At 39.3% G+C, this 51,892-nt stretch overlaps 1 protein-coding gene across 1 annotated transcript; it reads left to right on the top strand.

Annotated features, from left to right (window-relative positions):
- Positions 1-14,787: 14,787 nt before the first annotated feature.
- Positions 14,788-33,710, top strand: KLRG1 (killer cell lectin like receptor G1). Its single transcript, XM_086402035.1, has 5 exons — positions 14,788-16,137; positions 19,113-19,217; positions 21,217-21,377; positions 32,022-32,122; positions 32,460-33,710. Exons 1-5 carry the CDS (start codon positions 16,056-16,058, stop codon positions 32,572-32,574), a joined length of 564 nt encoding a protein of 187 aa, XP_086258161.1. The 5' UTR covers positions 14,788-16,055; the 3' UTR covers positions 32,575-33,710.
- The last annotated feature ends 18,182 nt before the right edge of the window (positions 33,711-51,892 follow it).

The raw sequence follows: 51,892 nt of genomic DNA, 5'->3' as shown, positions 1-51,892 counted from the left end.
ATGTCAAAGCTGAAACTCCAATACTTTGGCCACCTGATGCTGACTCATTTGAAAAGACCCTGATGCTGGGAAAGACTGAAGGCAGGAGGGGAAGGGGACAACAGAAGATGAGATGGTTGGATGGCATCACTGACTCTATGGACATGAGTTTGGGTGAACTCCGGGAGTTGGTGATGTACAGGGAGGCCTGGCGTGCTGTGGTTCACGGGGTCGCAAAGAGTCGGACACGACTGAGCGACTGAACTAAAGTGAACTGATCTGAATGACCTATATGGGAAAAGAATCTAAAAAAAAGTGGATATATGTGTATGTATAACTGACACTTTGCTATACAGCCGAAACTAACACAACATTGTAAATCAACAATACTCTGGTAAAAAGTATTAAGAAAGTGATTCCAGGAGGTTCTTAAAATCAAATGCTAAGGATGCCTCTTCTTTCCTATATGCAGAAAAGGGAAGGATGCTTGAAAGAGCTAGGTATTCTGAATCCTTCCTTCAATTCATTGCTTTGAGGTCGTGTGTATATGTCAATAGAACTGCTTTCTAAACAAAGTAAATTGAGATGGGAACTTCATTGGGAATGCCTTTTTTTAAGCTCTCAACAGGTTTGTTCTGTATGAATTCTGTGTAATGGATTTTTCTATGGTTTCACTATCAAATATACTCTATTATATTTTCTGATCTGTTCAGTGATCTTTCAAAATTTGTTTGGTAGCTTCTTAGTCCCATTATACATCATGTATTTAATTTGCCCTCTTGAACCAGATTTCGATCTTGAACTTTTATTGGTGCTATCCTTTTAAAAATGATCATATTTAACATATTTCAAGAACTAAATATATAATTTTCAATTTTAATATAACTTAAAATTTTTAGAAGAGATGCAAGAATAGTACAAAGAACTCTTGCATAGACTACCAGATTCACCAAGTGTTTACATGTTGCCCCATTTGCTTTGTTAGTCTCTTTCGTGCTTTTCCATCCTCCCTACACACACAGGCATACACGTTTATTTTGAACAATATGAGGGTAGGTTCCCCTTTACCACTAAGTATTACTGCTAAGTACATCAGTGTGTATTTCCTAAGAATAAAGACATTCTTATATTAGTACAGTATAATTATCAAAATTAGGATCTATAGCACTTTTTTCCCTTTCCCAACCATGGAAACCAAGTCAGAGTGACACATTGCAATTAGTTGTCATTTTTCTTTATCATATTTGACCTTGACATTTTGAAAAGTACAGGCCATTTATTTTGTAGAATGTCTCTCATTTTGGTTTGGTCTGATGTTGCCTCATGATTTAGGTATGCATTGCTTGATAGGACTAAGAGAGAAATATTGTGTCACACTCAGGATCCCATCAGAAGACAGACACCACATAAGGGATTTTTAAGGAAAAATTTTGTGTAAAGAATTGTTTCTTAGTAAAAAATAATTACTAAAAGGGGTAAGAGAGGACTGTAATAGTTGTGCAGAAGTCGGAACTACAAAATATAGCTACAGCCTTGAGGGCTGAAATTGAGTTAACAAGAAAGCGACTTAGAAACCTAAGGTAAGTGCTACCTTGCCAACCACATGGGAGAGATTCAGACCTTTGAAAAAAGAGTGTGGTTCCTGCCACAGGAATTTGCAGGTGACTGATGATATGACAGAAAAATTGCCAGAGGGCTTGGGTCACTAGGTGAACTGTCAGTGGGAGCCTCTTTATGATGGCTTCTTTGTCCTTTTGACTGGTCCCTGTAATTTTTTGAGCAGTTTTTTTACTTTTGGGTACATAGATGTTCCATGTGGGTCTTGAACTTTTCTTACCCTAGTATCAGTCATATCTCAAAGGGGGCCTGGTTCCTTTTAGTGTAGAAGGGTATTGAGAAACTGAGATCTGATTACAGTGCATGTTTATTGTTACTTGTGATCATTGCTTTTGCCTTTCTCAGCAGACAGGAAATCTATATATCTTGCCAAAGGTGAGACATCATCACCAATTATATTCAGTATATTTATATGTTTGCTCATACATGAGAAAAATACAGGAAGTAGTTTTATAGCTGGTAAAGAAAGTCTACTAATTAGAGTTCAATATTTGTTTAAAGCTTTATTTTTTGTTGTTGCAGTAAAATGTATAAATCATGAAATTCACAACTGTTAAGTATATAATTCAGTGAATCTTGGTAAGTGCATCACAACTATCAGTTCAATTCAGTTGCTCAGTTGTGTCTGACTCTTTGAGATCCCATGAATTGCAGCACGCCAGGCCTCCCTGTCCGTCACCAACTCCCGGAGTTTACTCAAACTCACATCCATCGAGTCGGTGATGCCATCCAGCCATCTCATCCTCTGTCATCCCCTTCTTGTCCTGCCCCCTATCCCTCCCAGCATCAGAGTCTTTTCCAATGAGTCAACTCTTCACATGAGGTGGCCAAAGTATTGAAGTTCCAGCTTTAGCATCAGTCCTTCCAAAGAACACCCAGGACTGATCTCCTTCAGAATGGACTGGTTGGATCTCCTTGCAGTCCAAGGGACTCTCAAGAGTCTTCTCCAACACCACAGTCCAAAAGCATCAATTCTTCGGCGCTCAGCTTTCTTCACAGTCCAACTCTCATATCCATACATGACTACTAGAAAAACTATAACACCCTCTAATCCAGATTTAGAAAAATTTCATCACCCAAGATAATTTCTTCATGCCCCTTTCCAGTCATTTCTCCTAGCCCTAGAGGCTCTGAAATTTTTACCATGGATTAATTTTGTCTATTCCAGAATTTCATATAAAATTGAATTATATATTGGGTTGGCCGAAAGGTTCATTTGTTTTTTTCTGTAAGATGGCTCTAGTAGCACTTCAGTTCAGTTGCTCAGTCGTGTCCGACTCTTTGTGACCCCATGAATTACACCATGCCAGGCCTCCCTGTCCATCACCAACTCCTGGAGTTCACCCAAACTCATGTGCATCGAGTTGGTGATGCCATCCAGCCAACTCATCCTCTGTCGTCCCCTTCTCCTCTTGCCCGCAATCTCTCCCAGCATCAGGGTCTTTTCCAATGAGTCAGCTCTTCACATGAGGTGGCCAAAGTATTGGAGTTTCAGCCTGAGCATCAGTCCTTCCAATGAACACCCAGGACTGGTCTCCTTTAGGATGGACTGGCTGGATCTGCTTGCAGTTCAATGGACTTGCAAGAGTCTTCTCCAGCACCACAGTTGAAAAGCATCAATTCTTCAGCGCTAAGCTTTCTTCACAGTCCAACTCTCACATCCATACATGACCACTGGAAAAACCACAGCCTTGACTAGACAGACCTGTGTTCTCAAAGTAATACCTCTGCTTTTTAATATGCTATCTAGGTCATAACTCGGAGAAGGCAATGGTACCCCACTCCAGCACTCTTGCCTGGAAAATCCCATGGATGGAGGAGCCTGGTGGGCTGCAGTCCATGGGGTCGCTAGGAGTCGGACATGACTGAGCAACTTCACTTTCACTCTTTACTTTCATGCACTGGAGAAGGAAATGGCAACCCACTCCAGTGTTCTTGCCTGGAGAATACCAGGGACGGGGGAGCCTGGTGGGCTGCTGTCTCTGGGGTCGCACAGAGTCAGACACGACTGAATCGACTTAGCAGCAGCAGCAGCAGTAGCAGGTCATAACTTTCCTTCCAAGCAGTAAGCGTCTTTTAATTTCATGGCTGCAGTCACCATCTGCAGTGATTTTGGAGCCCCCAAAAATAAAGTCTGACGCTGTTTCCACCGTTTCCCCATCTATTTCCCATGCAGTGATGGGACCAGATGCCATGATCTTTGTTTTCTGAATGTTGAACTTTAAGCCAACTTTTTCACGCTCCTCTTTAACTTTCATCAAGAGGCTTTTTAGTTCCTCTTCACTTTTTGCCATAAGAGTGGTGTCATCTGCATATCTGAGGTTATTGATATTTCTCCTGGCAATCTTGATTCCGGCTTGTGCTTCTTACAGCCCAGCGTTTCTCATGATGTACTCTGCATAGAAGTTAAATAAACAGGCTGACAATATACAGCCTTGATGTACTCCTTTTCCTATTTGGAACCAGTCTGTTGTTCCATGTCCAGTTCTAACTGTTGCTTCCTGACCTGCATATAGGTTTATCAAGAGGCAGATCAGGTGGTCTGGTATTCTCATCTCTTTCAGAATTTTCCAGTTTATTGTGATCCACACAGTCAAAGGCTTTGGCATAGTCAATAAAACAGAAATAGATGTTTTTCTGGAACTCTCTTGCTTTTTCCATGATCCAGCAGATATTGGCAATTTGATCTCTGGTTCCTCTGCCTTTTCTAAAACCAGCTTGAACATCTGGAAGTTTACAGTTCACTTATTGCTGAAGCCTGGCTTGGAGAATTTTGAGCATTACTTTGCTAGCATGTGAGATGAGTGCAATTGTATGGTAGTCTGAGCATTCTTTGGCATTGCCTTTCTTTGGGATTGGGATGAAAACTGACCTTTTCCAGTCCTGTGGCCACTGCTGAGTTTTCCAAATTTGCTGGCATATTGAGTGCAGCACTTTCACAGCATCATCTTTTAGGATTTGAAATAACTGGAATTCCATCACCTCCACTAGTTTTGTTTATAATGATGCTTCCTAAGGCCCACTTGACTTCACATTCCAGGGTGTCTGGCTCTAGGTGAGTGATCACACCATCATGGTTATCTGGGTCATGAAGATATTTTTTGTATAGTTCTTCTGTGTATTCTTGCCACCTCTTCTTAATATCTTCTGCTTCTGTTAGGTGCCTACCATTTCTGTCCTTTATTGAGCCCATCTTTGCATGAAATGTTCCCTTGGTATCTCTAATTTTCTTGAAGAGATCTTTGGTCTTTCCCATTCTATTGTTTCCCTCTATTTCTTTGCATTGATCACTGGTGGAGGCTTTCTTATCTCTCCTTGCTATTCTTTGGAAGTCTGCATTCAAATGGGTATATCTTTCTTTTTCTCCTTTGGCTTTAGTTTCTCTTCTTTTCTCAGCTATTTGTAAGGCCTTGTCAGAAAACCACTTTGCCTTTTTGCATTTCTTTTTCTTGGGGATGATCTTGATCAGTGCCTTCTGTACAATATCATGAACCTCCGTGTCTATCAGATCTCTTCCTTTGAATCTGTCCCTTCCACTGTATAATCATAAGGGATTTGATTTAGGTCATACCTGAATGGTCTAGTGGTTTTCCCTACTTTCTTCAACTTAAGCCAATTTTAAATTAATTTTTTTTTTTGTATAATTGAGTCAAGGTCAGTTTTTTTCCCATGTTGATATATAGGTCTTCCAGTAACATTTGTTGACTTTTCTTTCTCCTTAAGTTGCTTTGTACATTTGTTGAAAATCAGTTGACTGTATAAATGTGGTTCTATTGCTAGACTTAATTCTGTTCCATTGATCTTCTTGTTTATTATTATGCCAAAAATACGCTGTCTTGATTCTTCTAATTTTATAAGTCTTGAAGTAAGCTAGTGTAAATCTTCCTTTTATTTCAAGATACAGAAATATAATAGAATTCTATATCACCAAACTACTATTTAATAGAAAAATCTGTAATCACTTTTAAAAATCCAGATGTATATCAGAATTATCTTGGAATTTTTTTGAAAAATACAAATGCCCAGGTATTACAGCTTTTTCCCTCCAAAACTCCAGATATGTTTCTAACGAGCAGCCATGTTTAAAAACAACAGGACTATATGATGATCTTTATTTTTATCTAGCTTGTTTCACTTTTTTTATTTCATATTCAGTAATCCCATTTTAGTTTATGTTTTCCAGTTTCTCCATCTATTTTTTTTTATGTTCTTTCTCAAGACTTTATGAAGCATAGTAGAAAAGCTTTTGTATACATATATATAAATAGTATGTATAAGATATATTTTAGAAAATTTATGAATTTTTGCCTAACTAAAAAATTTATGATATTTTGATTCCACTTACTTGACTTAGTATGAATAGAATGGTAGATGTCTAATTAAAAAAATATATGCAAGAAGCAACAAAGGTTTACTGTATAGTACAGGGAACTATAGTCAATCTCTTGTAATAAGCTGTAGTGGAAAGTAATCTTAAAAATCATATATGTGTATATGTTTAATTGAATCACCTTGCTCTGCACCTGAAGCATTATAAGTCAACTATACTTCAATAAAATATATATATTAAGGAAAAAAAGTTTATCAGTCAATAATCTTATCAAAGAACCAAATTTTGGTTTTGTTAATTTTTCTATTGATTGGTTTTTAAAATTTCTATTGCTTGGTTTCTATTGCTGCTTGATTTCAGATTTTAAAATTCTGACCTTTCTTCTGCTTACTTTGGTTTTAATTTGCCCTTCTTTTTCTATTTTCTTAAACTTGATTATTTAAAGTCTTTCTGCTTCTGTATTCACTTATAGCTTTAGAATTCCCTCTAAGCCTCTGTTTTAGCTGTGTTCTACAAATTTTCCTATTGTGTTTTTATAATAATTAATATTTTCAAAATTTGACCCATGTATTATTTAGAAATGTGTGCATTTTTTTTTTAGATGTACAAAAAGTCACCTTAATTACTCTGTGCTGTGGATAGTTGCTCAGTTGTGTCTGGCTCTTTTTGACTCCATGGACTGTAGCCCTCTGTCCATGGGGATTCTCCAGGCAAGAATACTGGAGTGGATAGCCATTCCCTTCTCCAGGGGATCTTCCCAACTCAGGGACTGAACCCAGGTCTCCCACATTGCAAGCAGATCCTTTGCTGTCTGAGCCACTAGGGAAGCCCAAGAATACTGGGGTGCCTATTCCTTCTCCAGGGGACCTTCCTGACCCAGGAATTGAACTGGGGTCTTTTGCATTACAGGCGGATTTTTTTTACCAGCTGAGCTATCCAGGAAGCCCATGATTGGCATATATCATTGTGTAAATTTAAGGTGTGCAACCTGATGATTTGATACATATTTATGTTGTGAAATGATTACCACAGTAAAGTTAATTTCTAAATCAGTCAGCTCACATACTTACCTTTATTTTTTTATGACAGGAATAACATTTAAGATTTACTCTCAGCAAATTTGAAGTATACAATACAGTGTTGTTAGGTATAGCCACTATATTGTACTTTAAATCTCTAGAATTTATTCATCTTGTAACTGGAAGCTTGTACCTTTTGACCAACATCTCTCCATTTCTCCTTCCCTGGTCCCTGACAGCCACTGTTATACTTTCTCTTTCTATGAGTTCGGGGTCTATCCATGTTGTCACAAGTAGCAGAATTTCCTTCTCTTCTGTTTTATGGCTGAATGATATAAAGATCTTCATGACCCAGATAACCATGATGGTGTGATCACTCACCTAGAGCCAGACATCCTGGAATGTGAAGTCAAGTGGGCCTTAGGAAGCATCACTATGAACAAAGCTAGTGGAGGTGATGGAATTCCAGTTGAGTTATTTCAAATCCTAAAAGATGATGCTGTGAAAGTGCTGCACTCAATATGCCAGCACATTTGGAAAACTCAGCAGTGGCCACAGGACTGGAAAAGGTCAGTTTTCATCCCAATCCCAAAGAAAAGCAATGCCAAAGAATGCTCAGACTACCATACAATTGCACTCATCTCACATGCTAGCAAAGTAATGCTCAAAATTCTCCAAGCCAGGCTTCAGCAATAAGTGAACTGTAAACTTCCAGATGTTCAAGCTGGTTTTAGAAAAGGCAGAGGAACCAGAGATCAAATTGCCAATATCTGCTGGATCATGGAAAAAGCAAGAGAGTTCCAGAAAAACATCTATTTCTGTTTTATTGACTATGCCAAAGCCTTTGACTGTGTGGATCACAATAAACTGGAAAATTCTGAAAGAGATGGGAATACGAGACCACCTAACCTGCCTCTTAAGAAACCTGTATGCAGATCAGGAAGCAACAGTTAGAACAGTTAGAACAGACTGGTTCCAAATAGGAAAAGGAGTACGTCAAGGCTGTATATTGTCAGCCTATTTATTTAACTTCTATGCAGAGTACATCATGAGAAACGCTGGGCTGGAGGAAGCACAAGCTGGAATCAAGATTGCCAGGAGAAATATCAATAACCTCAGATATGCAGATGACACCACCCTTATGGCAGAAAGGGAAGAAGAACTAAAGAGCATCTTGATGAAAGTGAAAGAGGAGAGTGAAAAAGTTGGCTTAAATTCAACATTCAGAAAAGTAAGATCATGGCATCTAGTCCTATCACTTCATGGCAAATAGATGGGGAAACAGTGGAAACAGTTTAGTCAATTGAACTGAACTGAACATACATGCATACAAACGTATATGTATATATAAATGTGAGACAGATATATGTCTTACATTTTCTTTAACCATTCATTAATTGATGGACACATGTTATTGCCATGTCTTAACTATGAAAAATGATGCTGCAGTGAACATGGAGGCACAGTATCTCTTTGAGAATGTGACTTAATTTCCCTTGGATATGTCCCCAGAAATGGAATTTCTGGATCATATGGTAGTTTTATTTTTAAGTTTTTGAGGAACCTCCATACTGTTTTTCATAGTGGCTGAACCAATAGTGTTATTCTGTTACCTTACTAAAAATATCATTCTGTTGTCTTTCTCTTTTTTGGTTTCTGATGAAAATTCAGCTACCATTCATGTCATTGTTATCCTTTGTTAATGTGTTATTTTAGTCTGACTGCTTGCAACCTTTTCTCTTTATCCTTGGTTTTCAGCAGTTTTATCACATTATTCTTTATGTGTGATATTCCTTTTATCCTCATTGGGATTCATTTTCTCATAGCTGTTAAGTTTTGCACTATATTTGGGGATTATTTGACCATTAATTCTTCAAATTCTTGTGCTTCTCTATTATATTTCTCCTGTATTTCTAGAACCTTATAAATATAGTACTTACATTACACTACTTGACATTATCCTACAGGTCACTAAAACTCTGGGAACTCAAGAGAAGTTCATTTCTTCCTCTTTTTTTCATATTAGATAATTCTTAGCAATAGATCTTCACATTCACTGACTTTTTCTTTTGTTCTCTCAAATTTGCTGTTAATCTCATTTTAAAAAAAATGTTAAAGTAAAAATTTGTGGATTTTTTTTCTGTTTTAGAATATTCACTTGGTTCTATTTTATAGTTTCTACTTCTCTGCTGAACTTCTTCAAAGTTTCAAAGATAGTAGAAAGCATTCCTTTATACCCTTCACCCCACTCCCCCAATGTCAACATTTAAATAATCATGGTACATTTGTCAAAGCCAAGAAATAAACATTGCTACATTATTATTAACTAACTCCAGGTTTTCTTTGAATCTCACCAGTTTTCCACTATTATTTTTTTTCCTACTCCAGGATGTAACCCATTTACATTTAGTTTTTTACATTTGCATTTAGTTTTCCTTATTTTGTAGTTTTCTCTGGTGTTTTATGTGTTATGACCTTGATGAATTTGAAGAGTAGTGATTAGATATTCAGAATACTTCTCTTCATGGGAAATAGATGGGGAAAGAGTGGAAACAGTGTCAACAGTGTCAGACTTTATTTTTTTGGGCTCCAAAAATCACTGCAGATGGTGATTGCAGCCATGAAATTAAAAGACACCTACTCCTCGGAAGGAAAGTTATGACCAACCTAGATAGCATATTCAAAAGCAGAGACATTACTTTGCCAACAAAGGTCCATCTAGTCAAGGCTATGGTTTTTCCAGTGGTCATGTATGGATGTGAGAGTTGGACTGTGAAGAAGGCTGAGTGCTGAAGAATTGATGCTTTTGAACTGTGGTGTTAGGGAAGACTCTTGAGAGTTCCTTGGACTGCAAGGAGATCCAACCAGTCCATTCTAAAGGAGATCAGTCCTGGGTGTTCATTGGAAGGACTGATGCTAAAGCTGAAACTCCAGTGCTTTGGCCACCTGATGCGAAGAGCTGACTCATTGGAAAAGACCCTGATGCTGGGAGGGATTGGGGGCGGGAGGAGAAGGGGACGGCAGAGGATGAGATGGCTGGATGGCATCACGACTCGATGGACGTGAGTTTGAGTAAACTCTAGGAGTTGGTGATGGACAGGGAGGCCTGGTGTGCTGCGATTCATGCGGTTGCAAAGAGTCGGACATGACTGAGCGACTGAACTGAACTGAATTGAGAATACTTCTCAGACTGTAGTGATTTGATTATTTTTCATGTTTGTCTGATGTTAAGGGTTTTGGTGAAATATACTTTAGTGATTAGGTGTCTTTCTCATTGCATCATGTTCAGGTGCATGATATCAACAAGACATCTCTAATGGTTCACACTTTTAACCCTGTTCATGGGTTTCAGTTGTATATGCCAGGTTTCTCTGACATAAAATTACTGTATTTCACATCCATACCTTATTATTCAGAAGTGAGTCGCTAAGTCTTGCCAATGCTCAAGGGGAGAAGGAATAAATTACACATCATGAGGCAGGAATATCTCCATATATTGTTTGGAATCTCTGTAAGGAAAGTTTTAACTTCTCCCCCATTTATGTATTTATTCAGTTATTTATTTAAATCAGTACAGATTTAGAGGAGTGACATCAGCATGATGGCAGAGAAGGAGAGTCCAACCTCTGTCCTTCCCACAAAGAACAACAATTAGACAGGTATCTACTAACAAAAATTGCTCTGGGTGACCTCAGGAGTTCACTTAAGAAGCATTAGCAACACAACAGAGCCAAAAACTTGAGAATAACCATGAAAAAAAAATGGTAGGAAAAAGTTTCATTTTGCCTGCATCATTCCTTCTTTATGTATATGAAGGAAGTCAACTTCATGTTTATTAATCAGCTAATTTCTGACAAAGGAATCAAGTCTGTACAATGGAGAAAGGATAGTCTCTTAAATAAATGATATTGGGAAAACTGGATTGTTTTTGTTGTTAGCTGCTAAGTCATGTCTGACTCTTTACAACCCCATGGACTATAACCTATCAGGCTTCTCTGTCCATGGGATTTCTACATGCAAAGGAATGAAATTGCCCCCCCCTACACACACACCTTTTTTTTTTTTACACCATGCACAAAAATGACTCAAAATGGATTAAAAAATTAAAAGTAAGATCTGAAACCGTGGAACCCCTAGTAGGAAACATAGGGGGAAACCTCCTTGACCTTGGTCTTGGCAATGAGTTTTTTGGAATATACACCAAAAGCACAGGCAACTAAGCCAAAATAAATATGTAGGACTATAGCAAATCTACCTGGAGAGGGAAATGGCAACCCACTCCAGTACTCTTGCCTGGAAAATTCCATGGATGGGTGAGCCTGGGAGGCTACAGTCCATGGGGTCGCAAAGAGTCGGACATGACTGAGTGACTTCACTTTCTTTCTTTCTATAGTTCCTTTTGGAGGAGGAAATGGTAACCCACTCCAGTGTTCTTGCCTGGAGAATCCCATGGACAGAGGGGCCTGGTGGGGCTGTGGTTTATGGCGTTGCAGAGTCGGACACGACTAAGCAACTAACACACACACACACACAAAATCAAACTGTTTCTGCAGGGCAAAGAAAAATCAAAATGAATGGAAGTGTAAATTTGTATAATCACTATGAGAAAGAACATTGAGGCCCCTCAAAAAATGAAAAATAGAGCCACCATATGATGCAGCAATCCCACTTCTGGGTATGTATCCAAGAAAAAATCACTATTTCAAAGAGATACCCGCACTATTATGTTCTTTGCAGCATTACTCAAAATGACTGTGATATGGAAACAGCCTTTGTGTCTGGTGATAGATGAATGAATAAAGAAAATGTGAGATGTATGTATAAAAAGGAAAATTATTCAACTTTTAGAAAGAAGGGAATTCTGCCATTCTGCCACAGCATAGATAAACCCAGAGGATATTATCTAAGTGAAACTGTCTGCAGAAAGACCAATCTCACATGATCTCACTATTTGAAACTAAAAAGGTTGAACTCATAGTAACACAGGGTAGAAAGGTTACCAGGGATTGGTGGGTGGAGGAAAATGGGAAATATTGATCAAGGGTATAAACTTTCAGTTATAAGATGAGTAAGTTCTTGAGACCTAATGTATATCATAGTGATGACCGTTTACTTGAAATTTTCTAAGAGAGCAGATTTCAAGTGTTACCACCACTACATAACACACACACACACACACACACACACGTTAACTATTGGAGGTGATGGATATTTTTATTAATTTTATTGTAATTATTTCACAATGAATACTTATATCAAAACTTTCACATTGTATATCTTAAATGTATACAATCTTTATTTGTTGAGAATAAATAAAAATAAGTTGCTGTGGATTCATAAATTCTTTTTTTTTTAATTCCTGGGTTATAATGCAATACATCCAATACTTACAATATAATCCAATTAATTTTATTGCTCTTAATTGTTTCATTTTGGATTTCAGGAGCTTTTCCAGCACTAAAAGACTGAAAGATGCTCCAGGTTCATCTTGTGTATTTTCCATCCTGGGCCTAGAATTAGTCATTTCCTCAAGGAGCCCTGGTTCTTAGGTTGCCTTCCTTTTTTCCTTCTTCCTTTTTTTTTTTTTTAAAAACATCTTAACCATTTTAAAGTTTGTCGGTTCAGTAGTGTTAAGTATTGTTATGGACTGAATATTTGTGTCGCCTCCCACCCCCAAGTTCATATGCTGAAGGCTTAACCTCCAGTGTGGCTCTATTGGAGAAGGGCCTGTAAGGAAGTAATAATTAAGGTTAATGACTTCATAACAGTGGGGTCCTAATCTGAGCAGCTTAGTGTCCTTATCAGAAGAGACAATACAGAGCTCCCTTGCTCTCTCTCTTTTGTATACCTGCACAGAGCAAAGGCCATGTGAGACCATAGTGAGAAGGTAGCTGCTGCAACCCAAGGTGGGTGGTCTCACTAGACCCCAGTTCTTCAGGCCTGTTAATTGTGGATTTCCAGTGTCTGTAACAGTGAGAAAATAAATTTCGATTGTTTAAGTCTATGGCATTTTGCCATGACAGCCTAGGCAGACTAATACAAGTATATTCACATTGTTATGTAGCCAATCTCCAGAAGTTTTTCGTGTTGCAAAACTGAAACTCTTAAGCCATTAAACAACAACCCATTTTTCCCCCTCCCCAGTTCCTGGCCACCACCAATCTATTTTCTGTTTGTATGAATTTGAATGTTTTGGATACTTCATACAAGTGGAAAGAATCACAAAGTGTTTGTCTTTTTGCAATCAGTGTATTTCCTTTCTGCCTGCAATGCAGGAGAGGCAGGAGATGTGGGTTCCATCTCTGGGTCAGGAAGATCCTCCCGAGGAGGAAATGGCAACACACTTTTCTTGCCTGGAAAATTCCATGGACAGAGGAGCCTGGCAGGCTATAGTCCCTGAGGTTGCAAAGAGTTGGACAAGAGTGAAGCAGAAACTAAACTAAGGCCTTCAAGGTTTATCCATGTTATGGGATGTGACAGGATTTTCTTCATTTTAAAGACTGAATATTATTTCACTGTATGTGTTTGTTGGGGCCCAGGGTAGACTACCCCCAAATGTGCCTCAGTGGCACATTGATTATTCTCAATTAAAGTTACTTAAGAAATGGCCTATTCAAGAGTGACTCTGTGGCCTTCCTCTCTGTCTCCCTGAAAGCAGGAAGTAAGCCTCTTCTGTGAAAGGAGTGCTTCCCACCTCTGGAGGTACTGATAGAAGTCCACCCTTATCACCAAAGACAGAATTTGGGGCCAAGAATCTCGTATAAACAAACTTGTTACTTCTTTTATTTATTACCCCAGTGCCCAACTCTGTCTATATTCTTCACTGATTGGTCACTCAAAACCCAAGTTTCTTTGCCTTGTCAGCTCCTCACAAATTTATTGTTTCTTTGTCTGCGAAATATAAAAGCTGCCTGCTTTGGTCACCTCTTAGGTCCCATTTCTATGACTCCTCCATGTTCATGAATTAAAATGTTTTTCTTTCTCCTGTTAATCTGTCGTGTCAATTTTATTATTAGTCCAGCCACAAGTACTCTAGAGGGGTGTGTGTGGGGGATTTCCTCCTCCCCAACATATATATAGACCACATTTTGTTTATGTTGTCTTCCTTTTAAGGGCATCAACATTCATTCTCAAAGGCAGCTCAATTATTGGTGAATCTTTTTGTCCGGTTGTGCTTTGTTTCTTTGTTTGCCCTGGTCAGCACTGCACCACCACTGGTGCACGACCACAGAAGTTCATCTCAGCAGGGACCACAGAGTCTTGTTCTATCTGTGCATCTGGCTCTCGGCCAGGGACTTAGAGGATGAGCTCACATGATGGCTTTTGGACACCTTTCTCTGTGCCACTTTCTCATGTCAGTCACCCTGATCTGCAAATTCCAGGTATGTGAAAGACTGAAGGCAGGAGGAGAAGGGGACGACAGAGGATGAGATGGTTGGATGGCATCACTGACTCAATGGACACTGACTCAATGGACATTGAGTATGAGCAAACTCCAGGAGATGGTGAAGGACCAGAAGCCTGGCGTGCTACAGTCCATGGGGTCGCAAAGAATCAAACATGACTGAGTGACTGAACAACAACAAGCAGCTCAAGACTTGGATCTCTGCCTCCTCAGCTTCATGAGACTCCTGCTCTATTTTAGGATTCATTTTCCTGTTTTGGGCCGGAAAGTGGTCCTAGGCAGAATACCAGAGTGACCTTAGCGCTTACCTTTGTGCGTTGTGTTCTCTCAAGGGTCACAGTGCTGCCTGATCCATCCCTGAAAACAGCTGCCTCATGTATTTTGTCATGTAGAGTGTTTTGGCTGAAGGCCAAGTCCAGTATCACTCTGTCCCGGCCGGAAATAGAATTTTATTAGTTTTTAATTACTATGCTCTCCCTGTTTCTCTTCCCTCGCTTCTGTCTTTATACATTCTGACTTGGTGACCTTATCTATTCCTGGAATTTAAGTTCCCTTTTATTGTCTTTAACTTTTTATTTCAATTTCACCTATTTGAAATAAATTATCGACACCAGTCAATCCTAAAGGAAATCAACACTGAATATTCATCGGAAGGACTGATGCCGAAGCTGAAGCTCCAATACTTTGGCCACCTGATGCAAAGAGCAGACACTTTGGAAAAGACCCTGATTTGGGGAAAGATTGAAGGCAGGAGGAGAAGAGGGTGACAGAGGATGAGGTTGTTGAATGGCATCACTGACTCAGTGGACATGAGTTTAAGCAAACTCTGTGAGATAGTGAAGGACAGGGAAGGCTGGCGTGCTGCAGTCCATGGGGTCGCAAAGAGTTGAACACGACTGGGCAACTGAACAATAGCAGCTGACACCTTACTATGTAGTTACTTAATTTATTCCTCTTTGTGGTTGTCTCAGCATATAAAAATAAGAGAACAAGGAGAGAAAATTAAATGAAATTTCTTGCCTGTGAAGGGTAAAGATTAAATCATAATTGGGAGAACGTTTTGGGGAACACAGAGGTATAACACACTCACAGAACATATATCTGGGCAAGAGCCCATTTCTCCTATAATTCCAGCCACATGCAAACCAACCTCCCATTTCTCTATCTTATACCACTACCCAAAGCTCCAAGGAACAATGAGATCAGTCCCATTTGGCATGCATCTGTTTTCCTTTTATTTATTTATTTATTTTTTCATCTGTTTTCTTAAAAGGGAACGAGCAAATATAAAATCTGAAATAAATTCATAGCTAGGAACCACTCTCATATTTTTATTCCAGTTTCCATAATTGAATTACTGAATTTAAGGGCAACGTTTCCTTGGTCAATAGAATTAGATGAGATAGGGAGTCAATTTAATTTGTACTTAATGAGGATCTAGAGAGTATGGTGAGATTAAATAAATAAAACATAAAAAAATCAGAGTTTAGAATATTAATTTCTATAGGCAGCCCCAGAGTTTGAATCATTTCCTGAAAAATTACTTCTGCTTTTGTCATGCTGGCCCATTTTTTTTTTTTTTTTATAAAACCTTCAAGTTTCCTGCTAGCAGTTTAGAGATTGGGCTGTTTCCTCACTTACCCCTGTCTCTTCACGCTTGTATAATTTTATTCTCTCAACTGAATGTGAAAGATATTAGACGAAGATGACTGACAATGTTACTTATTCCATAATTAAGTCTTCTGCTGCACGCCAAGCTCTGAAGGACGACCGACAGCAGCAAGAAGGTGAGTTAACCGATCAAGTGTGGAAAACTGTCCATAGTCACCGTAGGCTAGGTGAATAAATGAGATGGAGAATACATTTGGAGTAGAGAATGCAGAAAAATAGAGGGTCATTTGGAGAAATGCCTTCAGTTCATTTTGAAGTCCAGAGTTGGAATATGAAAATTTTGTATGTGGTTGAGGATCTGATCTTAGGTTTCAGGTAAATTGTTTTCTAACCCTTCACTTCTATCATCTTATCTATGAAACACAAGCTGGGGCAATTTTGTCTTTATTGCTCCTGAACTAAAGCAAGAAATTTGTTGGGAGAACTTTATCTCTTTGTGAATGTTTGGGGCAACTGTGGACCAGCTGTGCAAATTCTAGGCATCTCTGTTTTTCTGGCTATGAAATGAAGAGAAGGACACCAATAATTTTGCCACAGGGTTATATTAAGATTTTGTCAGAAAAGAAGTTAATTCATATAACTAGGTCTTCCCCACACCCCCGGTGTTGCACCAGAAAGGTGCCAAGTGTAGAAAGAAGGTATTAAGAGCGTTACAGATACTAGACCCTGTGACTCTGGGAATTTGAAGATGAAACAAACCATTCTTACATGGAACCCCGAGAAAACACTTGCTGAGACAGGCAGATAACTGTGCAAGTGCCAAAATTAATATTTGATTTCATATCTTGGGGAGCAAACTCCCATGAAGTGCATTCTTTAGTGTAGCTCCATAAGGTTTCTCTCTTTTTTGCCTCCTAGTCTTACTATTACAAGTTTTAGTGTTGTCCCTTGAAATCACTGCTATAATTTGCTAAATCATTCCACTATACTTAGACATTTAGATTTATTTCTATTACTGTAAATTATAGAGCATTTAATGTTTTATTTGTACTTATTTTTCCTTGTTTGGGGTTATATCTGTGCTAATTTCTAAGGAATAGAAATGTTAAATAAGAAAGAATGTGCATTTTAAAGTTTGTGTATATGATCACACAATTCGTGATAAGTTGAAACTTGACTATAATTTTAATTTCTAGGCAAGTGGTTTTTGTTTGTATCCAGTGGACACTGCACATTCTTATTTATTGCCAGTATGCTTATTCCTACACCAGCTTTCTGGGGTGTTCTGCTTGGTAATGGGAAAATAGGTCAGGAGCATTAAAACAATATTAAAAATCTCTTTACAAAAGTATTGGTGGTGGTTTAGTTGCTAAGACATGTCTGACTCTTGTGACCCCACAGACTGTAGCCCGCCAGGCTCCTCTGTCCATAGGATTCTCCAGGCAAGAATACTGGAGTGGGTTGCCATTTCCTTCTCCAGGAGAAATTAAAAAATCAGTACATGCTTATTATAAGAATTAGAGAAACTATGAGAGCAGATATAATAAAATAAAATCACTAATAATTTTACAACATGGTGATCATCACTATTACTATTTTGACATATTTTTGCTTTTTTATACAGACTTTACTACAAGTACTTCACTAAGAGTCTTTTAATATAAAGTACAATAAAATATTAAATTTCAGTTAATTTTTTTAACTGAATTGTGGTTGCACATATACAATTTATGCAATTATGTTTTGAACTTTTTTTACACTTAGTGTAATATCTAAAATCAACATTTATTTCATTAAATATTGTTCTATAGTGCAAATGCATTTTTTGTATCACTAAAAAATCAAATGCTTTTGGATTTATCAGTCAAAATAGTTAAAATACACAACTCTCTCATTTTAAGCTATTTTCACTATGAATTTCTTTAAGAAGTTCAAAATACATCCTAGATACCTACATCTACAGTATCATTTACCTAAAATTTAAATTTGAAAGTGAGGCCCAAATAAGCAGAATTATTTTCTCAATTTACAAATTAAAGGCTATCAAATAAAGGAGTCAAAACTAGAACTTAAATGCCTTACTTTATAAATTTCTGCCTTTCACACTATCAGTCCTACACAATCAGACTATGGGATTGCTACCATTTTAAAATAAAAAATTGGTGTGAAAAATCTGTTATTTTCCAAATGAAAAAAATACCATTCTTAGGTATACATTGTATACAACAGAGTTAATATGAAGTAATGTCCTATCCTTAAACAAATTATCAACCTAAACTGATCACTCTTCCAATTATGACAGGTTCTAAAGCACTTGTGAGGTGTCAGTTATTTTATTTTCATTTAAGTTTTATTTATATCAATTTTGAATAAATAATACATCATATGGTTCAAAATTTAAAAAGTATAGAAGAAAATAAAAAGTCTTCCTCCTATCTCTGTCCCCATTGACCTGTTTCCCCTCCCCAAGGCAAGCAACCTTATCAGATGCATGTGTCTATTTTCAGAAATGCCTATTAGCTACACTGTTTCACAAACAGACTGTTTTGTTAACTGTTTCCCTTTATATTCCTTGAAAAATCACTCCATATATATAAAAAAAGCTTGTCTTTGTTTTTTTGTTAGAAATTGCATATTGACTTTATGGCTACGTCAGAATGTATTTGACTCATCTTTTATTGATAGGTTGAATTTAGTCTTTTTCTCCTACAAATATTGTTGCTGAGTGGCCTTAAAAAAATGACATTTTATACATGTGTGAATGTCTGCAGGAAAAATTTCTTGAAGACAAATTGCTGAGTCAAAAGGTAAATTAATGCCTTTGTGATTTGGGGACACAGCCAAACTGCCATCCAAAGAAGTTGTTCCAATTTATATTCTCACCACTAAAGCATGAGACTGTGCAAGCCACAGTTTCAAACAAAATGTATGTTTCACTGGATAAGTAAAATATATTCCTTGATAAAGTTAATGGTGGCCACCCTCAACTTCAGAGCGTGGCCCTGACAGATCCAGGAAAGGAAACTTTAAGGCCTGGATTGCAGTTCCAACCAGGCCAAATTGCTTCCAGATCCCAGCTATCCTTCCCTGACCTTTTCTCCTTCAACTTTTATTCTGACTCAGGATGTTTTTTTGGATTCTATTCTTGCAGCTTCTTCCTCGAGATCCCCTCGCTCTTACCATGTGGCGATAGCTCTGGGGCTTCTGTCCACCATTCTAGCAAGTATGCTGCTATTGCAGTGGATTCTGTACCGGGGTAAGTGCTAACTTAAACCAAAATTTGTGTATAAAAGCAATATAACATAACAGAAAACTTGAAAAATAGTCCCAGCAAAATAAACCAACATACACAAGAGTATCTCCCAGGCATAGTCTTCTAGTTTTTGAGTACATGCATTTGTGTTAAGTATTTATTCTTTTAACAGGATTTCAGTTAAGTCCTCTAAAATCCCCCTCACCTCACTTTTTTTTTTTTTTCAATAAGGCTGGATATAGTTCTGATCACAATATGCTTATAATTTTGTGTATTGCTTTTTGGTTTGATATTGTGTCATAAACATTTTCCTACCTACTACCATATTTAGCATGAAAATCAAATTATAATTTTAGTATTGTGTTTAACTTTTCACATGAGATATACTATAATTTAATTAAGCATATTCTAATTTTTCCCATTTAGTGAGCTTTCCCATTTTCTAAAATGAATTTTTCTAGATTTAGTTCTACATCCTTACATATGATGATCCAGAGAGCCTTCGGTTTTTGTTTCACAATCCAGAGTTCTAACTTAGGTTTTTGTTATCTGAGCATGATTGTTAGTGACAGGCTATTGCTATTGTTGTTTTGTGGCTAAGTTGTGTTTGACTCTTTCTGAGACCCTGTGGGCTGTAGCCTGCCAGGTTCCTTTGTCCATGGGATTTCCCAGGCAAGAATACTAGAGTGGATAACCATTTCCTTCTCCAGGGGATCTTCCAAATCCAGGGATCGAACCCAGGTCTCCTGCATTTCAGGTAGATTCTTTACTGAGCCACTAGGGAAGCCCCAAATGACTGGTTGGACGGACTTTATTAATTGGGGTACTAAGGGTTCAGTCTTAGGACCTCTACGTTAGATACAAGTTCAACTTTTGACAGAAGGAGACTCCTAGGCAAGTCAGGAATTTTTCCTTCAGGCTGGATACCATCACAGTTGTATGGAAAAAGCACAAATTATAAGGTGTCGACTTCATAGCTTGATCTCCAGAACCCTATGCTGTTCCCATGCCAGGCCTTCCTACAGAAAGGTTGTCTAAAGGTTGACTACTTTCTCTACTTTTTAACTTCAAATCTGGAATAGATATAAAATCTGCTCTTCAATTATGTATCCACACGTATGCTCACTCGATATAATGGTTCACACTTGCCTATTGTGAGATTGTGTTTATGGTGGGTTTATACAAATATGTCTTGTGGAAATAGAAAATCAATAGAATTTTGGAATTTTCATTGAAATTACCTCGAAAGCGTTTTCATTTCCCTTTCATTTTCACAAATCTATAGCACAACCATTTTAAAGGAATGAGAGTGTCTGTATATAAAAGAGCTCAGTGAGGAGAATGGCATGACTTTTTGCTTTAGCAGCTGATATCCTTCTCTGTCAGAAAATCTTTTTTTTTTTAAATATCTAGAAAGAATTCTTTCTGATGAAGTATGTCTTTTATCCAATTTTCAGTGAATTTTTAATGCATTTGTGATTGAAAAAAAAAACCCAAACAGCCTTTGATTCTAGATAAGTTTGCTCTTTCTCATTTCTGTCCTTTTCTTTTGCACTATTATGGAGTGTCAGACTGAAGTTGCATATTCTGAAAGATTCTACCTGAGTGAAGCAATGTGCATTATGCAGTTACACAATGTATGCTCTGAGCCTATATAAATAATACAGCAATACATTCATGCAGATACACTGTTATATTACCTGTTTTGTATATGTCACACGTGCATACTAATGTCTAGCACAAACAAGGGACTCTCTTCCCAGTCCTCAGCCAGCTTGTATCCATTTCCTTCCCTGCCCCTTCACATCCTTGCTTAATAGAATGTTCAGTAGTAGTAATAGACTTGGACATTGTCAGATATTTAATTTGAGACTGTGCATTGTTGTACATTTCTCTAAACCTTAATCTGAAAGGTAGAGGGCAGGAAAGACAGTTTATCCCCCATTTCATTGCCAAGATCAAGTGATCCATAAAGATGTGACCCAAACCTCTTCTTTTCCAGGTTCCAAGTGTGCTGGCTGTCCTCACTGCCCAGACCACTGGATGGGGTATGGTGACCACTGTTATTACTTTTCAGTGGAAAAAAAGAGCTGGAATTCTAGCCTCGAATTCTGCTTAGCCAAAGACGCGCATCTCCTTATGTTTACAGACAGCAAGGAAATGGTAAGTGCAAACATTTAGTAAATGTAGGAGGTTTTGTTGGAGAATGCTGTTCAAATGTATCATGTATCCTCTTTTGAGGAGCAAAAGAAATGTTCTTTCCTTTTCCTCCCCCAACAACCCTCATTTATATACCTAGATGCTCCAATTGGTATGTATGCATGTGTGTGTGTGTGCGTTGGAGGTGGCAGGATGGTGAGTATTATGGGGAAGAATTAGACCATAAATACAAGTCTTCTGTTGTGGCTCAGTGGGTAAAGAATCCGCCTGCAATGCCGGAGACCTGGGTTCGATCCCTGGGTTGGGAAGATCCCCTGGATAAGGGAAAGGCTAATTACATAGGGTCTCAAAGATTCAGACATGACTGAGCGACTTTCACTTTCACTTCACTTTCACAAATCTAATAAAAGAGAGCATTAGATCCAGACACATATGAGTCTAACAGTAAAGAGGCACTTTACTCACTTTACAAGTTTCACCAGCTCTCTCTCACCAGTAAGAGCTGGGGGAACTTGGGATGGAGGGAAAGAGAGGTAGCCTGGGGACTTAGTGCCTTCTTCATAATATTTTGCCTTCATTCATTTGAATTCAATAAGTCTAGACTAGGAATCAGTTGGGGTTGTGCTGAGGGCATGAGGAAGAAGCAGTTTCAGAAACTTGAGAAAGAAGGAAGGAAAGTGTGTGTGTGTGTGTGTGTGTGTGTGTGTGTGACTTTACACTCCTTGCAGAGTTGAACTGCTGGGCTCCACTTCCTACTGGCATCTCAGATCCTTCCTGTCCACCTAACTGTCAGGAAGTGAGTTCTTTATGAATCCTGGAGCATCTCAAAGTAACACAAGGAGTTGACATCCTGAGGTTACCTGGTACGAAAATCAATCAAATTCTAACCTGTCAACTTAAATAACATATGCAAAGAAAATAAGGAATCCTCCTTAGGTTTTTGTGCTAATTTCATGCTGAGTTTTCTGTTTTGATATTGTTTTACACCTTCCTTTTGGGGTAGATTCACAGAGAAGAGTTTATTAAGAACTCAACTATATTAAACATCCCTTGGGGTAATTCTGAGAAGCAATGAATTACTCTGAAGCAGTTGGAGAGAACATACGGTCTATAAAGTCTGTAACTTCCTATTTTAAGAGAAGACTCAAGCATCTGGATTCGTGTTATCTCATTCTTTTGAAATTCTGCATTAACTCTAACTTCAAATCAGTGCACTTGTGTGATTTACTTTTCCTTTATCCTTCCATGAACTAGGTGACAGAATGCACTGGGGTGTATTCTTTAGACCTACTGAATCATGGTTTTATGGCACTTTCTGGACCTTTTTGCAGCAACTCCTATTCTCATTCTGATACAACTCCATCTGAGTTCTTAGGCTGAGTGAAATCAATAGCAGAAGTGAGCAGACAGCTTGAAAGACTGTTGAGGAAACACTGATAAACAGAGTAGTGAATCATAATACAAGACAGTGCCCAGGAGAATTGCAGAGAGGCAGCTACCATAATTGCAGTGTGATAATGACGGCTGCAACCCAGGATAGCTGGGAGGTGGGCGTGGCTCTGTTTCTCTGAGGTCCCCTGGAGGAATGTATGAGTGTTAAAGGATTTCATCTTTCCATTCTTTCTCTACTTACTGTAAATCCTGATCTACCATTGAGTAAGCTGAACAGAGTTACGCTGGCTGCATTTCCAAAACTGGTTTATTTCCTTTTAAGGACCCTTGATTCAAATCAGTCCTGGAAAGGATATTCTATGCTCTCAGTAGAATATCCCTGAGAGATTGCATAGCAACTAGAGATAAGTCTTATATCTGATTTTCCTGTGGAATTTTGCTTGGTTCTCTGGCCTGATTCTTTTTCTTTCCCTCAGCTTTTGTAAGATCCTGTAAAACCAACTTGGCTTATGTCTAGTCTGTTGATTTTGTTGTACCAGTGTTGTTATTCTTTTATTCTCACGGCAATATTTATATACTAATTTAAGATAAATGCTTGCTTTTCCTAGTATTGCACATGACAAGTTGCTTCAGTTGTGTCCTACTTTTTGTGACTGTAGGGACTGTAGCCCGCCAGGCTCCATTACCCATGGAATTCTTTGGGCAAGAATACTGCAGTGGGTTGCCATGGCCCTCCTCCAAGGGATCTTCCCAACCCAGGGATTGAACCTGCATCTCTTGGGTCTCTTGGATTGGCAGGCAGATTCTTTACTGCTAGCACTACTTAGGTCTAAACAGCTACCAAAACAGCATAAAAATCTATGAAAACCAAAGTTTTCTGACATTCCAGTGGTGGAGAATACTGCTAGGGAATTAGTTTGCTCTATGCTAGAGGCTCCAAGGCTATCAGAAGTGTCCCTCTTACACTGTTAAATAGTTATCTTTCAGTAAGATATATAACAATAGTCCCCCTCTTAGATCAGTTATAGATAGCCAAGCTTATAAGGAAAATAATAAAAATAGAAACTACCGTGTGTTGAGCACCTGCTATGTGATAGGAATTCAATTCTATTTTATTATTCTTAATCTTCACAGCATATTCTATGAAGTAGAATTCAACCACTCTATTTCATTGAGTGAATAAAATTCAGAAGAGTTAGTGAGCAAGTCCAAGGCTACAAATCTGACAGAGCCAAACTTTCTTTTCAGAGCCAGATTTTAAACTCCATACCAACCCACCTTTTAAATTCTTGCAGAAATACTGTGTTTAACAGCTTTCAGAATCCATCTTGTGCACGCTGAAAAATGAAATCACTTTTTCAGTTGTTTGTCTTCTGGTTCCTTTGCTGTACAAATAATGTTTAAAATATTATTTGAATTTGAATCTGGGATGTATATTTTATGGCCCTTGGGATTTAAATATTTTTAAATAGTGAGGTGTTCACTTATTTTTCTTTTTTACTATCCTTAAAATTTATTTACATGAAAATTATATGCTGACGTGTTCACTTATTATCTCTTTTTTGTGCTTGGACTTCAAGATTTATTTTATTTTTGAGAAAATGAAAAAAATTGAAGTTGAATTGTTCTGTTATTTCCTCAATGTTCTGTTTACCTTATGGCAACTACTCTTTCTTGCTCTTCCTGTTCTTTGAATTTATCTTTCAGTTCAGTCAGTTCAGTCCCTCAGTCATGTCCGACTCTTTGCAACCCCATGAATCGCAGCACGCTAGGCCTCCCTGTCCATCACCAACTCCCAGAGTTCACTCAGACTCATGTCCATCGAGTCAGTGATGCCATCCAGCCATCTCATCCTCTGTCGTCCTCTTCGCCTCCTGCCCCCAATCCCTTCCAGCATCAGAGTCTTTTCCAATGAGTTAACTCTTCGCATGAGGTGGCCAAAGTACTGGAGATGCATCTTTAGCATCGTTCCTTCCAAAGAAATCCCAGGGCTGATGTCCTTCAAAATGGACGGGTTGGATCTCCTTGCAGTCCAAGGGACTCTGAAGAGTCTTCTCCAACACCACAGTTCAAAAGCATCAATTCTTCGGCACTCAGCCTTCTTCACAGTCCAACTCTCACATCCATACATGACTACTGGAAAAACCATAGCCTTGACTAGACGGACGTTTGTTGGCAAAGTAATGTCTCTGCTTTTCAATATGCTGTCTAGGTTGGTCGTAACTTTTCTTCCAAGGAGTAAGCGTCTTTTAATTTCATGGCTGCAATCACCATCTGTAGAATTTATCTTTAGATATGTTCAAATTCTTGATTTTTGTTTTTGTTTTTTTCTCCATATAGATAAGTTTATTTTGATTGTTAACTTTTGTTTCTTATAGTTGTTGGTGTGTTATTTTAAAATATATGCTGACTAAAGAGTTCCCTGTGGAAATACTTTGGTTTCTTTACACCTATCCTGATGCTCCTCCCAGTATAACATCTTTCTTCCTCATTATCATAATTTGAGATTATATCTTCAGACTTTATTGCTTTAACAATCTCTCGTTCAACTTGAACCATCATCCCTGTTAGAGTTTATGACTTTGGGATTGTCCCTATCTTCTCCCTGAAGTTTCAGTATTGACTTTTCTTGTATTTAAGGTTTGAAAGTGAAAGTGAAGTCGCTCAGTCGTGTCCGACTCTTTGCGACCCCATGGACTGTAGCCTACCAGGCTTCTCCGTCCATGGGGTTTTCCAGGCAAGAGTACCAGAGTGGGTTGCCATTTCCTTCTCCAGGGGATGTTCCCAACCCAGGGATCGAACCCAGGTCTCCCACATTGCGGGCAGACTCTTTACCCTCTGAGCCACCAGAGAAGCCATCTAATTATATCGAAGGTTTCCTTCTGTGACTATAAAGACTATGATAACATGGTCACTTATCCCCATAATGTAAAGTAGATTCAGGTTATTAAACAGCTTCATTTCTTTCAGAGAGACATGAGTTTGTTTTTACTAAATTGCTTACTAGCTATGTGAGCTTCAGCAAGTTTCTTAACCTCGTTGACTCTCAATTTCCTCATGTACCAAGTGGAGAAGTTTTTTTCCAGAATCATTACAAGTATTAAGTGAGAAAAATCTATGTGAAATTTTTTTTTTAACATAGGAGGAATCACTTCATTTTAGTTTTCCTTCTTTCCATTTTAATTTCCTTGACACTTGAAATAAAGCCCAGATTTGAAATAACTTTTGTTTTTCTTTTCTGTCTCCCAGAGTGTGAAATTTCAGTAAAATATGTATCACAAAGTAAATTATGATTTGTTGAATTGAGTTTTTCCCTTTTGAGGAAATCTGAAATGATATGTTCGAAGATAGAACTAAATGGCTGGAAGCAGATGGTAGATGATAGGAGAATTGTTTTACTTGAGGTCTTTGTAGTCTGGTAATGTGTGTGTGTTTATCACCCTTTCTTCATAACCAAATAAAGCAACCATTATGAACTTCAAGCCAAAGCATATCTTTGGTAGGTAGGTTAGGATACTTCTCACTCCTTTTTTTTTAACTTAAAAAGTGTGGTAAAGCATCAATAACATACAACTTACTATTTTGACAATTTTCAAGTATATAATTAAGTGGAATTACGTATATTCACATCATTGTGCAACTGTGACCACTGTTCATTTCCAGAACCTTTTATATCACCCCAAACAGAAACTCCACACCCAGTAAACAGTAACTCCCCATAACCCCACCCCCCAGACCCTGGTGACTACTAGTCTAATCTTTTTCTCTCTGAATTTTCCTCTTATGTCCTTTTGTATCTGGCTTATATTATTTCATTGGCTTCTTTTGTTTGGCATGTTTCCAAGGTACATCTGTGCTGTAGCAGGTATCAGAATTTCATTCCTTTTAAAGGCTGAATAATATTCCATTGTATGGATAGGACCACATTTTGTTTATCCATTCATCTGTTGATGGACAGTGTTTTACTATTTTTTTTTCTTTCATAATTGAAATTGTACTGATGGTTTTGAAGATCAGTATTTTGTTGTGTTGTTCAGTCACGTCTGACTCTTTGTGACCCCATGGACTGTAGCCTGCCAACCTTCCCTGTCCTTTACTATCTCCCAGAGCTTGCTCAAACTCATGTCCATTGAGTCAGTGATGCTATCCAACCATCTCATCCTCTGTCATCCCCTTCTCCTGCCTTCAGTCTTTCCCAGCATCAGGGTCTTTTCCACTGAGTCAGCTCTTTGCATCAGGTGGCCAAAGTATTGGAGCTTCAGCTTCAGCACCAGTCCTTCCAATGAATATTCAGTGTTGATTTCCTTTAGGATTTACCAGTATACAGAAGTTTAAATTTGTGTATAATTCTTAACATTTGTACCAAAAATCTAAAAAAAACCCATGTAATTGTGATTCATTTCTGAACAATTATCCAAGTTATTCTCCAGTTTAAAATGTGAAGGCAAACTTGTTTTAACAGTATGTTAAGTATGAATGCCTTCAAGTGTTCATACACTGTTATATCATATGTCCCACGGATTCACAATTTGAAAATTCATTAGTAGTGTATATGATATTAATCTTTCACAGCAGATGAAGAAAGTTACTAGGAAAACTGGACTACCTGAACAAAGATGTTACAGAGTACACAAAATTCTGACAGGGAGAGCGGAGATCAAGGCGTGATTTTTCTTTTAAGAAACAATTTCACCAAAACCAACTTGGGAATAAAAGTAATTCAAAGTGTCCAAGACATGTTAAACACACAACTGACTCCAGTTTGCCATTTAGTGTGCTTTGTATTGGAGGATATAAAATCTAGTCCATCTATGCAATGTTAAGCTGATACCCAAGACAATCAAAGCCTCTGTATTCAATATCCCTCTATTTTCTGGTTGTACCAAAAAAAAAAAAAAACAAAAACAAACCACTAAATGATTTCACCTCTTAAGGAAAAGCAGTTAGCACTTAAAAAATGGAATAATGTTGAATTTCCTCCTTCTTAAAAATGTTTCCAGAGCTACTCACAATTTTGCATTTACAAAATAGTTGATAAACATATTGCCCTGTATTGTACAAGAAGGGAGACAGGGACCACTAAGACTGGGCGGTGATTTGAATCAGATTTGGCTTCTTTTGTCTCCTGCTTCATCAGAGGCTGGGTTCTCCTCGCTCTTAGTTTCTGTTTTCTGCAGGTAAATCTTGTGTCTTGGTTAGCCTGTTTTCCTCGTGTTCTTTTTTCCCCTTTTGTTTGTGGGTTTTTGTGGGTTTTTTTTGGTCTGAAGATTTATCCTTTCCTTCCACCATTTTTTGGTTTCCACTCTGATTTCCTCTTTTTTGCAGGAGCAGGTTAGCAGAGAACCATATCTCTTGGGCTCTCCCTTTGTTGCTCCCTGGGTGGAGCCGACCTCCTTCCTGGGCACTGCAGGGAGCAAGAACGTGCCACGTGCCTGTGGGCAGGTGCGCCGTGGAGACTTAGTGAAGAGGGAGTGCGGGTCCTCCTGCCACCCCAATTGGTGGGACCCCAGCGTTTCACTCTTTTAAAGAGAGTGCTCGGTTTACACAGCAAGGCTTACTAACTTTTAGTATTGTGCACATACACAAAATTATAGAGGAAATTCTTATCAATATTAAATTCTAGTAATTTTGTACCCTGTCCAGTTTCCCTTAAATCTCTTTATGTATCTGCATGTTTTTATATGCTAGTAGTCAATGGAGACGGAGAAGGCAATGGCACCCCACTCCAGCATTCTTGCCTGGAAAATCCCATGGACGGAGGAGCCTGGTGGGCTGCAGTCCATGAGGTCGCGAAGAGTCGGACACGACTGAGCGACTTCGCTTTCACTTTTCACTTTCCTGCATTGGAGAAGAAAATGGCAACCCACTCCAGTGTTCTTGCCTGGAGAATCCTAGGGACGGTGGAACCTAGTGGGCTGCCATCTATGGGGTTGCACAGAGTCGGACACGACTGAAGCGACTTAGCAGCAGCAGCAGCAGTCAATGGAGAAGGCGATGGCACCCTATTCTAGTACTCTTGCCTGGAAAATCCCATGGGCGGAGGAGCCTGGTTGGCTGCAGTCCATGGGGTCGCTAACAGTCGGACGTGACTGAGCGACTTCACTTTCACTTTTCACTTTCATGCATTGGAGAAGGAAATGGCAACCCACTCCAGTGTTCTTGGATGGAGAATCCCAGGGGCGGGGGAGCCTGGTGGGCTGCTGTTATGGGGTCGTACAGAGTCGGACACGACTGAAGCGACTTAGCAGCAGCAGCAGCAGCAACAGCAGTCAGTGCTTACATTCTATAGGATATATTTGAAAAGTCTGAAAACAGAGGATAAAGTTATTTTTAAATAGTATATTTGTTAAACTTTCACGTAATATGCTCAATGTGTGTTTATTCAGCTTTCCAGACACATTTTCAAGTGAAATAACTCTAAATTGAAAACAATAGATCTAAATAATTTTAGACTTTATGGGTGCTCCGTATTGTACTTTTTTTTTTTCAAATTAATAACTACATGTATTGTGATAAGTACTTCACCCGAAAAAGTGTCTGGAGATTGAAGAAAAAATGTAAGTTATTTTATTTGAAAACATAACATACCTATTATTTAAAATTACATATTTACCCTATGTAAATATCTAGGCTTTTTGGATACCATATGTTCATGTTTTGCTTTTGTAACGTAGCATAATTTCATTCCTTTTTCCACACGTTAAATGATTACAGATACTTATCTTTTAAAATTCTGTATTATTCTATTTTTGCTTAACTGTTTTCGTATTTCTAGAAAAAAATCTGATTTCCAATTTTTAAGCAGCTACAAGCATATTTATATGAATTATTTCCTTGAGGTTAGTTATTTAGTATATAGTCCCTGAAATTAAGTTAGCCAATCAAAGATATGTCCAATTTAGTAGCTTTGGTATTTTAGTAGTTTATCTCCATATGGACTGAAATATCTTAGCTATATCCTGTAAACCATGTTCATTTTGGCAGTGTAAGGAGTATGTTCTATACCTTAGCAGTATTTTAATTACAATTTAAAAATATTGCCTGCAAAAACATATGTGTGCATGTGTAAGACATAAATATTGACCTTAAAAATAAAATGCAAAGGAAAGAAAAAAATGTATCTGATTTCACTTGTTTGTGTTCTGTCTTCATCTTGCTTTTAGGTTTTATACTTTTTCCTCTCTAAGGTATAACCAAACATTACTAGTTCTAAAGTGACATAGCACCTCATTGCCTAGTTCACACCTTCTCTGCAAGATAAGCCTTCTGAGGTCACACCCTTGCAATAAACACTCTTGTTTATGCTTTTATGTTGCTTCTACGGTAACGCACACACATCATTCATGAGTCCGTAGAACCCTATAGATAATCGCACTCTGGTTCTAAAAGCTTCTTTCAAGTGGGATGTTGATTTTCAAGTGAAAGTGATCCAGTAAACATTTGCCCTGTCCAGCCTCATCAGGGAGAAGTAGTAAGCTGGCAGAATCATGTGACTTAGAATTGTATGGATCTTGAGAGTAGTGATCAAGTGTAGGATTGGAGTTTGTGAGTATTATCGAATCCCAGCTCTTCAGACTCTAATTGAGGTCTGTGTTTATATCTATTTATTTATTTAATGAATGAAGTCTATTCATTTCTGTGTTTTATTAGCTGTCATTCCTCCCACTGAAATGCAAGGAAGAAAGAAATGGACAGTTTTTCTTATAATCTTATTGGAAGAATGAGGATAAACTCACTTTTTTCCTAATTTAAGTAATCATTTTAAGCAAATTGTTTAAGTACTACACAAAAGGTTTCCAGCTAATCTGGAAATTAGGATGTCATTTCATTTATCCTACCCTTCCTTTACACTTCAGACCCTGTCCCCCCACCAGCATACACAATTAAGTACTTGCTGGGAATATAGGGCCATATCCAAGGTGGTAGTTTACTTGTTGCTAAATATATTTATTACACTAGCACCAAATCCTATACAAAATTAGTCTTCTGGGATTTAACCTTTATTTTATTTCATTGTGTTTCTAGAGACACTTCCATTAGGATATAAACTCTTTCATTTGCCGGTCAGACTCAACAGAGCAAAGAATCTTATTTCTGTTCTAGTGGGTAGCTTGGGACATGTAAAGAGTATAACCAACTTAACCTTACCATCATCTTTTTCCTTAAAAACTGTGTTTATTTTTTCTTGCCATATGGAAGATTGATGAGGACTTGGAGAATGAGAGTTTAGTGGGGAAAAAACAACAATGCAAATACATTGTTGCAAGTTTAATAATAACATAAGTGTTAAATGATGATGTGAAATATGAGTGTGTTCACAGCAGTATTTAGCTTTTTTTTTTTCAAAGTTATTTGAATATATATTTATCTGGTATTTATCTGAATACCTATTTGGTGCTCCATCTAATCAAGGAAGAAGTTGCAGTGGAAGGTAGAGATGTAATAGTTATCTTATCTGTCATGATCTAAGAGTGTAATTATAGGCATGAAGTTCAATTCTAGGAAGTATTGCACTCTGCAACCGACACATCTCTAGAATGAAGGTTTGAAAGAGAGAGTAGTTATTTGGAGTAGGTGGTTGTTTCAGTCTGCTACGACTGCTATAAACCATAGACAGGGTGGGGGAGCTTAGGCCGCAGACATTTCTTTCTCAGAGTTCTGGAGGCCAAGTCCAAGATCAAGATGCTGGTAGACTTGGTTTCTGGTGAGAAACTTCTTCCTGGCTTGCAGACAGCTGCCTCTCATGTGGTGGTGAGAGACTGCATGCTAAGTTGCTTTAGTCGTGTCTGACTTTTTGTAACCCTATGGACTATAGCCCGCCAAGCCCCTCTGTCCATGGGATTCTCCAGACAAGAATACTGAAATGGGTTGCCGTGCCCTCCTCCAGGGGATCTTCCTGATCCAGGGATCAAACCCACGTCTCTTGTATCTGCTGCATTGGCAGGTGGATTCTTTACCACTAAGCCACCTGGGAAGCCTTTTCCTCTTCCTTAAGAGCACTAATCCCATTTTTAGTGTGGGGGCCACCCTGAAGACCTCATCTAAACCTAATTACTGCCCAAAGGCTACTTCCAAATGCCATCACTTTGTGATATCAGAGCTTCAACATAGCAATCTAGGGAGGGAGGGGACACACACATTCAGTTCATAAATAACAGTGATGAGAGACGGTGTAAGGAAAAACAGTGTTACCATGACCCTACATCTCTTTTTAACCTTTCTGCATTTTTTCATCTTCTGAAACCTCTCATTTAGATCGAGCTCCAAAATCTCCTCAGTCAGGAATTTTACTGGATTGGTCTGAGAAACAGTTCTGGCTGGAGGTGGGAAGATGGATCAGCCTTAAACATCTCAAGGTGAGGGGCTTCAAAAGAGTGCAGAGAGAGAGAGAAGAGAAAAGAAAAGGGGAAAAGAAATTATATGTCTGGGAAAATAGACTAAAGATAATGGATGGAGAGGAGAGGAAAGAAAAAGGAAACAAGGAAGGAAATCAATAGTTGATAAGGGCAAGAAAAAAAAGAGAGGACACTTTAAAGAGGATAATGAGTAATTTTTATTCTGCAGTTTTGGGAGCTGAGAGAAGTGAGGTCTGAATGGCAGAAAGAATTTGCTCATTTTTAATCTTTTCATGCCTTAGAACTTCCTTTACTCTGCACGTCACCTTAAGTGATTGATTTTTTTGGTTCCTTACAGAATTGCTTCAAACAGCTTGGTACAGAATTGTGGTACCATCAGCAAAGGTGGTCTCCTGGCCTCTAGCTGTGAGGTTGATTTTCCGTGGGTCTGTAAGAAGGTCAGACGTCGATGAATGTTCCTTCTGTCCTGTGGCTCCCTAAAAAGAGGGAGATGACCTCTCGTGAGCACACCTTTAGTGAGTGCTGCCCTTCTAGCACGTAAGTTAGATGTGGGATCAATGCCGCCTCCCTGGGACTGATGGCTTCTTGCTGGACTCTCTTTGAGAGAACTTAGATGTTATCTTAACATTTTAAAGAGTGCAGGCAAATTTGTGAAATAGATAAGGTTTGTTTTTAGTATCCCTCTCTCTAGTGACTAAGGTTGTTGGCTTAGTCATCCCCATCATCTCTGTCAAAAATACCTTTAAAATGTTATATTCTGAGCTGAGCTGATGAAATCTGTGCAAATATGTACTATTGCGAGTGTATTACAGGGTTTTTCTGTGTGCTAGTGGGTTGACATGCTACTGCTCCCCGATAATATACTTTTATCCTAACAGTGCCTCTTTGCAGGTAAAACCTGAAATAAGTTGTGGAAGGTGAATGAGAGAGAGCAGGGTGGTGCTTTGTGTCTCAGCTCTTCACACTTCCGTAAAGAACTGGCCTTGACTGAATTTAGTTTTTTCGAAAATGCATAGTTGTGGTTGAATAACCAGTGTGTGACTGTATTTTCCTTGTTATGACTGTGATTTGCACCTTAATTTCACAATGTGAAATGTGGGCATTCTGGTAAAGGCATTATTATAGAGGAAAATTTACAGAAGCAGTTTATGTGGATTGATCTCCCAATTATTTTTGGCACAAATGACTAAAAAATAAGAAAAACATTATTTATCCTTAGTAGGGTTGGGCATAGATGAGAAAGCAAGGTGTTGTTTAGAGATAGAGGAGGGATTAGTAGGACATAATGACAAATGAAATTAAAGGGAAAGAAGGCACAGCATTGTCAATAGAATCTTGAAATAAAACAACTGCTTATTGTAGGTCAATAAAGCAAAGAGAAAGAAAAGATACAGGAGGGAATGATGAGGAGATTGTAATTCTGTACTGTTGACGACTATGGATTGTGGTGTTTATTTAAATTTCCCTTTTGCATTTTTTTAGGACAAAGACTGTATCTAATCCACCCTTGTATCTCGAACACCTAAAATAGTGCTTGCTTGTATCAGTGAATATTCAATGCTTGAATAAAAAAAAATGGAATTTAAAATTTCTTATTCTAGTTGTTTCTATTAGCTCATGAGTTGACTAGAGGAATTGAACAAGAAACATGGTATATCTGAATCCTCCCTTAAACCTACCCATTTGAGCAGAGGACTAGTTTAATCTAGATATGGTCAACACTACATACATATATTAATATATTTGGGAATAGCACCCTTTATCTGGCACTAAACACATACTGTGTAGAGACCTAATCCTCAGGAAAAAATTAGAAACTATTTAAATATCTATCAATATTAAAATGATTAAATAAATAACCACCTTACTTCCTTTATTTTTTCTTCTGTAGGACAAACTTTTTAAAATGAGTATGTTTTTATCTTTTACCTGTACAACTTGAAAACAATAGTAATTAAGACACAATGAAACCAGTCCGCACCCTCTGACACCACTGTCGAGCTCTAATGTTGGTGAGGTGGCTTGGCCTTGACACTGCATTCAAGGGTTCGCTGGCTGGGGTTTTTCTGAGCTCATCCCAGGTGAAAGGCTAGTTTGGTTCTGTTGCTCTGGAGGAGAGTTAGCACTAGCTGTGTAGTCCCACTTGAGCTTTGAGTGACCTGCTTAATGCACCTTCTCTTTTTTCCCCCTTTTAGATCAACTTTCAAAAGTTGCATTTTCTGAGGCTTTCTTTCCAATGCAGGGAATGTGGGTTCAGTCCCTGGTTGAGGAATGAAGATCCCACGTGCCCCACAGCTAAAGCCCGCATGCTACAACTAAGACCCGATGCAGCCAAATAAATTTAAAAAAAAAAGAAAAAACTTTTAAAAAAGTTGCACCTTCTCTGCCCCCTCAAAACAAGTCCTACTTGTCTTCAAAAGGGCCACATCTTTGGTCACATGGACATAGGGTCAGTGACCTCACTGCACACATTCCAAATTTTGTCATGGATGCCAAGACTGCTCTTAGGCTTTTCTTGTCTTAGCTATAGTGATGTCCCAAGCTGTTTATATGTGATGTCTCTCCAAAGATGGGCTAGAATGTGCTCTCTAGATCCCCAGTAAAGAACTAAAAGTTTTTTTCCCCTTAGTTCTTCCTATTTTCTGCTTAAACAGTTTTTCACGACTTCCAATGCCCTGCATGACTTGTAAGCAAATATTTGCATCTAAGTGCTGCTGGCTGTGACAGGTATGGAATGCTCAACCGCTTTCCTGAAGACTGTTAGTTACACTGGTTCCTTGTATGTATGTGTGTGCTCAGTTGCTCGGTTGTGTCCAGCTCTTTTGTAACTCCATGGACCTGGAGTTCCCTAGGCTCCTCTGTCCAGAGGTTTCTCCAGGCAAGAATACTGGAGTGGGTAGCCATTTCCTTCTTCAGGGGATCTTCCCAACCCAGGGATTGAACCTGTGTCTCCCACATTACAGGTGGATTCTTTACCACTGAGCCACTGGGGCTCCTTCTATATATTTTTCCTTAGAAAATGCCTTGTCCCCTCTTAAGAGCTGTGGGAAGACAGTGGGAAGAGCACTGATGCTGGAGTCAATAAGACCAACTTAAAAATTTCTTTTTTGGCTATTATAAACAGTGCTGCGATGAACATTGGGGTACACATGTCTCTTTCCCTTCTGGTTTCCTCAGTGTGTATGCCCAGCAGTGGGATTGCTGGATCATAAGGCAGTTCTATTTCCAGTTTTTTAAGGAATCTCCACACTGTTCTCCATAGTGGCTGTACTAGTTTGCATTCCCACCAACAGTGTAAGAGGGTTCCCTTTTCTCCACACCCTCTCCAGCATTTATTATTTGTAGACTTTTGGATCGCAGCCATTCTGACTGGTGTGAAATGGTACCTCATAGTGGATGAAACTGGAGCCTATTATACAGAGTGAAGTAAGCCAGAAGGAAAAACATAAATACAGTATACTAACGCGTATATATGGAATTTAGAAAGATGGTAACAATAACCCAGTGTACGAGACAGCAAAAGAGACACTGATGTATAGAACAGTCTAATGGACTCTGTGGGAGAGGGAGAGGGTGGGAAGATTTGGGAGAATGACATTGAAACATGTAAAATATCATGTAAGAAACGAGTTGCCAGTCCAGGTTCGATACACGATACTGGATGCTTGGGGCTAGTGCACTGGGACGACCCAGAAGGATGGTATGGGGAGGGAGGAGGGAGGAGGGTTCAGGATGGGGAACACATGTATACCTGTGGCGGATTCATTTTGATATTTGGCAAAACTAATACAATTATGTAAAGTTTAAAAATAAAATAAAATTAAAAAAAATTTCTTTTTTGATATAGACCATTTTTAAAGTCTTTATTGAATTTGTTACAATATTGCTTCTATTTTATGTTTGGTTTTCTGGCTGTCAGGCATGTGGGAATCTTAGCTTCCCAATCAGAGACTGAACCTGCACCCCCTGCATCGAAAAGTGAAATCTTAACCTCTGGATTGCCAGGGAAGTCCCCAAGAGCAACCTTTCCTCAAATCCTTTTTCAAATAATTGCTGTGTGACTTTAGGCAAAAATGCTTGCCTTCTCTGAGCTTATATTGAGCCATTCTATATGATTGCTCTGTCCAAAACAGCCAATCTCCCAGGTCTCTGTGACATCTGCTTGTTTAGTTTCTTCAAAGCTCTTGTCAGTCTTATTTTCTTTATGTGTTACTTCTATCAAATTATTATTTACCGTGTTTTGAAGATGTACACGCGCACAGGATAAAATTTAAAAGTTACAAGACATAGCCATGAAAAGAGTCTCTGCTCCACCTCTGATTGCCAGCTCACCAGTTCCTTGCCCTGGAGAAAAATACTGTTGCCTTGACATTCTTTCTCAGATATAAATTGTTCACAAACAAGCATCTATGTACATGAGTGCACGTGCGCGCGCGCGCGCGCACACACACACACACACACACACACGGGCTTCCCAGATGGCTCATTAGTAAAGAATCTGTCTGCTACTGCAAGAGATGCAGGAGACACAGGTTCATTTCCTGGGTCAGGAAGAGCCCCTGGAGCAGTAAATGGCAACCTTTTCCAGTTTTCTTGCCTGGAAAATTCCATGGACAGAAGAACCTAGCCGACTACAGTCTATGGGGTTACAAAGAGTTAGACATGACTGAGCATGCACTCGCAAACACACGCGCACACACCTCAAGTTGTAGCATAGTATACACACTGTTCTGAACTGTACTTCCCACCCCCAGTTAACAATATATCTTGAATCTATGTTTATATACTCATTAGAACTGCCTTATTCTTTTTAATGGTGGGACAGAATTCTATTTTATGGATTTAACAATTTATGTAACTGATCTATTAATGGAAGTGTAGATCATTTCCCTTCTTTTGCCTTTACAAACAATGCTGCAATGACTATATTTCTACAGATGTAATTTCTTGCTTTTTGAGTATTTGTAGATTTCCCCAATTGTACATAAATCTGCAGATTTGTACTCTCTCCAGCAATGCATGACAAGTTTCATTTTCCTTTACATCTTTACCAATGCAGTTTTTCATCAAACGTTTTGATCTTTGCTAATTAGAGAGATGAAAAACGGTTTCTCACTGTGGTTTTAATTTGTAGTTCTCTTATTAAGAATTATCTTTTTACATGCTTACAAGTCATTTGTATTTCCTTTTCTGTGATCTGACAGTTCATAGCCTATATCCTTTTTAAAAAAAGAGATTGGGTGATTGATCTTTTCTTAAATAATGTGTGAGAAAAAGTTCTTTATATACTAAATAAATGAGCCCTTTGTGTGTAATACAGGCTGAAAATATTTTGTCTCAGTTTATAATTTTTCTGTTTATGTCCTTTGAAATCCTTTATTCTCCATTCTAAGATTAAATTAGTTAAAGGAAAATATAAAACAACTGACCTCCAGTGAAAGGCATAATTATAGAAACTCCAGGAATTAATTGGAATTGGCATTGTTGTGTCAAGAAGGATGGAAAATTGGTGCATTTGCTAGAGAAACAGGGAAATGAGCACAGTAGTTACATGTGTGACGGCTCATCCAAGAGGCTTTAAGAATCTGTAAGGTCCAGCACCATAGGTATTCACTGACAGACTTGGGGACTTATCAAATATCTCTAGACTCAGAACAGAGTCAGTAGTGGACAATGCTGTTGAGAGCCTAGAGCAACCTGGGAATATTCTTTGAAGATACAAAATTCTAGATAGAAGCTCACCTATGAATAACTGATTTTTGAGAGTGCAAGAACTTCCCCATTGTTGAGAGAAATAGAATATCAGCAAGACTTTTTTTCCTGTGGTCTCAAAATTTTGGCTGAAACCTAAAGCTGAGAATCAGTTCAGTTCAGTTCAGTTCATTTCAGTTGCTCAGTCGTGTCCGACTCTTTGCGACCCCATGAATCATAGCACACCAGGCCTCTCTGTCAATCACCAACACTCAGAGTTCACTCAAACTCATGTCCATCGAGTCGGTGATGCCATCCAGCCATCTCATCCTCTGTCATCCCCTTCTTCTGCCCCCAATCCCTCCCAGCATCAGGGTCCTTTCCAATGAGTCAATTCTTCACATGAGGTGGCCAAAGTATTGGAGTTTCAGCTTTAGCATCAGTCCTTCCAAAGAACACCCAGTCCTTCCAAAGAACACTCCTTTAGGATGGACTGGTTGGATCTCCTTGCAGTCCAAGGGACTCTCAAGAGTCTTTTCCAACACCACAGTTCAAAACCATAATTCTTCAGCACTCAGCTTTCTTCACAGTCCAACTCTCACATCCATACATGACCAATGGAAAAACCATAGCCTTGACTAGATGGACCTTTGTTGGCAAAGTAATGTCTCTGCTTTTCAATATGCTATCTAGGTTGGTCACAACTTTCCTTCCAAGGAGTAAGCATCTTTTAATTTCATGGCTGCAATCACCATCTGCAGTGAATTTGGAGCCCCCCAAAATAAAGTCTGACACTGTTTCCACTGTTTTCCCATCTATTTCCCATGAAGTGATGGGACCAGATGCCATGATTTTCGTTTTCTGAATGTTGAGTTTTAAGCCAACTTTTTCACTCTCCTCTTTCACTTTAATCAATTTAGTTCTTCTTCACTTTTTGCCATAAGGGTGGTGTCATCTGCATATCTGAGGTTATTGATATTTCTCCTGGCAATCTTGATTCCAGCTTGTGCTTCTCGCAGCCCAGCATTTCTCATGATGTACTCTGCATAGAAGTTAAATAAGCAGGATGACAATATACAGCCTTGACGTACTCCTTTTCCTATTTGGAACCAGTCTGTTGTTCCATGTCCAGTTCTAACTGTTGCTTCCTGAAGTGTATATAGGCAAGCTGAGAATAGTAGGTGATAAAAAGTCCTGTGTTCCAAAGACAGGTTTTGGACACACCCCATAGGACTTTCTAAATGGGTCTGAGGACAGTTACCCACAGCCCATATAATGAAAAATTCAAAACCAATTACAGAGGCAAATTTTTTGAGGGAATCTGTGGATGATGGGATTACTGGCATGTTTCCCCTCCTTCAGCCCAGGCCAAGTTGGGGAGGAACTAGGAGGGCCTCTGCTTGCTGGAGGTGGACACAGTCCTTCCCAGTCTGTATGGCTCAGCTCTGGAAATTTGTAGACCCAGGGCTGACTGGAGAGCAAGAGAGTGCTTGTAAGAACTCAACCTAAATGCCCTGTTGTGGATGGCATAGAAACTTCCATCTGAATGTTGCCTGGAGAGGTCTGGTGGTGGGAAGCTACCTGAAATTGCCCCTCATGCCAGGGTAAGGAAGGGCAGATGCAGTGGATGCCAGTTGCAATTTCACCATTTGTTCAGTGGGTATAGGAGCACCCCAGGCCCAGAGGAAACAGAAGAAGTTAATGGGGTTTGAGTTGTCTACAAAGGGACCCCAGGAGAAAGAGGTCCTGTGGAATGTTTGGCCATGAGTGAAGAGGCCCTCCAGAGAGCATATCACCTGTATCAGGAAATGGTGCAGGGCGGAAATTCCTCAGGCGTGTGTCTAGCTGTGTGTGGGATCTCCTGAAACCCACTAGTATCCGGGGATCATATCAGTCTGGGTTCAACAAAAGAAGCAGAACCAGTAGGCCATATATTTAAAAATGTGTATATTGCACGGAATTGTTTCAGGCAATTGTGGGGCCAACGAGGCAAGTCCAAAACTCAAAGGGCAGGCTATCAGGAAGGGCAGACTGGGGACACTGCTGTCCCCAGGAGGAATTTCTTCTTCATCAGGGAAACTTCAATTGTGCTTTAAGGCCTGTCAACTGATTGTGGTAATCTCCCTTACTTAAAGTCAACTGGTTATAGACTTTGCTTGTGTGTGTGTGTGCTGAGTCACCTCAGTTGTGTTCAACTCTTTGCAACTCTATGGACTATAGCCCAGCAGGTTCCTCTGTCCATGGAATTCTACAGGCAAAAATACTGGAGTGGATTGCCATGCCCTCCACCAGGGGATCTTCCTGACTCAGGTATCAAACCTGTGTCTCCAGCATCTCCTGCATTGCCAGGGGGTTCTTTAACACTAATGCCACCTGGGAAGCACACCTTCACAGCAACATCTAGACTAGTGCGATGGACTTCCCTGGCAGTCCAGTGGTTAAGACTGCGCTTCCAGTGCAGGAGGTGAGGATTTAATCCCTGGTTGGGGAACCAAGATCCCACATACTGCGGGGCGCCACCAAAAACAAACAAACAAACAAACAAAAAAAACAGTGTTTGATTGAATGACTGGGGACTGTTGCCTAGCTGAGATGACATATCACAGGACCATCACAGGTATCAGTCACACAAAGTGATAGCTAGATAACAGAGTACCAGTAAAAAAGACTTTGTTCTTCCAATCCCCAACTCCAGAGGCTAGAGGGCTGCCTCACTTCCCCACTGCTGGTCTGTGAAAACAAGACTCAGAAGCCAGAGGTATGTAGCCAGAAATTTTATAAGACTGATATTTTGTTTTAAATTGAATAAAACTTTTGGTATCAATTTGCACTCAGATATTGTGGATTGACAGAAAGATTTATTTGGTTTCTGCACATGTATAAACTTAGGTTTTTTTTAAATTAAATTTCATTTTTTTCTATCACATGACTTTGAGCAAACTCAGGGAAATAATGAAGGACAGGCAAGCCTGGCATGCTGCAGGACATGGGGTCACAAAGAGTTGGAGATGATTTAGAGGTTGAACAACAACTACAATCCTTTCCTTTCTTCCTTCTCTTTCCCATCCACTTTAAAAAGATAGTGCTGATGAATTTACTTTCAGGGCAGCAATGGAGAAGCAGACATAGAGTCAGACCTATGGACACAGGGGTGGGGGTGGGGCAGAGGAGAGGAAGGAGAGGGTGAGATGTATGGAGAGAGTAACATGGAAATTTACAATACCACATGTGAAATAGAGAGCCAATGAAAATTTGCTGTATGACTCAGGGAACTCAAGCAGGGGCTCTGTGAGAATCTAGAAGGATGGGATGGGAGGGAGGTGGGAGGGAGGTTCAGAAGGGAGGGGACATGGGTGTACCTATGGATGATTCTTGTTGATGTGTGGCAGAAAATGGCAAAATTCTGTAAAGGAATTATCCTTAAATTAAAAAATAAACTAAAAATATAATGAACTAGCTTATCTGAACAAGTTCAGTTTATATACCCAGATTTCGGATTTTTAATAAAACAAACATGTATGATGATCTCTTGTGATTGTAACTGCCCTCTTGTGGTCAAAGTCGATGATTGCCCTGATCTAAGAATTGCTAAAGTACTCTGTCCAAGGTCGTTCAGAGGGTATTGAGTTAAAGACTGCTCTTTCAGGTTTTTGTCTGTTTTATTTTTAAATGACCAATCCTGGGTAGAATCTGTTATCCAATCACTTATCTTGTTTCTAGAAAAATTCTTGTGTCGTTTTGACTTTACTCAGATCCCCGAATAGTGCATTTGTGGTGAATCATTCCCTTTGTCACCAGACATTTTCAAACAGAAATCTAGGATCATTTGATTAGTCAGACTGCTTGTACACTGTATTCAGGTCACTGCCAGTTATCAACTCTAGTCCTGGATGACAGCGAGTGAATAAGAACAAAAAACTTAACATTAAGTGGCAAGGAAAGTAAAAGTATCAGCAGTAGCACGTGTCAGTAACGAAGAAAAGAACAAAAGAGGATAAAACAGAAATACATCATATTTTTAATAGAAAGGTGACAGTTGATTACAGAAAATGAAGCTTTCCAAAAATTAAGAGAGAAAGGAGAAGATGCAGGTAGAATCAAGTGCTAATCTTGGTATCATTTTGGAGTGGTTCATAGTCACATGCACTATGTCATTTCACTGTATGGCACAGGGACTTTCCCGGTGGTCCACTGCTTAAGACTCTGCGCTCCCAATGCAGAGGGCCCAGGTTTGATTCCTGGCTGGGGAACTAAGATCCCACATGTCATTCGGATGGCCGAAAGGTAAAAAAAAAAGTGCATCTGGTAGATGGCACAGAATTATCATAAAGCCCCTGATGTAGTGCTAGGTCCCCAGGCTTTTTCTGTCCTTAATAAACGAGTCATCTAACCCCCTACCCCATTTGGAAAGACAAAAGCCATGCTGTCCATTTTTCTGTTTAAGTGCCTTCTGTGTTGGGTTATCCAAGTCAGGAAATCTTAGTGTTCTGCAGAGAACACTAGACTGGAAATCAAGAGCTTTTTCACTATTTGCCTGAAACGTAGCAATGAAGTATTTGGAATGTTAGCTAGCTCTTCTATTCTCCCTCCCAGGCCTACATCCGGCATTCAATATTCCTAAAACTTATTTTCATTAGAGGGCATTTCATCTGAATCGCTTTTTATACTCTGTGTCCTTATGTACATCACGTGGCTGCTGCCAATGCAGCATTTCCTAAAAGAGTGCCTCACCACTGTCTCTGAGATTGGTTGCCAAGCTGACAACCATTTGGTAGGTCTTCAAGCTAACACTGTTTTGACCTGACTAGGAGTTGTTCAGGGAGGGTTTCAAACAACAACAAGAATTCCAGTTCCCTTTTCAAATGACTCACTGACTAAAACACTGAGAGATTAAAGCTGTTTAATGGGAAGGTCAATGGGAAAGCAGCCAAGTTCATACATGAAGAAGGAATGTTGACTGCCTGACAGCTATTGTGTAAAACGCTGTGTCAGACTTGTTTCCCAAGATGGCTGCCCGTCTCCCATCAAACATGATCTTTAAAAACAAAGAAGCAAATGCCTTCATTGAGTATAGCTGATGAACCAAGATCTACACTTATTTGAAGTGTATATAATAATGAACCACAGGCTCTTTTGCCCTTTCCACTCCTCCATCAAGAACTAGAGTCCATTTTCCCTACTCTTCATTCTGGACTGAATATTTATGGCACTTACCTTTCTTTGTCTCCTCATCATTTATTGAATTTGTGTACAGATGTCTTGTAAATTCAGATTTCTTTAGCAACTAGGGATTCCCTGGCGGTCCAGTGGTTTGGACTTGTGCTTTCCCTGCGGGAGCCTGGATTCAATCCACAGTTAGGGAACTAAAATCCTGCAAGCCATGTAGCATGGCCCCAAAAAGCCTAACAAAGAACCAAAAAAAAAAAAAACAAACCCACCAGATTTCTTCAGGATCTATATTTGAAGAGTGGTACTTAAGGAACTTCACCCACAAACCCCATTCACACCTGATTTTGATGCTGAGATCCTAGCGCATCCATAATAAGGTGAGAATTTCTGAGGAGAGGCTAAAAATGTTTTGTATGTGGGGGAAAGAAGTGATTTTGTAATCAAATGGAAGATTTAGCAAAATGTGTTTCCAAAGGTGGCTACAACAATTCCTTCATCTACATAGTCTTCTGTAACGTGATCTTACTTCTATTTCATGATAGAGTCTGTTTCACTTTCTCTTGAATACAAGCTGGACCCTGTGATGCTCTTGATCAATTCAATGTAATAAAAGTGATTCTATGTGACTTCTGGGGTTGTTCTATAGTAATGTTTCAGTTTCTGCTTTGTTTCTTGGGAGCACTGAGTTGCCCTGTAACAGGTCCGTTGGAGAAGACACAAGGAGGAACCCTGAGCTACATGGAGAGGGGGCAGACCCCAGCTGTCCAAGAATCCTGGTGGAGCCTTTGGATAAGTCCAGTCCCAGCTCCTATCAGCCTGCAGTTTCATGAGAGACCCCTGGCAGGACCATCTGAAGAACCCCCTGGAGAAGCTCAGTCAATCCATGAAACTGTAAAATACAATAAAATTGTTGCTTTTTAAGCTTATTGAATTTTGGAGTGATTTGTTATGCAACAATACATAAATCAAATAGATAATATTCACTGTAGGATGTGTCCCAATTTCAGAGATGTTAAAGTGTGAAAAATGTGCCCCCCATACGCGCGTGTACGCGCGTGCACACACACACACATACACACACACACACACATACAAACACACACACAATCACTACTTCCAGAATGCAATTCTGTGGACCAGTAAGGATAATCTGTGTGCTAGTTACCTTGCTTTGTTATCTTCTTACTCTAAATTTCCGTGATTATTTTATTCCTCTCCTTCTCTCTTCCCTTGCCTAACTTTTAATTTTTTTGCCAAATTTTTTACAATTAATACAGCAGCAGTACTCATATTTTTCTAGACCTCTGCTGCCACCCTGTGGCAGTTTCATTACTGTGCATGAAAAGAGGGCACCTTAGGGCTTCTGCTAAGGTATCAGAGCAGGCACAAGTGAAGCGGAAGCACATTTAAAAAAAAAAGAAAAGAAAAGAAAGAAAAACTGGCAGAACATCCAGGACGGTCTTTTCACTATAATGCTCAGGATCGGAGGCACGAATCTAGTATATGCTATGTATGTGCCTCCAATGTATCAGTATCTATGTTTAAAATCCTTTCAGTTTATGTCTAACCTTACCTAGTAATTCCCCATTCCTCATCTGAGTTCAAACTAAGATGCATAATTAATCACATTAATTGTTGATCCTGCCTTGCCATGAGTGTCAATTATGGCTTTTAATGGACTTGGGAAAAGAATTGCATAGAAAGCTGAACCTATTGATCGTAGACCCATACAGTAAAATGTCTTTGTAGACTTTCATGTTGGTCTAGAACTTGTCAGACTGGTGCAAAGCATTTTGGCTTTCTTTAAGTGGCAAAATGAAAATCACTTTTAAGAAGTAGAATATATTCACAGCCCATTTTCCACGAGAAATAAGGACTATTAATCTCCTTTCCACCTAGTATTACCTCTCTCGCCCATTTCTCTTGCTTGTTACTATCTCAAATTAAATCTGATTATGCTACTAAGAAGGAGGGCCGAGAGGAACTACTCCATGTTCATCAGGAGGGGCGGCCTTGAGGAGATACCCCAGGTCCAAGGTAAGGAGCAGTGGCTGCACTTTGCTGGAGTAGCTGTGAAGAGATACCCCACATCCAAGGTAAGAGAAACCCAAGTAAGACAGTAGATATTGTGAGAGGGGATCAGAGGGCATACACAATGAAACCATAATCACAGAAAACTAGTCAATTTGATCACACGGACCACAGCCTTGTCTAACTCAATGAAACTAAGCCATGCCCTGTGGGGCCATCCAAGACAGGCGGGTCATGGTGGAGAGGTCTGACAGAATGTGGTCCACTGGAGAAGGGAATGGCAAACCATTTCAGTATTCTTGCCTTGAGAACCCCAAGAACAGTATGAAAAGGCAAAATGATAGGATATTGAAAGAGGAACTCCCGAGGTCAGTAGGTGCCCAATATGCTACTGGAGATCAGGGAGAAATAACTCCAGAAAGAATGAAGGGATGGAGCCAAAGCAAAAACAATACCCAGTTGTGGATGTGACTGGTGATAGACGCAAGGTCCGATGCTGTAAAGAGCAATACTGCATAGGAACCTGGAATGTCAGGTCCATGAATCAAGGCAAATTGAAAGTGGTCAAACAGGAGATGGCAAGAGTGAACGTTGACATTCTAGGAATCAGTGAACTAAAATGAACTGGAATGGGTGAATTTAACTCAGATGACTATTATATCTACTACTGTGGGCAGGAATCCCTTAGAAGAAATAGAGTAGCCATCACGGTCAACAAAAGAGTCCAAAATGCAGTACTTGGATGCAATCTCAAAAACGACAGAATGATCTCTGTCTGTTTCCAAGGCAAACCATTCAATATCACAGTAATCCAAGTCTATGCCCCAACCGGTAATGCTGACGAAGGTGAAGTTGAACGGTTCTATGAAGACCTACAAGACCTTTAAGAACTAACACCCCAAAAAGATGTCCTTTTCATTATAGGGGACTGGAATGCAAAAGTAGGAAGTCAAGAAACACCTGCAGTAACAGGCAAATTTGGCCTGGAATACGGAATGAAGCAGGGCAAAGGCTAATAGAGTTTTGCCAAGAAAATGCACTGGTCATAGTGAACACCCTCTTCCAACAACACAAGAGAAGACTTTCACATGGACATCACCAGATCGTCAACACCGAAATCAGACTGATTTTACTCTTTGCAGATAAAGATGGAGAAGCTGTATACAGTCAGCAAAAACAAGACCGGGAGCTGACTGTGGCTCAGACCATGAACTCCTTATTGCCAAATTGAGACTTAAATTGAAGAAAGTAGGGAAAACCACTAGACCATTCAGGTATGACCTAAATCAAATCCCTTATGACTATACAGTGGAAGTGAGAAATGGATTTAAAGGACTAGATATGATAGATAGAGTGCCTGATGAACTATGGACGGAGGTTTGTGACACTGTATAGGGCACAGGGATCAAGACCATCCCCATGGAAAAGAAATGCAAAAAAGCAAAATGGCTGGCTGAGGGGGTCTTACAAATAGCTGTGAAAAGAAGAGAAGCGACAAGCACAGGAGAAAAGGAAAGATATAAACATCTGAATGCAGAGTTCCAAAGAACAGCAGGAAGAGATAAGAAAGCCTTCCTCAGCAATCAATGCAAAGAAATAGAGGAAAACAACAGAATGGGAAAGATTAGAGATCTCTTCAAGAAAATTAGAGATACCAAGGGAACATTTCATGGAAAGATGGGCTCGATAAAGGACAGAAATGGTATGGACCTAACAGAAGCAGAAGATATTAAGAAGAGGTGGCAAGAATGCACAGAAGAACTGTACAAAAAAGATCTTCATGACCAAGATAATCATGATGGTGTGATCACTGACCTAGAGCCAGACATCCTGGAATGTGAAGTCAAGTGGGCCTTAGAAAGCATCACTATGAACAAAGCTAGTGGAGGTGATGGAATTCCAGTTGAGCTATTTCAAATCCTGAAAGATGATGCTGTGAAAGTGCTGCACTCAATATGCCAGCACATTTGGAAAACTCAGCAGTGGCCACAGGACTGGAAAAGGTCAGTTTTCATTCCAATCCCAAAGAAAGGCAATGCCAAAGAATGCTCAAACTACCACACAATTTCACTCATCTCACACGCTAGTAAAGTAATGCTCAAAATTCTTCAAGCCAGGCTTCAGCAATATGTGAACCGTGAACTTCCTGATGTTCAAGCTGGTTTTAGAAAAGGCAGAGGAACCAGAGATCAAATTGCCAACATCCACTGGATCATGGAAAAAGCAAGAGCATTCCAGAAAAACATCTATTTCTGCTTTATTGACTATGCCAAAGCCTTTGACTGTGTGGATCACAATACACTGTGGAAAATGCTGAAAGAGATGGGAATACCAGACCACCTGATCTGCCTCTTGAGAAGCCTGTATGCAGGTCAGGAAGCAACGGTTAGAACTGGACATGGAACAACAGACTGGTTCCAAATAGAAAAAGGAGTACGTCAAGGCTGTATATTGTCATCCTGCTTATATAACTTATACGCAGAGTACATCATGAGAAACGCTGGACTGGAAGAAGCACAAGCTGGAATCAAGATTGCCGGGAGAAATATCAATAACCTCAGATATGCAGATGACACCACCCTTATGGCAGAAAGTGAAGAGGAACTAAAAAGCCTCTTGATGAAAGTGAAAGAGGAGAGCGAAAAAGTTGTCTTAAAGCTCAACATTCAGAAAAGTAAGATCATGGCATCCAGTCCCATCACTTCATGGGAAATAGATGGGGAAACAGTGGAAACAGGGTCAGACTTTATTTTTTGGGGCTCCAAAATTGCTGCAGATGGTGACTGCAGCCATGAAATTAAAAGACACTTACTCCTTGGAAGGAAAGTTATGACCAACCTAAATAGCATATTGAAAAGCAGAGATATTACTTTGCCAACAAAGGTCCGTCTAGTCAAGGCTATGGTTTTTCCAGTGGTCATGTATGGATGTGAGAGTTGGACTGTGAAGGAAACTGAGCACCAAAGAATTGATGCTTTTGAACTGTGGGGTTGGAGAAGACTCTTGCAAGTCCCTTGGACTTCAAGGAGATCCAACCAGTCCATCCTAAAGGAGATCAGTCCTGCGTGTTCATTGGAAGGACTGATGCTGCAGCTGAAGCTCCGATACTTTGGCCACCTGATGTGAAGAACTGACTCACTGGAAAAGACCCTGATGCTGGGAAAGATTGAAGATGGGGGGAAGAAGGGGATTACAGAGGTTGAGATGGTTGGATGGCATCACTGACTTGATGGACATGAGTTTGATTAGACTCTGGGAGTTGGTAATGGACACGGAGGCCTGGCACGCTGCAGTTCATGGGGTCGCAGAGTTGGGCACAACTGAGCAACTAAACTGAACTGAACTGAACTGAACTGATGCTACTATCCTCAAATATTTTCTAGTTCTATGTCTATAAAGAGAAGAAAGTAAACAGGCTGATTTAGAGCTTGACAGGCTTGAATGCACTTCTAATTGGATATGAATGACAGGTCTTGCTAAAGGAAGCTAAACTGGCTGTGGCTGAGATTGGGATTCATCAAATATCCAGCATATAACAAATAGAGACTCTTCTAGTAAAGAAATTAGAAAGAAATCTTTCAGAGAGTTAGCACTCTTCTCCCCAGTGTATACTTCTGTGTTATTATGTGGCATGAGGAATCTGAGATCAATTGAAAAAAGATATAGATGATTTTGTATTTAGGAGGACTGGCTTTAGGAACAAAATAAAGACTTGACACTTGGAACATAGACTGTTTACCTGTGTTGCACAGAGCTCTGTACTCAGCAAAGCCTGCTTCATCTGAAAGACACGATGTGGGAAAAGCTTGAGAAATGGGAGCTTCAATGGGACAGGATTTCATGGGGAGGTTTTCACAGATCAGAACTGCACACTTGACTGAAGCAGGATTTGTATCATTGCAGAAATAACAGCTCATTGGGAAAATAGAGAAAAATGTGGAGGGATTTCCTCTCTTGATATCATTGAAGGAATCCCCTTCTCTGGAGGAGAAGTGAAGGGCTGCCCACACTGCAGTTGTTCAAGCAAAGTACAGGACCTGGCTAACCGTGGTGTGCATCCTTTCAGTTCTGCTTTGATATTTGCTTCTTTCTCCCTTCATGATATTTTCTCATCTTTCTTTCCAAGTCTGCAACATTCAGCATGTTCCTCTCCACTAATCAGCATAGTACTCACCCTCTATCTTCCAACTAAGTTTTTATTTTCTTTATTCTTAAATTTTTGTTTAAAAATTTTTGCAATACCTCATGGCAGGCGGGATCTTAGGTTCCTGACCAGGAATAGAACCCATGCCTCCTTCAGTGGAAGTGTAGAGTCTTAACCACTGGACGGCCGGGGAAGTTCCCCACTTTTTTTTTGTTTGGATTGGTCTTCACTGACCATTCAAAGGGTTGTTCTCTTCCTATCTCTAATTTTCTCCTATAAATATCTGTATAATTCTCCCAACTTTTTATTACTTTGCATTGTTGAAGTATCTTTTAAAGAAGATTTATATATCTCTTAATCTGTAAACATTTCTTCATAAAACTCTTAGTCCCTTGGAAATCATTATATTATTGGCAGACTTATGTTGTAGGTAGTTTTTTATAGTAGTTTTATAGGCCAAGGTAGCACGAATAAGGTAATAAAATATGTTGAAAACAAGACTTACTTATACATGTCTGTCACACTCTAATTCCTTTTTATATGGATTGAGGTAACTTAGGGTCTTTGCTGTTGTTGTTTAGTCGCTAAGTCTGACTCTTTGCAACCCTATGGACTGTAGCCCAGCAGGCTCCTCTGTCCATGGATAATACCAGACAAGAATACTGGAGCAGGTTGCCATTTCCTTCTCCAACTTAGGGCCTTAGTGCTGTGTTACTCACTGGTCTTATAGTAATCATAGACTTTCATGATAGCAGGTTGCAGGTTTCTTACAGGCATGTCTTGTAGAACACAGAAGGAAAAGCTCAGTGTCTGATTGGTTACCTGAAAAAAGACAGGGAGAATAATCCAGAATCAAGGAGTCCTCGCCTCTTTTCCTTTAGCTCCATTCAGTCTTCATCCTTTGAAGAACAGTCCTGTTGGTGGTGGTGTTTAATCTCAAGGCAGCTGTGCTCCCTCACTGCTCTTGTAGGAGGATGGTGATGAAGATTTTAGAGTAGGAACCTGAGGAGTTAGAGAAGAGATCTTAGAGTAATGAAACTTTACCAGACTTTTAAACAATTAAAACAATTCAGGGACTTCCCTGGTGGTCTGACAGCTAAGATTCCACACTCCCAATGCAGGGGGCCCAGGTTCCATTCCTGATCAGGGAACTAGATCCCACATGCTGCAACTGAGTTCATTTGCATACTGCAACTAAAGATTCGCATGCTGCAACTAAAGATTCCGCATGCTGCAAGGAAGATGGAAGATCCTGAGTGCTGCAACTAAGACCTGGCACAGCCAAATAAATAAATATTTAGAAAAAAACGGCCCACGTTTCTCCATAATGTCCAATATATGTTTCTGCTCGGAGTGAGAGATAATTTTTTCTTTTCTTTTTTTTTTTGAAATTTTTTCTTTTTAATTAAAAAAACTTTTTTTTTGGCCATGCCATTCAGCATGTGGGATCTTGGTTCCCTGATCAGGACAAACCCACATCATCTCAGTGGAAGCTCAGAATCCTAACCATTGGACTGCCAAGAAGTGCCCAGAAATTCTTTTTACTGGTGGACTGACTCTATCCGTACTAGTGTTTCTGAATATTTAGAAAACATTTTTCAAAGTATAAACATTCATGTACAAATGTATGTGTACAAATTCGTGTACAAAATCAGAGTGGTTTCTTGTGTTGCTAATGAAATTGATTACATTATGATGAAACTAACTATGATTAACACTTCTAGACTGACAACATATCTCTCTGTCTATATCTCTCTATGTATATATCTATCTACTTACCTATCTATTTACCAACATCTAATTTTTGGTATATATTTATGTTCAGGTGAGGTTGGCATAATCATTGGCCAACTCCTGGGAACACTTCCTACCCTTGATCAGCAACTTTCAACTGAGCTTCTAGATGATGGAGCCTGTTTGTGGAAAAGCATGTCTAGAACTCACATAGAACTCACATTTTACACCTGAGTAAACATGTGTCTTGGGTAAGTTTCTTCACTTATAAAATAGAAATAATAAAACCTATCTTCCTAGAATTGTTATGGAGACTGAATGTCTACCTGAAGCAGACAGAAATACTCATATTCTCATTTCAATACAAATAAATCCATAGTTTCTGAAATGCTCATATTCCCCCACCCACCTTGCTTCTGACACTCCAAATTCCAGGGAAGACTGCAGTGAGGAAAGAGATTTTATAATATTATCTAATGGAACTGGAAGAATGTGCTTTTTAAGGAGGCTTCCCTGATCGCTTTTCTCATATTAGGTACCTCCCAGGTGAAGAGACACAAGTAAGAGTAATGTTCACCTGCCTGTGTCCAGCAAGGCTGCAGGGCTCTTACCTGTTCCACCTAAATCAGGACATTGCTGTTGCTCACTTCTATCCTGCTCACGTGGTGCGAGTTATCGAGCTGAGGCAAATGAGAGAAATCACCAGTGTTACTGAATAAATGAATGAGGAATTGCGAGATTGTGATTGACAAATATACACTACTGACATTATGTATAAAGTAGATAACTAGTGAGGACATACTGCACAGCACAGGGAGCTCTACTTAATGCACTGTGGTGACCTGAGTGGGAAGGAAACCCAAAAGGGAGTGAATATATATATTTGTGTGTGTGGCTCATTCACTTTGCTATACAGTAGAAACTAACACAACATTATAAAGCAAGTATAAACAAGTAAATGTTTGTCATTCAGTTGTATCCAACTCTTTGCGACCCCATGG

Source organism: Bos grunniens, chromosome 5, assembly GCF_055505025.1.
Source record: "Bos grunniens cultivar Pamir isolate PY7600 chromosome 5, Bosgru_T2T1.0, whole genome shotgun sequence".
NCBI classification, from domain to species: Eukaryota; Metazoa; Chordata; class Mammalia; order Artiodactyla; family Bovidae; genus Bos; species Bos grunniens.
Note: the sequence above shows the minus strand (reverse complement) of the source record. Positions and strands in the feature narration are given on the sequence as shown.

Coding starts and splice junctions, on each gene's coding strand:
- KLRG1 (XM_086402035.1), top strand. CDS start 16,056: ATGACTGACAATGTTACTTATTCCATAATTAAGTCTTCTGCTGCACGC. Junction 16,138..19,112: donor CGACCGACAGCAGCAAGAAG/GTGAGTTAACCG, acceptor CTATTCTTGCAG/CTTCTTCCTCGAGATCCCCT. Junction 19,218..21,216: donor GCAGTGGATTCTGTACCGGG/GTAAGTGCTAAC, acceptor CTTCTTTTCCAG/GTTCCAAGTGTGCTGGCTGT.